The sequence below is a fragment of the Centroberyx affinis genome, unplaced genomic scaffold (assembly GCF_046629955.1).
Source record: "Centroberyx affinis isolate AG114_WGS23_722 - 3 ecotype Tasmania unplaced genomic scaffold, CSIRO-AGI_Caff_v1 ptg007515l_1, whole genome shotgun sequence".
Classification (NCBI taxonomy): domain Eukaryota; kingdom Metazoa; phylum Chordata; class Actinopteri; order Beryciformes; family Berycidae; genus Centroberyx; species Centroberyx affinis.
Window position 1 is genome coordinate 142388 of NW_027283791.1, and position 72089 is coordinate 214476.

Below are 72089 nucleotides of genomic sequence, written 5' to 3' on the forward strand. Positions count from 1 at the left end.
ATTTATAAAAAAAAACCCCCACAGAACTAGAACAGAAATACACACTCATACAACAGCAGAAGAAACTGTTGAGTCACAAAGTGTATGCTGTAGAGCTTTGGTGCTTCGATTCATGGATCATATGGAAAAATAAATTTAGGGTCAAAGAAAAGATCTGGCCGATGATGTCATGGGATTCTGAATCTCCTCTGAAGCGCATCTGCTTTTGTGCTCTTAAGTGACGAGACATGAGATGGAATTGATAGAAACTATAGAGGATTTTCTCTGTAACAGATGTTAATGTTGCACAATGCACTTTTTCTTTCTATATTTTATTCATAATGTATTTCCAGGGGTTTGGTTTGGTTCCAAGGTCTCCAAGTTTGTGGCACTTACTTTTTGAATATGATGCAACTGTATTACAGAGATTTAGTCTTAGTTATTAGAGTTTAGTTTAGATTCCCTAGCTGATTTATCCACCAGAATGTCAATGTTAAGCAAGGTGAGTCTACTATTAAGATCTATGTCATGGAAAACAAAGTAAAGGAAAAGATTCAGATTGCACCATACACATTTATTGACCACTTGTTTCCTCTAAAACATAGAGGTAAAAACAAGTATATGGTTGTCAGGCCTGGTTGTACAAGGACAAACATAACTCAGGCTCACATTCAACAGCATCAACACATTTTGGTCTTACTAACAAACATGGAAGCTGTAAGCAATTACTGAAAAAGGAATTTTAAAAAATGGTTTGTATTTTTTAATTATCATTTGATAATTTACAGAGAGGTACAGCATTTAATGGGAGCAAAACATCATTACATTCTTTTTCTATTATCTTATTCATTAAGATGCATCCATTGTACAGAATGCCAGCACCATAGAAAGCATACAAAAATCTTCCCAAGCCATCCAACAAGATTTAAAAAAGCAAACTAAAAAAAAAAAAAAAAAATCTCTCCATGGTAGAATATACCTCACACTTTCACCCCATCTACACCACAGTAAAAAGTTCATATTTCCCTTGCATACTTACATTACTTACATGTAGGGTACTTCTAATGTCTTTGCACTGCTAAAAAAACCCCACACACATCATGCCTATCACATATGGCCCAGAAGGAATAGTAAACACTCATTCTTATTGGTGGCTTGGAGAAAGAAATAGCTAATTTGGTTTTGTCTCTCCCTATTGGTCCACAGTTTTTTCGATCCTCCAGTCCTCTACCAGGAGAACTGGTGATGCACTCAGTTTTCTCCGGCTTGGATTCACTCCTTTCGCTTGTTGTGGCGCCTCACCAGCCTTGATCCCCTCCTGATACCAGCTGTGAAAGAGGAGACGGAGGGTAATGAAGGGAATCGGTGGTGAAGATGCATACGAAAACAAAGGAAAAAAGAACGTCAGGGAGGGAGACGCATGAGAAAGGTAAAGGATAGGTAGAATGAGTCAAAGGTGCAGAATGGAAAGAACTTGTGAGAGTGAAGGCTAATCCAGTGATGACAATTTGCGGTTAGATAGTTGACGTTGACTATGCATATTTTCCAGAAGTGATGATGTGGTTTTTGGCAGGCTCTGTTCGTTTCGCTGTCCAACAGCGGCGTTGATGAATGTGTCATCATCCATCTGTGCTCTTACCTGGAGCTCTCTTGACTGTGGCGCTTCTACCTCCATCTGTGAAATGAAGAGAAGACACAGTCAGTCACTCTATCTGAACACACACACACACACACACACACACACACACACACACACACACACCGTTGCACACCTGGAGATTTGTCAGTAGAGGCAAATGTAAAGGGTAATTTAGAAAACTACTTGTCTCAGTTTAAAGCAATATTCCACTTAGTTGAAGTGATCGCCATGAAAACCAGAATATAAACTAATCACCAAGATATGATGCAGCTGGGATGAATTTGCAGCCTGAAAACTGACATTTAACACGTTTGTGAACAGATTCAACAACAGATTCCGCTTTTAAGACAACAAAGCAGTCCTGGGTCTGTTGTCATGTTGCATTTCTATTCTTGGTTTATATTAAAATTAGTATTTAAAAATAAAAGTAGATCCGGTCTCCCAAACAGCCACTTTCTCTCCTAAATGGTATCAACCCACTATGTTCTCTTCTATCAATAAAAATGCTATTTGAAGAAATTATGTTCTAAAGCATTGGACCTGAAACTCACAGCAGTGGGATCTGTTGTTGAATCTGTTCACAAACGTGTTAAATGTCAGTTTTCAGTCTATTTTTGTGGCCTCATTAAAATGAATGGGAAGCAAAAATCTGAATGCTACAAAATTGTCCAGCTGCATCTGATCTTGGTGATTAGTTTATATTCTGGTTTTGATGGCAGTCAAGTGCTGAATAACCCCCCATGTTAAAACTAAGTGGAATATTGCTTTATGTGCAGCATGTCCTCAGCTGATGAGCAATAATTGAAGTAACTTGAAATAAATAGAAACCATGAATATCTATAGTCATGAGTATTCACCTTTAATGAGTTTGGTGATTCTCTCTGATTCAGTTTCAATCAGATTTGGGTTACCATGGATGGTGGTGATCTTAGAGAAGTCTGGACCTGAACATGCAAAACAAAACAATTAGATACAAAATACATACCATGTTGGCCCTAACATACTTTACCATGTATGGGGTTTCAGTTAGATCACTTTGAAAATGCACCACTCTGTCTTTTCCACCTTGAAGTAACCACTTGTCTGGTATACATTAATATGAACTATCCATTCAAATGAAGTATTTGAATGGATGTTTAATGTAATTTTACCTCATCACGGGTCACGTGATCATTTCAAGGAGGAAAGGAAACAAACATTTGACAGAAATACCTGCTGGGTATAAAGAGTTCATGTAAGGAGGCCATACCCTCAATGATCTGAGGCTCGTTCGCCGTGGTGAATCCGGCTCCACCTTTAGAGCGGCAGCGGAGAAGGGCGTTGAAAGTCATTTAACGACTTAGCAACATGTACTGACTGACAGACGGACAGACTGACAGGTACATACACCCCGCCTTCACCTCCTCCGCCACCGCCACCACAAACTCAAGCTCAGATATATTTACACACACTCACACACACTCACACATGCACAGGGTGCGAAATACAGGTGTGGCAGGGGGCGCTCAGCTCAACTAGAGAGAAAAAGAGAGCGAGTTCTTTCACTTAGCCCACAAATCAAGCCCCAAGCCACCAGTGAAGCAGTAGGTTAACGCGGTGATGTGTGAAGCTCACCTGCCCCTGCGCCCACACCAGCCATCCACCCACTGGGCTGAGTTGGGCTCCCCCAAATGCCACGTTATAATTTGCACACTGCACACACACACACACACAGCACAATCATCATCATCAGAGCTAAACTAGACAGGCGAGCAAAAAGATGATGGCAGATGGATAAATGGCGAGATGAACAGACATCCAAATCATCATGGTGCACCATGGGAGGCAGAACAACATCTGCATATAGAAACTTAAGCTATACTGCCAACTTGGCTTCATCTGATATGGGGCAATAGTTATGTGTGTCTAACCATAGGTTGGACTGTAAAAATCAACCTCCTTCCTGCATAGCATAGTTATTGCGCTTATACAAACATCGTAAACCAGAATGAGCTTGTGATGTTTTTAATGGAGGTTGGCCAAGACATGTGCTAATATATTTGCATGATCCCAAGGAACAGTGTGTTCTCTGTGTAAAACATATCCAGCTCTCCAGTTATTACAGCATGTTATTACTGATGATTTGTGATTCTCCCCCAACACTGCAGAGGTCAGGAAGCGGCATAACTACCGCAGCTATAAAATGTTCATTGGCTCTATAATAGTTTTTCTGCCATTAGCCTACTTCATAAACCTGACTGGCAGGCGTGTATGCAGTGTGACGAAAATATGGTACACATAAAATTTGACTATTTTGAGAAAAAACACAAGGGACAGTCAAGGTTGTAAACATAATAGATTGTGTGATTATATGCATTATTGGCAGATACACCCTTGCGGCATGGTTTGTGGTATTCTGAATTTGTTTCCAGTTCACTCAGATGTTTTAAATTTCTTTTCATATTTAGATGAGTCCAAACAGGCACCAGTTGAGGTTAATGAAGATCTGCTTGGGTGAATCTGCCTTTGCTTATTCAATCCAAGGTTTCCAACACATGCAAGTCATCAACAGCCAGTGGTGAGGTGAATATCATCCATAATTTGTTTTATTGTATCTCTTTTTGTTTTGTTTTTATCTTGGGCTAATATGGAAACACGCATGGAACCGATGAATAAAATTGTTAAAATATTTAAACTGAATTTATGAATGATATTGGCTGCACCTTTGAGTAATTTGAGGTCTTTTAAAAAAAACCCCAAAAGAAACAAACAAACATTCTATTGTAACCAACAATCTGTTTTCGCAAACCAAAAAAAATCACAAGGCTACATATTTAGTCCTCACAAAATCAGGAACACTTGGGATGCGAAGTTGGGATGCGGGACACAACAACGTAAAACACAGCCATTTTGGCTGCTCAAGGCAACTTATGGTGTATTCATGCTCATGCCATTCAATTTTCAAACTTGTTGAATTTTGTTTTCTCCAACTAACCTCCCTCTACGATTTGCTTGATCTGCTCCTCCTGGAGAATACGAACCTCGCTCTCCAGAAGCTTCTTAACCTTGGTTACCTCTAGTATGACCCACGCATGGTTGGAATCAAACAGAGATCATGTATGATGAGTTGCAGGGAATCGCAAAAACATGTGGAGTTATACAATCGGTCCTACACACATACTGTAGCGGACCTGGTGCGACAGCGATCCTTATGGTAAACACATTGCATGTATCAGTGATAAATGAAATCTCTAGAACAGTTTTGTGCTGGAATTGTTCTGTGCTTTGTGCAATAAAGCTACATAACATTCATTTCAATTGTATGAATAAGTGATTGATTTATTAAAGAAGCCCCAATAAGGGATAAGAGAAGTCATAGCTGTGGTCCACCAAATTAATCTATGCTTTGAACATGAATTAGGGCTAAACCTCAACTCAAATGGTTCACACCATGAAAACAATATGTCTGATGACTGATTGATGATCACCAAGGAAATTAGGTGAAATGGAATTTACATTAGGTGAAGATGCTCAATTAGCCATGGTGAACATGGTCATTGATGGATTTGTTAAAAGAGGCGTTAGAAGACGCATGAAAGTGCTTGGATCTAGACTACCATGCCCTTCATGTGAATAAATGTGTTGATAGAGACTGACCTTGATCCACAATCTTCTTAAATCCATCTGCGTCCACCTCTCCATGTGCTGTATTAGATAAACAGACATGTCATGTCATGAAAACTCTTTCCAAATGTGCGTAAAGTCTGAAATGTCTCATCCAACTTTCCAAATACTGGATACCTTTTCTACGCAAAATAGGAATAACTCAGACTTTGTCCAAATGTTCACAAACTTACTCTCAATAACTCTTGTAACCTTGGTGATGGAAGGATCCCCCTCGATGACTCTGGTCACCTTGGTGATGGAAGGATCCCCTTCGATGACTCTGGTCAACTTGGTGATGGAAGGTTCCCCCTCGATGACTCTGGTCACCTTGGTGATGGAAGGATCCCCCTCGATGACTCTGGTCACCTTGGTGATGGAAGGATCCCCCTCGATGACTCTGGTCACCTTGGTGATGGAAGGATCCCCCTCGATGACTCTGGTCACCTTGGTGATGGAAGGATCCCCCTCGATGACTCTGGTCACCTTGGTGATGGTGGGCTCCCCTTCAAGGACCACCCTAGTGACTACTGGTTCTGTTTCAATGACCCCAGTTATCCTGGTGATGGTTGGGTCTCCTTCAATGACTCTGGTCACCTTTGTGATTTCAGGAACTGTAGAGCGGGAGAGGAAGTGTAACATGAGAAAACCACTGAAACGTCCAGTAAGAAAGGTATGAAGAAAGATTAGCTTTAATACACTCCCACATATCCGAACAGGAGGTGGCAGGTGTCCAGATTTAATAAATTAAAGCATACTGAGCAAGTAAAGATGATGTGTGTAGGATGTTCAGTGATTGCATCACTGAAAATGAAAGGTTTTAATAACTGCTGGTGTTACGCTGCACAGCCCCATGATTTAATTTTCTCCATTTGTTTCTGAAGCATCAAAGTCTGTCGGACAGGAATTTATTTGATTTTATACAATGATGTACCCAGAAAAATCCTAATTACAGGTTTGTTTTTAGTAGCAAGATAATCTTCACTACTGATTTGACAGTGATATATAATGAGAAAATGCTTCATGTTACCTTTACATATCCTTTTCTATTCTACAGGATTCACACCCAGTCAATAAATTCCCGTTTTTATTGCTGAAAACTCATAGATAATCCCTGAAAACCTTAAAAATCTTCTTCTGAATCAAATGTGACCTGCTAGAAACTGCTAGACATTCTTTTACTATTTTTTTTAATATTCTCTGCTTCTCAGCTATGATCTACTTGTGTGACAGTATTTATGTGAGCCATAAAGGGCTGGAATCTGACAGATGTGTGTTTGTATCAGAGAGCGTCTAATCTTCAGCCTGAGGTCTCGAGATGCGTGGCCTAGTCCGCTAATCACTGCCAGACTCCTGTTCGTCTCTCAGGGCATTTGGAGTAAGTGAGAGATTTTGGTGCGATGATTTAGGCTTGATAGCTGGTTTGCTTGCCTAGCTGAATATAGTTATGAATATCATGTGTATCCTGGGTGTCCTGGTGGTTCAGCCTGCAAAACTGCATAAATATTTGTTCGAATTTGGCCCCATTTCTCCCCTATCTTTCCTATCTTAACTTGATGAACTATTTCCTCAAGGACTTTAATGATCTGGATGATTAAGTATTCCAACTTTTTTATTATCTTAACTGTAATAAAGTTGTGATATTTATGTGTGTGTCTATGCATCTGTAAAAAGTGAGGGTGTGTGTGCTGCCATGCTTTTATGGTCACGTGTAATCATTTATCAGTCATTTTCAGGTTTTATTGCTCCATTTGAAGTCTTGATATATGTAGATCAAAACCACAACTACAATTAATTTTAGCCTCTTCCATCAAAAATTGATTAATTTGGATTAATTTGGATTCATGGATTAGTAGTTGGCTTTACCAAGAAGAGCTGCAGCTCCTATTCAAAAAGGTTAACTTGTTAGGCACCTCCCAGTAAGCCTAATGTAATCTGAATTGAGAAAAGGTCCTGCTAATGTCAGCTGCAGAACACAGTTTAACTACTTTCATAACTTGGCCAAATATCATTAAACAGTACATAATAAATAGCGTGTCAACTGTTTTTGGCTTGTGACCCCTTACAATGAAGCAATGAACAGCTCAACCAAAACATGATTTTCCCTTCCAGGTTGTTGCATTTGATTGTCAGAGGAGCCGCAGAGGCTGAAAACTATTCAGTATTTCACAAAAAAAAGCAAATACTAGAGAAAAAAAAATGATTATAGATGTGCATAGTAGAAATATATGTTTTCCCTATCCCATAAATCATCTTGCGACCCCCCAAAATGATCCTCCAGACCCTAAGGTTGACAACCACTGCCTTATAGTCTGTGTTATACGCCTAATCACCTCAGAACAATGGGACTTCATCTCCCCCATGTTACCCAATACATCAAGACATACTGCCATCTGTCTGGTGCACTGGATCAGACCCAACTGAACGAACAGCGTCCAACAGTCCTCTGTGGTCTCTAACCATGCTCTGCTATGACAGGGTAATTACCTCATCACTAAAGGATCTGATTAAAAATGTCAAGGGATCCAAGTGGACCCAAGCAATAGTGAGAGTGCATAATCATAGGAACAAAGGAGAAGGACTCTGGGAGATGCTGCAGAGCGATAAAAATGCATGTAATATGCATGTGGCTTCAGGTTGGATTTCACTGAAGGGGCACTGCCTCATTATTGAACAAAGAACAATTACTTTCAAAAGTAATCAAATCTTCTAAATCATGACCATTAATGGCAAAGATGAAGAAGATAATGAAGATAACTTGACTTTTATCATATGGTAAATAATAGCGGCCTCACCTGTTTCAACAATATGGGTAGTTGTGGTGATGGTCCTCTCTGTAAAATAAAGCAATTCGCTTCATTCAACTTTTTGCAGATGTTATATTTAAAACTCAAATGAGGATAGTGGCACTGAGGACACTTACTGATGAAGGTGAGTGGGATCTCAGCATAAGAAAATCCGGACACAAACTAGAGAGGAAAAAGCAGGCGGGACAGAGATGGGAGGCTTGGTTAACACAAAAAACATACAATGAACAAAAGAAAAATGAAAGATGCTTTTAGTTCTACATCCACACATATCGTATGGTTTGCTTTTCCTCTACCTTTATCTGGATGTACTTAATCAGCTTCTTCAGGAGCACCAGGAGGTCCTCGCGGCCCACAGGAAGGTCTGCAAGTAATAATCAGTGTATTGCATCCAAATATGGTGTTTTCACTACACAAATGGATGGTAATGTATGCTGTTCTCACCCCCAGGATAGAGGATGTTCTTCACCACATGGACCACACCATTTGTCGCCATCCGGTCATTGTCTGGCACATCCACAGAGTTCACATGGATAGAGTTGTTTACCTGGGAATTGCCACAAAAGTAAATACAGATTTTTGTCAAGAAACATACTTGACAAACTGTTACTGTGAGGTCTACTGTCCCAGAAGATTTTATCACTGATAAGAGCGCTTAATGAAAACAACTGCGTACCGAGACAGCGATCATAATCATTATACTCAATGACAAGGACTGAATTTACGCTTTTTAAAATGGTTTGACATGATGAGTTTTGAGGTGAGGGCGTAAATAGAGTTTCCAGATGGTTTACTCTATTGTTGGAGGTGAAGTCTGGGAATTCCATCCATGGTATTTAATTTCCTGTAATTGTAATGTCTGCATGCAGCTCACTGGAGGTGGACATGCTCATTAAATAAGGGATAGGGTTTCCTCCTCCTCTGCCTCCTCTCTCTCTTCCTTATCCTTTTGTCCCTTTCTCGCCCACCAGATTCAGCCACATGACTTTCTTTTTCTTTTACTGCTAATACTTCTGTACTCTGTACTACATTTTTGAATGCAGAACATTTAGTATTTTTCCATTATGGTATTGCTACTTTTACTTAAGTAAAGGATTTGAGTACTTTTTCCACCACTGAATCTAACCATGTCTTTTCCATGAAGCTTTGTCCCTCTATTCATCTCCCTCTTCCAATTGAAACCTAGATGGCCTGTTTCCGGTCCATATCAGTGTGTACAATCTCCAGCCAGCCTTCCTGTGTCCATTAAGGGAGTCCCGATATGAGACACTGTCTGATAACCTGGTGGCAGAGGAGTAGAGAGAGGGAGGGTATGATTGAGGTAAAGGGTGAAAAGACGATAAAGAAGACCTGAGGAATGACAAGTGAGTGCAGGGCGAGCAAGATAGGAAAAAATGGACCGTGGAGTTACTGACAGAGGGGGATCAGAGTGGGAGGTGGAGGTGGGGGCAAATACTTAGAGACTGGGCGTTGATGGAAATTACATGGAAGCCTGGAAGCCAGATTTCATTAGTTTTGGCTTTACTCCAGAGATATCCAGCTTTGAAGTAATAGATTCGCAGTGGCTCTTTGATGCTATTGTTTAAATGAGAAGGTGGGGAATGATCGGGCTGCAGACTTACAATACTGGTCTATGGTGGCTCTAAGAAAAAGGCTGTTTTGCACGCATTTGAGACGTGCATGTTTATGTGTGGTCATTTAAAAATACATAAATATAATACAGTATATGCCCTTAAAAGTAAAATCCATACTCGTACACTGTTAGATATCAGCAATTTGTGATGTTCAAAGCATTCCAGGAGTTATTTTGTGATGAAGTGTTATAATTTACTTTTTGGTGTCCTTTTATGGTCACTTGCCCCGTCTCGTCTGCTTCCTCAGTTAGTAATTTCCTGAATTTCCTGAAATGCCCTTCGAAAACCCCCAGAGAAGGGGCGTGAACTTGTTGCTTTCAATAAAAAGTGTCCTTATGGGCATATAAATATTACTAGCTAGCAAACTAGGTTCTGAACATTGGGTCTATAATTGCGACCCCGCCCCTTATTCAAGATGCAACATGTCTTGTGGTTGCATTGCATTCTGGTCTATAAATTGGATAAATTGGTATCTCCGCCTCTTCTATGATGGATTTCTCCCTGTATGATTGTTGTGCAAAACCACATACACACACACACAAACAAGTCTAAAAAGGCGGCATTTCTCTGTCCACTCAAACACTGATGGCTGATTGTACATACAGACATAACTTGCAGGTTGTTGCCCTGGATGGTTTTGAGCAAATTGGTGACTCCTCCCTCCAGTCCACCGTTGATGAAGATGCCATTGCTAAAGTGGTACAGCAAAATCGTCCTCAGAGCGTTCACATCACCTACGAAGGACAACACAAGGCGAACCTCATTTACACAAATAAGAGCCTGACTTCTTGATTTATTCTATTCTCTTCCCCACTTTATATCACTTAATATTAGAGCAAATTGCTTGTAAAAGTAGATGGTTGAAAGGAAATGCGTCCATATGCTGAAGGTTTTGGTGGAATACTGACTGGTGAGCAGAGATAAATCCTCTTCACTGAGGCCGTCAAAGGCATCGTCTGTTGGGGCGAAGACAGTGTAGGAGCCTTCCTGCTTCAGCAGCTCAGTCAGTCCTGCACTCTCCATCAGGGACAGGAAGATCCTACAGTTACCAAAAAAAGGATAAGAAAAATCAACAACCCACACAGTCATAATAGGAGTGAGATGAAGCCAACATGAAGTACTTCAAGAATCACAGAATGGGAGACTATATAAAATTCTATGATTATATTATATTGTATTATTATATTATATTATATTGTGAATTGTTACATTAGGTATTGTTTTAACATGTAATATGCAGTATCACACAATAAGCATTTGTCAAATTTAATATAATAAAAAAAAATATCACTTTAAAAAAAGGAATGTTACAAATTGCTTCACAGTCAGGAAAGCAAAATTTATATATTGAAAACTACAAATAAAACAGAGAATAAAATAAGAATGAATGAATGGCAATATAAAAAAACAACAATGGCAGAAAAATAATGATAAAATAAAAAAAGAAAAAGAAATTAAAACAAGACGTCAGTGGTTCTTACTTGAACCGTCCGTCGGCAATCAGAATCTCGTGGATTGTTTTCTGTGCTGGTTTGATGAGGGATTTCATGAGATGCAGAGCTCCGTTGCTTCCCTCCTTACTGCCACGCACCATACATGCATTTTCTATGCACACAGCCTGGGGAAGGGAGAGCGTTCATATTGTATTGAAAGATCTAATAGTCACAAATCTGGTAACTATTTAGCTGAAGGGTGGGGGACAGTCACACACTTTGATTGCGATCAATCGAGTGGAACAATAAAAAGTTTCCGTGGGCAAATGAAACCCAGCTGATTGTAACATATAAACCGCCAAAGCAGGAACACGCTGCATTGGCCAAGACCTGGACTAATTAGCTGTTTTATTGCGTTTGTTTACAGTTGAAAGACAGTGAAATCATGTTAACACTCGGTAAGGGGCTCGCTAATGGCTTTCAGATTTCTAATATGGAAACCGACCCGCTCCATTGTCTTTCCCTCACTCCTTATTTTTCTATTTATCTGTACCCTCTTGACTATAACTCTCTCTGACTCTGTGATGTATGAACAGACATTCACACATGAACACACACATAAATCTCACAGTGCGATAAATGAAGACTCTGAGAAGATTGCCAGCCAACGTTTCCAGCAGCTGTCCATTGTAGAGTTCGCTCAGTGTGACTTTGAGCTTCAAGATGTGGTTCTCCAGGATGAACTTCAGCAGACTCTGGTCTGTCGACATCACCTCGTCTGACACACACACACACACACACACACACACACACACACACACACACACACACAGAAAAGTTATGGATTTAAAATGACATGGGTGAAATCAAATGACAGTTCTAAGTATTCAGAGGTGTGACCAAGTCAACTTTGTTCGAGTCCCAAGTCAGTCTCAAGTCTTGAGGCACAAGTCTCGAATCAAGTCCCATGTCAAAATGTAGACAAAGTCAAGTCCAGGTCGAGTCCATGTCATTAATTTCAAGTCTCAAGTCTAAATGTAGATTACCAAGTCAAGACCAAGTCATTAATGTCAAGTCCCAAGTCTAAATGTAGAGCAGGAAGTCAAGTCAGAACAAATCAAGAGTCCAGTTTCAATTTCAAGATCTTCTTCTAGGACTTTTTCAATGCAATATGGTTTGAGTAGTATAAAAACTTGGTAAGAGCATCATGAGTTTGATTTCTATAATCAGTTTCATCTTCAATATATTCAATCATTCCATACAAATTCTCAAAACAGAATTTAAATTCAGTCGAATCTCATAACTTTAAATCTAAGTCATTTAAACAAACATAAGATCTTTTGTCAAGACTTTAGAAACCTGTTCAAGTCATCAAAGTACAAGTCAAAGTCAAGTCCCAAGCTACAGAACCCAAGTCTCAAGTATTCCCTTCATGCATCAAATCAAGTCTCAAGCAATTAAAATTGTGACTAGAGTCTGACTCAAGTCCAAGTCATGTAACTCGACTCCACACCTCTGAAATTATTACATTTCCCCCATGCTTAAAAACACTATAGAAAGTAGAAATAGCTACAGTCAAGGCTATAATCTACCCAATTTGCAAAAAGAAATGTAGGAGTATGTTTTTTGTTACTCTATTGATCCCCAAAGATATTTTTGCTTGCAGCCTCCACAGGGAGGTCAGAGGGCAAGCTGAGATACATAACAGTGCAATTCAACGTCTTGCTCAAGGCCACTTCGCTGAATCACGATGCCGCTCTGAGCTTGTTTGTAGATCAACTCACTGGTAAAAGCACCGTTGAGAGGAGCCAGCAGTGTGTACTCTGCCTTTGGACCCATGACAGCTGCCAAGCCCAGCTCCGACACCATGTCACTGAACTTGCTCTGGGACTCTCCCACCAGCTCCATCACGTCCTTGGCTTATCAGGAGAAACACATGCAAACAGAAAGAGATGTAACCAAATAGTCTCACAAAGACCAGCAAAAGTAAGAATTTAGGGAATGAGAATTTGAATGAATGGAAAGTTGAGCTTAAAGTGATGTTGAACTTTCTCCTATTTACAATTGTCCAATCTCCTCTAATGGAGCACAAGAGCAATAAATAGCAGAATCACCTACACCAAAGACACCACTTTAATGGCCGTCCATCCAGGGTGTCTTACCTGAGTCGGGGATGAGCACCTGGTCGATGAGGTGGATGACGCCATTGGTGGTGACAATGTCCTTCTTCAGCACCATCTTGATGCCATTGACCGTCAGACTGTCCCCATCGCAGCCAATCTCTATGGTGCTGCCCTCTTCTGTCTCATACATAGACCCTGCCATGATGGCCTCCGAGCACTGGATACTGTTCAGCAAGTGGTAGTTCACCAGGGCTGATGGGAGAGAGAGAGAGAGAGAGAGAGAGAGAGAGACAGACAGGCAGACAGAGAGAGACAGGGAAAAGAGCTTATCAGATTCCTCAGATTCTTTTGAAAACTAATATGGGTTGTCTGCAGTTATTTTTGTAATCTGATTACATAATAATCCAACGTTTACAGTTGCAATCATTATTCAGCGCACAGACACACAGACACAGACACACACACACACACACACACACAAAAATGCACACACAAAAATGCACACATGATCTACCAGCTCTCCTATGTCTTCCAAGAAATATTTAGGCAGTTCTGTCAACATTTAGATATGGGATTACACCTCCAACTGAGTCCAACTGTCAAACTAAGTGAGGAAAACTGGCTTGCAGAAGCAATGCCATACAGATCTCATTACAACATGAACAAGCGTTCCAAACCCACAAAAAAAGGCAATCAAAGGCGCACTGCTGGTCGAATTACTCCCAAACCTTTCCTTTAAGAAACAGGGCAAAAGGCTCTAGACCATCTTGACTTTGGATGCAGTTCTAACATGGTTGGTCAGTGAAGCTGTTTGCCTACTGTCTGAGAATCTATTTGAGGTTAAACTGTGATCTTGGATCACAGATCTTGGAACTTGGATGAAGCCGCCCGCTCAGGACACCGCAGACCAGCTTCATGTTATCAGACGAGTCCCGGCTAGTCAGTGACTCAGCAAATAAGCAGATAAGGTGGCACTGTGGAGACATATGTTTCCCACTTTCTTTGTGTGTGTGTGTGTGTGTGTACTCCTTTATGTGTATTTCTGAGAATTTCTACTGAAATCCACATTCCTTCGAGATGATGGAGTATCTCGGTTTTTGCCCCTGGAGGCAGACTGTCACAGCTGAATTTGGAGAACGGGGTGATTCAGGACAGACTATACATGAAATAAATATGGAAGATGTTTCTTTTACATTTTTTCAGTAGTCTAGGTTGAATTTGACATGAAACATTCAACCTAGGTCTACTAAACATCAACCCTTTGATGATGGTGTGCTACAGTTTAACAGGTCAAACATATCTGAGGATAGTGTGTTATTCTTTTACACAAACTAGGTCAACCATATGATGGTGTAACTGTAATTTATTTTCAGTCATCAGCATGTCATGTTACCTGCAATAACATCTCTGTCCTCCATGATACGCTCCAGATAGCCTGAACCCAGTTTGTTAAATGCTTCATTAGTGGGAGCGAACAGAGTGTAGTGTCCAGGCGCGCTCAGCTTCTCCATCATGCCAGAGGCCAATGCTACAGTCTGGGAGACAAGACAGGAAAGTAAATTCTCATGTAACTGTCACAGATACTTATTAAACTGGAGCAAAGTTGTCGCTAGAAGCATTAAGGTTGCGACTGCAGTACATGACATACTGTACAAAGACGCACATGAAACATTTTTCCAGTTCAAATGACTTACACCAAATTGTTTTACACATTTTAATAGCTACATACTTTAGTCCAACTTGATGTTTGTTTGGTAACTAGTTTCAGGGTTCTGCTTTGTTCACAGTAGTGCTGTATACTTAACATACGTTGAAGGAGGAGAGCTCGTCCTCGACATCCAGGACACCACTGATGGTGTTTCCCACGGTGCTAATGACTCGGTCAATGACATGCACAACCCCATTAGTGGCCACCTGGTTACCATGGATGATCCTGGCACAGTTCACTGTCACAATCTGCACACAGAGGAAAGTTTTACGTTATGCACAATAATGAACTCGTAACACATAAGCATTACCAGCTTGAACCAGCTATGTATGAGTTAAAGCCCTGGTCAGTTTTGACAAAATAAACAACGGGGTCAAGAGGTCATTTATAGGCATAAATCAGTGATGCAACCATGCCATCTTCACACTTCATATAGACTGACCCCATTTGAGTAGTGGTTGATGTGGAGCCCGAGGTCATTGTACATGGAAGTGACAGTCATGCCGTTCTTCATGTCCTTGGTCAGAATGCGGCGGTTCACCATGTGGTAGTGAAGAGCGTTGTACAGCTCGATGTTCACGTTGCTCACCAATGCAGACCGTACCGCCTAAAGAAATCACAACATTAGTTAAAGGACTGAATATTGTCACTGAATATGGTATTTGTGTTTTATTCTACTCCTATCAGCGATCCTCTGTAACAGTTTTTAACCTCCTGACTACTCACAGGGTCCAGTTGCTCCCAGGCGTCGTTGCTAGGTGCAAACATGGTGAAGGAGCCTTTGCCTTCAATTTCCTCTCTCAGCTTGGATATGTCGGAGTATTGCTGGGTGGTCGTAGCCTTCACCAGTCCCAGTGTGCCGTACACATGGTCAATGGGAGCCACTGGAGGGACAAAGTAGAGGAGATGCTCACATTCAAAAATAAGGCTAGTCTGGTACAGGATTGGATTTGATTAACTTTTAATTCAATCAATTTAAGAAATGGATTTTCTATCATAAATGACTGACTTTGAATAAAAGGTGAATTGAATTTGAATTGTCCCCAACCTACAGTCTGTTACTGATAAGGATGAATATAGTTGGTATAGATAGTTGGTATAGAGGATATTGTTGTTAGACCACCTACCTGCAGGACATCCTTTCATGCCCTCCAGCTTCATGTACCCAGGACAGCACTCATACAGGACCATTCTGCCAAAAACAAGCAGACACATATAAGACCAGTGAGCGATACTGCTGATCGTGAAAAATAGAAATTTATAAAGCTCAACAGCAGATTGTAAGCAAAGAGGATATATGAAACTCAGTGCAAAAACAAAAAAAGCAAATCAAAAATCAAAGCTGGATCATACCACATTGACAGATAATTTTATGTGTTGCTGATGTAATGCCTGTGCCACTTCTAACATTAAACAGAGAACCTTTCAGCAGTGTTCAACAGTGTTCAAAAGTGTGGACCTTTCAAAATAAAAGTCATTTTGATAATTAACATTCATTAAAAAAAAACAAAAAAAAAACATGCCTTTGGAGTCATCATGATTTTGAGACATTGTATGACATTATCCATTTGTAAATCTTTCCATAATCCCAGACCATCGTGCATTGTATAGGGTGGGATGCGGTATGTGGTTACTTATAGTAAGGTTGTTCACTAAGAAATAGAAAATCATCATAATCCAGTGTTACGCCCCTACAAGTGAAGCAAATTGAAAAACTGAGGAAGACCTATAGTATATCAATCCACTAAAAAAACTGTCAGAAGGAAATCATGCCACTGACAGGTGACTTCAGTGTGACAAAAGATAAAACATGACCTCAGGTAACATCTTTGCATAAAAAGAGACACAAAACCACAAGGGGATTCCTGGAAAACACTACAGAAAATCAGAAGAATCACACTAGTATCAGCAATAAATCCATGTGAGCTAGATAAGGTAGACCGTTTCCTTGACATAGTTTTAATTTAATTGAATGAGTCTAATATCTGCTAATAGGCCTGTTCTTGCTGACATTCAAACAATTCAAAGCCATAAAGAACAACAAAGCAAGATTTAATGTGAATGTAATGCAAGACTACAAAATAAAAGAGGCATGCCAGATCAACGCAGCAGATTCCAAGAAATTTACAGTTGAGAGGAAGAAAAACGACCTCTGGAGCAGTGATGGGAGAGAATGACGAGAGCCTGGATTGAGACTTGTGAAGAAATTTATGGCAAGAGACCAAGGCTGCAGAAAGAGTGGATCTCCAGAGAAAAACCTGCCAAATGACAAATCTGTAGGTGGGGAAAACAAATTAAAAGCCATTAAAAGCCAAATAAAAGCCAGAGAAGCAGAAGTGAAAGCATAACAAAAATGCCAAGAAACAAACAAGTCAGATGAATCAAAAAAGACAAGAAAAGCCTTATTAACAGTTGCTGGACTCAAGCTGAGGAAGAGGCTATGTCATGTAACATGACAGAGCTTCACAATGGGACACGGGTACCATGAGAAAATTGGCAGAGAGCACACAACTCCCAGCAGGCCGATCACAGAGAAAAGTGGGACTATACTCAGAAAGCGAGACTGGCAGAAGACACGGATGGAGCACTGTAATAAAGATATTAATAAGCTTGTACCAACTGAGCGAGCCAACATCAGTCCCTCAGAATATTTTACGCAACATCAATAAACACCGCAAACAAGAAGGAAGACCAAGAAATAAGAAAGCTTATAAAAAACTGAAACATGTACTGCAAAAACTGACAGAGTCAGAGTAACAATGTTATTTTATCTTGTATCTAGACTTATCAAGCTTATTTTAGGATTTTTTTTAGTGAAACCATCTGACTGCACTGGCAGATAATTTTACTGGTTTCAACAAATTTGACTTTTTTTCCAGGGTATTTACTTGGTAAAAGTGAAATTGTCTTGGAGAAAGTTTCTTGTTTCAAGAATGTCTTCATTGTTTTATGATGATTTCTTGAAAGAAGTCATTTTGGCATGTATCAAGTGAAATTTATTGAAACCAGCAAGATTATCTGCCAGTGTCTTAGTCAATAATTTGACAAAAAATGAAATTGGCTTGATAGGTCTGGAAACACGTGAAAAGTACTTGACAACTTGTCATTTTTTGCAGTGTAGAGGAGCAGCAGGACAGAGTATCACCCGAAACTCAACAAAGCAGAACCTGAGAAAGCAACTGGACAGCTACAACAACTCCTCCAATAAATATAGGAAGATGGAAATTGCTGATTTTTCTAGACATTAAAACCCAATCCCAAGAGGTGAAACCTCAGACTCCTACATCTAAAGGGGAATTATGCAGCTATCCTTGTCAGGAAAAGCCTTACAGCAGGTAAAATCATCCTGAAAGCTGCTCACATGAACAAAGAACTAAAATCAGCAAGGCTCATGCTCAAGAGATCATGAACTAATCATGTTGTGACTCAGACCTGGAATGGAGCACTCCCCTAAGCCCTCGCATTAGTTGAATCCAGCAGCCTGGACCAAGAAAGTTTGTGGAAAATCATGGCATGTTACCACATACCTAAGGCAATCATAGCTTGAGTTTTACCTACACATGTTACAGCAGAGCGAAACACCGCCGTCACCTCAGCCAACAGTCGTAAACATGGGGAAGCAGACAAGGCTGTCTGCTGTTCCCCCTACACTTTCACATGGCCATCACCTGGATTTATAAAGGAAATCTCCAAGAAAAACAAAATCTTGACATACAGTGGAGGATTTTGTTTCCATTTAGCAGACCTAGATTTTGGTGTGGAAGGAACAGCTTATGAAAATTTATGAAAACAGAACTCAAAGAAGGAAAAACATCCTGGAAGGAAGTGGAGGCCTGCCTAACACCAAGCATGCCAGAGGAAATTTGCAGTTGACTTATGCCCCTCATTCAGCCAAATGTTTTACAGAAAGTCATGTTTCATTGCACAAATGACATATAGGTATTATTTGAATACTGTGAAGGCTGATAAGGTACGAATCAGTATTCCTGAGTATTCCATGTCATTCTGAGATAAATATTAAGGTTTTATGATTGCATATATTCCACTAAGTCTTTTGAGTAGATTCTCACTGAAAATGGACCATCACATAATCAATGAAGACATTGCATTGGGGCCTATCCCACATTAACACAAGTCTTCCAAGACGCAGAGAGCTAGTGGTGAGTCAACACTGGAAACTCAACACTGATCCACCAGAGAAACACCCATGCAGTTCCTGAATGCTGGAACGAGTTTAATTGAGGTTTAAACCAAAGCATTTTAGAGGTTCCAGTTGGAGCTTTCGTCTGTTCGCTAAATCTTGGAATTTATTTACACATTCGCTGCATTGCAGCAGAGTTTTAAGGCTTCCTGCTTTCTGTTTTCCCATGGAAATACTGTGGTTCTCTATGAGCTGTGTACTTTCTCTCTGTGGTTCAGGTTTACATCCAAAACCAATAAGTGTTTGTTTGGCTTTCAGAAATAGACAGTATTACAGATGATGTATATATAATTGGGAGAAAAGGAGGAGAGGATTTTCAAAATCATCAGCAAGGGACTTGGATGCAATGATGAATGTCATGTTTAAGCAAATTTCAATGCACGCAAAATGACAAGGAAAAAAAGAAAAGAAAAAGAATATAAAAAATATCAGCATCACTCCCACTCTCCCTTCAACTCCCTAAAGTGAGTTAAATCTTTTCAGCAAATTGTTCTACTTCATATTATATGCATGCTTTTGCGATTGTGCGAGTGGGCCTGTTGTGAATTTGCATATTATGTGTGCACATAGCTATGTTGTCCATAGAGAAATCATTCCATGCTTCAATGCTAATGTGTATAACGGACATAAACAGCCGTGCATGGCTGGCTGTCAGGCAGGTATGAGGTCACTGCTCCCAGGCGGCGCTCTGACAGGATAATGGATGGAGTATATAGACTGGAGGTGGAACCAGAAACACTGAAACCAAGGCAGTGTCACCGCCGGCCCAATGTGGCTTCCAGATGAGCAGATGTGTAAACACGTGGGCACACACACACACACACACACACACACACACGCATATTAGGTGGGGTTGCCTGGCTTTGTTTAACAACATGAGATAGTTTTTCCACATATGTTCAACAATCAGTGTCTTTCTAGTGGTCCTACCATGTTTTTTTTTCCTTTAAGTGCCAGTGGCTCTGTGAACACTGTGCAGAAGGTTTTTCTGTTTTTACACACAACAAGGCTGGAATAAAATCAAGGCTGTGTAGCTTCATCACTTTTCTGACATTATTCAGGTCCAACCATGAATCATTCACCACAACTTTCACCTCAACTGTGGCTTGCATGGTGGTTGATTTTAACCAGTTTCACTTGTCCTTTCCTCCCTGCTTGCTGTGCCCGTCACTTGCAGTACTTCGCTATGAGGCTAATTGCTTCCACCTGAACTCCAGCAGGCCCAATTCAATAGTGCTTTGCGGAAATTAAGGCATGAAGAACTCCCCACGGTACCATTTAACCACAGAGTAGATAATTACTGCAACACAACGCTGTTTAACTCATGAACAGAGAATGCCGACATGGGCATCGTTTATTCTCTGCTATCTTTATTGCTCAGAGATTCACACTAGGTATCTCCAATTGTGCAAAGTCCCAGTTGAAGGGGCTCTACTCTCTCTGCGCTGATGTCCAGTTGAGTGATCGCACACCAGCCTGCAGAGTCCAGTGGGACGTCCAAACAACCATAGCTCCTTAAACACCCTTTCCTAATCTCTCATCAACACCAAATCCAACTCATCGACATCATCGCAGCTGGGTGGATTTCCTCCACTGCTGCTGAACAATGTCCTCACTGTCAGAGAGAGAAGGATAGAGAGAAAGAGAGAGAGAGGGGTGAAAGAGAGAGAGAAGCAAGTTTGTTATAGTTCTGTCATTTTCTTTTTTATTCAATTTACACATTTTTATCTCCATTTGACTTTAGTTAGCTACAGTTAAATGACATTTGTACGTTTTAGTTTGCTTCTATTTTTCCAAAATGTTCAGTTTTAGTCATTTTTATTTAGTTTTAGTTAAAATAGTTAAAATAGTCCCTGCTTGCTCACAGAAAATTGTTATTGGATAAACAAACACTAGTAGATAGCATTATATTGATAATCAATTGATACAGTATTGATGGTTGATGTGGTCCCATTCATTTATTACGAGAACAGACATGAGTCTTCAGTTTATTTTGAGTTTTATCCGTTTTTGTCCATTTTTATCAATATCTTGTCTTTATTTCTATTTTTTAGTTCAGTTGACTAAAATGTTTTTATGTCTAATTTCAGTCAGTTTTATTTTAACTTAATAAAGATTCTATAAGCCACTCTAATTACCCTTGCACAAAGGAAAGAAATAATGGCACAAAGTAAAAAAAAACATTTTACTTTTGCTTTGCCTTTGGAGACTTGGTGATATTCTCTATGGTCACAATCCACCTAATAAACATGTCAGATTGTATCAAATGGACAAGTTAATGGGATTTGGCAACAGTGATTTACAGAATATCATACTCTAACAGCCCAAGAGACAGAAACGAGCAAAAACATGTTATTGTAGCAAAAGTGTTATCTGCACTTTCCTGGTAAGGTATGTGCTGGTACACAGTGTACGCAATATAATATCAGTGTAGTATATCACGATAGATCACTATAGCATAAAATATGGAGGGAGGGAATGAGTCATCCCTCTCTCTCTCTCTCTCTCTCTCTCTCTCCCTCTCTCTCTCTCTCATCCTCTCACTTCTATTAACTTTCCCACACTTGAACCAGGCATATCCAGACACAGGACTCCACAGCAGCAGGTGTTACAGCTGATAGCAAATGACTAACAGAAAGTGTGTGTCTGTGCATGTGTGTGTGTATGAGAGAGACAGACAGACAGAGAGAGAGAGAGAGAGAGAGGAAAAGAAAATAGAGAGAGAGAGTGTTTGTCGATCCCTCATTACACTTACATACTAGTCATGAGGCAGAATGTCTCCAGTCGAGCCTTACACTCCATCAATAAGCTATAATCCTGATAATTTACCGGAGGCTCTATACTCTCCGCACATCACTCTCCACATCACTCTACACATCATTCTGACACCTAAACATGTCGACTAGACAATATAAAATTGTCCTGTAGACACCCATGAATTGAAAACCATACACGCAATATCACACTTGACCAGGATTCAACTGATATGGGTTTTTTAAGGTCGATACGGACACTAATATTTCATGCTAAAGCTGATAATTTGTGCCGATATTCAATATCTTTAAATTTTACCATTATTGTGCTCCCAAAATTACAAATATGAAGCGTTTCCTCCAGAATTTTTCTCTTGGCAGGGTGGAAAAACCTTTTAAACAGCATTTAGACCCAAATGACACAAAAACTCTCCATTGAAACCAATACTAATCAAATTCTTTCAAGGTTAGCAACTCTTTATGGCAGCCACCCTGCCTATTCAATGGTAGGGAAGACTATACAATACATTACTGCCTTGAAATGAAGAATTAATTTATTAAAAACACTACTGAACAATTAAATTAATAACATAAAATGTACAAAAAAAATTGGAAGTGGACAGAGGAAACTGACTGGCCGATATCTGATATTTATATCGGTCTAACTCTAGTCCCGACACACACACGCACACACACACACACACACACACACACACACACACACACCCACCCACACACATACACATACAAATCAATGCCCTGTTATCCATGCCAAGAGCCTGTCACTGTGATTGGAACTGCAATATAACCTCAGCTTCTCCAATCTGCATCACACACACAGACTCAAAGGCAAACACACATAAACTCACACACTCGTACGAGGAGTGAGTTCAGCCTGAGCACTTTCAACATGTCAGAAGGCAGTCGGACATCAGTCACTGTTGAGCAGAGTTTACAACATCAACACGGCCCGCAGGCTAACAGCATGTCCAGACTGGAGACGAGGGGGTATAAACAGATTCCATGTGTAGGAAAATGAGAGTGTGAAATCTGATTGAAAAAGGGAGATGCATTTGGAAAATATTGCCAAAGCTCTATGAAAAAGAAAGGAAGAAACAGTTTGGATCTCCTCTATGAACGCTGTGTCTTTGTGTGTGAAGGTTTAGAGAAGAAGGTGAGGCAGGTACTATAAATGTTCAGGTGGATCACTGAGACAGAAACAGCCTGAGGGGCCAGACATCAGCAGACACAGGACGACCTCTGCTCTTTGAACCATAATAAAGAGCTGACTAGAGGCTATTGCATGGTGTAAAATCTATCTACAGAAATACTATACTGAGAGACAAAATGCATTGCATTTCAAGTACTTAATATTTACTTTACATGTTAGAGAATTATGAAATAAGACATAATTTTGCGGAAATACCCAGATAGGTTTTTCAAAAGGAGAGGACCCCCCTGCAGGAGTTAGTTACTGTCAGACCTTTGTCAGTTTCTACTTATTTCTAGTGACAATCCTTTTTTATTATTATTTTGAGTCTTTTCTGTAGATCTATGTGCATGATGAGTGTAAGCTGGGTGTGGTTTGCACTTGAGGGAGACCAGTTGTGTTGTCTGAGCAACACAACATCAATCAATCCCCCCCTGAAAATAAAATAAAATAAATCTGTTTCAGTTAGTAATTCAAGCCTGATCTGGTTATTACATCATAACTTGTGGTAAGACTTACGCCTTCTTGCCACAGATGGAGCCTTTGTACCAGTTCCTACACGTGCTGAAGTACTTCTTCTTGGTCCCCATGACCTGCTGCAGAGCGCACACATTGGGCCTGAGAGGGGGGAGGGGGACAAAGGAGTGATGGAGAAAGTGAGGAGGAGGAGGATGTGTGAGAGTGTCAGGTTGACAGAAGGGAGGGGAGGGGAGGAAGGAGGATGAGGAGGGATGAGGGTCATTGGGTGTAGGTATGCGATAGGGAGGGGTTTGTGCAGGTAAAGAAAAAAACAAAATAAGCACAGGATTATTGTTGGGTCATTTTTACATGCCACTGCTCATGTTTCTTGAATGAATACCTTATATGTTTAAAGAAACAATGTTTTGAAGCTTACTTTAAGTCCTTATTTCGTCAACATGATATTTTCAGTCAAGTTATTTTCAGTGAAACAGCAAACAATGAGAGCTAATTTAATAAAGACAGTTGAAGTAGATTCAATTAAGCATTGCACACCTTTCAGAAAGTGTGATTTAAATGAATTACTCTGCTTCTTAAATCAATGGAAAATTGCTGACAGCAACTTAAGCTGCAAATTGCACTGATAATTTATATTAGAACAAGAGTGAATGAAACTGAGAGAGCAATATTGAATTTTCCATTATGGCTTGAATCAATATTTTCATCAATGCCTCTGACCTGTTTCTCAAATAATGGACTAGATTGTGAATTGAAGCAACCTTAGACTATAAAACAAACATAAAATTGGACTTAAATGACAATACATACACATAGATATACATCACATAGATACAAGAGACAATACTTCACATAGATATATGTCAGTTTGTCACCAGTTATGCACATTGTGTTCTTTAAATGCAAGCATTCACAAGTGAAAAAGCCCAACTGTAAGTCTGTCTCTTCTCCTCTGTTCTACCAATTTGGCATGCATGCACCTCTCTCTCTCCTCTCCTCTCTCTACTCCTCTCTCTGTCCCCCCTCGCCCCTCGTCCCATGCTCCTTACCCTTGATTCCTGGCCCGTATGCGGCTGTGGGTGACTATCTTGTCATAAGCTGAAGAATCCACACTATCTAGACAGCAGAGTGCCAGCAGCACCGAAGTAACCACAAGTAGCTGATTCATCCTGGGGAATACCAGTCCTCTGTAGGTCATGAACACACACAGACACACATACACACACACATGCACTGGCCCCCCAAAAAATACACAGGAGAAATGGGAGCGCGCGTGAGAGAGGGAGCTTTTATACCAACAAGTCTCTCTCTCCCTCACACACCCATACCCACCCACTCTCTTTTACTCACTGTCTTTACCATACTGTTACGTCCTGCTCCCACACACACATACACACACACACACACACACACACACACACACACACACACAAACACACCCTGCTCTTTAGTTAAAATCCTCCCCCCTGCTCTTTACTCGAGCATGAGCTTATTGTCTACCCCTCCCTCTCACTATTTCACATGAATTTGGTTTCTTTACTACCATCCCATCCCAGAACACCCAGGACACCCATAACCCCAACTTTTCATTGCTTTCTATGATGACAGCAGTCGTTCCAACTGTACACACTCTTTAAAAAGCATACGAATCTATATTAGATACATATAATTCAGATTTTTTTTTTTACATTTCATGGCATCAATTAAAGACACAGCTGAAGGTGTAAAAGTGGCAAGTAGTATGGTTGTGATTTGTGAAACACCTGGAATTCCCATCACATTCGAAAGATGCAGAGAACGAATAGCGGAATACATTAAAGTAAGTGAATAGAGAGGTAATCTACTGTAGACACCAAGCACCAACCATCAGCTGTCCTATTTCACACACACTGCAAAAAATGACAAGGTGACAATCAAGTGATTTTAGCTTGTTTCCAGATCTATCAAGCTTATTTCATGATATTTTTAGTCAAATGATCTCACTGCACTTGCAGATGATCTTGCTGGTTTCAATAAATTTCACTTGATACATGCCAATATGCATTCTTTCAAGAAATCATCACAAAATCTTGAAAGAAGTAACTTTCTTCAAGACGATTTCACTTTTAACAAATGTCCTGAACATTATCCTGGAAAAAAAAGTCAGATTAAAATTATATATAGATAAAATTATCTGCCAGTGCAGTAAAATGATTTCACTAAACAAATCCTCAAATAAGCTTGATAAGTCTGGATACAAGATAAAATAACAAGTCTGTCACACACACACAAACACACACACATACACACACACACACACGCACACACACACACGCACACACACACACACAGAGGTTTTCTGTATTCACACCTGCATTATGTGTCCTTGGGACAATTGGCACTCAGTTGTGTGAGTGAACTGACTGAGAAGCTTTTAAAAGACAAATCTGACTATAAATCAAACTCAAAGACACGTGGTAATGAATCCATGTGGATGAAAGGATTACACTTGGCTCGACAGAAGCTTGACTGTGTCTTTATCATCCATCCCCTGGGCTTCCATTCTCCTCCTCATTACTTTTACAATGTGGATTTATCACATCCATCTACCTTTCCCCCAGTCCTGAACTCCCGTTTCCACTGTGTAACCTGCTCCAACTCCCCACCTCCCTTCATACTCCCTGCCGTCTTCATCATTCATCAGCTCAACTCTTCCCCAGTCCCAACTCTTCCCTCCAGCTATCTCTCTTTCTCTCTCTCTCTCTCTCTTCTGGCTCGGGGCCAGATCTGATCCATCTTCAAAGGGATAAATCCACCATCAAAAGTAATTCACATGCGCTATATCTGTGATCCTGGACAGTTTGTGGACATGAACAAGTCTCCTGTTAAGGCTGAAGACAAGGGGGTCGAGACTGTCTCCCTGGATGTTCATTAATTAAATTAAGCAGCAAATCTTCTGCATGGGAGGCCGACAGCAAGCAGAGTGCCTGTGCAGGGATATAGGTACATTTTCTGGTTCTAATACAATAAATTCATGATGCATATATAATATAATACAGTAAAATAAAGCTCACTTTAATGTCTTGTATGTCCTGAAACAAGCATTTTATGGGTTTCTTTTTGCTTTGTTTTTATGTTTTGTCAAGTTTTGTCTTCTGAAGGCATTACAGATTAGTTAATATTTAATTTTAGTTAGTTATAGTTAGTATAGTTAATTTTTCATATTCACAAATATTAATTGAGCTGTCTAAGATCACAGGAATAAACTGGGTGGACTTTGTTTTTCCTTTTTCTTTTTAAATTAATTAGATTTACATTCAATTCCCCATACCACATGACAAATATACTCACTCCTTAAGAGCCCACTAAAACCCTCCACTCCAAGGGTGCAGGACACCTTGTCATTCCTGCATTCAACAGAAATCAGCAGCAGCAGAGCCTTCTCCTTCAGGGCGTCCTCACTTTGGAAAACCAACTTCCTGTCCATGATGCTATCTCACCGTTTAAATCCAAACTCAAGATCCACTTATTCCGGCTATAGCCTACAGTTTATCTTTACCAGCTATTCCTTTTCCTTTCCTTCCCTCTTCTGCTTGAGGGCTCTCTGAGATCCTCACACAGACAAGCATGGGTACACACACACGCACACACACACACACACATACACACACGTACACACACACGTACACACACTATTTTATCTTGTAATTGTGATTTGTTTCATCTTTTTGTTTTTACCTTGTTTGGGTCCTTTTGTTTGCTCTGGAAAGCGCTCAATGACAAATCTGTTATGTAAATTAGATTTAATTCAATTTAATTTGTTTATAGAGGACAGATTTTTGCTTCAAGTGAAGTTGATAGTGAAGGAAATGCCGTCTCTCTTTCTTCTCCCCTGTGTGATTTGTCAGCTTCCCGTCCTCCAGGACAGACCATAATCTAAACAGACAGCGGTCTCCACTTGACCCCCCTGACCTCGGTCTGCTCTGTTTCTATCTGATGAACTCCACCATGTTCTCTTCAAGGATACAGGTGGAGATACAGGACCTCCATCCTGTAAAGAGACCTCCCCCTAGTGGACCTGGCATGTCAGTACAGCACCTGTGTGGAGCTCGTTAACATGGTGAACAGTATGCAATTCATATCCTCTAGGCTATTCTTGGTATATAGGACTTTATTGAATATTTAATTCTACACTTAGCCGATATTTAATTACCTGTGTGTGCTTTGTCATTTGTTTTTGGCAGATGTGGAAAAAGAATATGGAATTTTTAATGAGTTTTTAATTAGAAAAGTTGTAATGACTTTGTTTTTGTATTTTAGAGAGTTGAGGGAATTTCTCTTTTGGGGATTCATAAGATATCATATTATTATAAGTGTCACCAGGCAATCAGGAGAATCAGTATTGCTGAGATAACATTAAAATGCTTCTTTCACATAAAAAGAAACATTATTTGTGCAATGATGCACTTGAGAATTTGTAAATTGTGTTTGTAATGTCATTAATGCCATTACACATTTGTTTTCAAACAAATGGATTATTTTGTCAAAGAGCAAATAGTGCATACTGCCAAAATGATGTGCTCATATCATATCATATCAGCCACCTCACTGATGGATTAGTAGCCATCCTTAATTTTATTAAAATGCATTCAGAAGCTTTAGAAGTGGAATTTTCACAGTGATTAAAATTAAATAACATTAAATCCTGATCCAGGATTGATTGAGCATTTCAAATGTGTGTGCATTCTCAGGTTCTTGAAGAGTAAGAATAACAAATGGGAAATGTTAAAAACAATTTTCAAATTTCTTAATCCATCTTTTGTTTTTCAGAACCCTTGCTGGTCGTATGAGAGCAGGACATTCTCACTGAAATCTAATGATATTACTGACCAAAACTTGTGAGAAATAATATGTACATTATGAAAGGTTAAGTAAAGTCTAATTGACACTTTAATTGCTTCGGTAACATTTTCTATATACTCATGCAAATCAGCAGAATATATTTTCACGTCACACCTGATTTGTAGGAAGGTGAGTTTGGGAGTTTGAGGTTTTCATAAACAAGGCAAGGCTTGTTTTGCTTCAACACTTACCTTACATAACAACTAAACACTTTTAAAACCAATATGTATTGTCAAATACTATCACTTCTTCTATCAAGAGTGATGCCAATGCCATATTTCATTTTGTGGTGGTGGGGCATCCTAACTTTATTTTGTTTGTTTAATAGACTAACTTGACTTTAAATTGTTTTAATGTTACTGTATGCAGGATCCACACTGAAGAAGGCACTAGCTGAAGCGTTTGTGTGCATGATGTTTTAAAACAAAAAAAAATTTGCATAATGAGAACATAAAAGGTTTGGAAAACCCACTTGTTTTTGAATGCAAACCATCTGTTTTCTACTGCATAGTAAATAAACCATGAACTGGGTAAAATAAGCATTCAGGTGGCACACAGGCCTGCGATCAGAGAGAGTCGACAAATTATATACAAATTAATGCAATACACTGTATTTTGTAGCAGTCATCACAAGGCCTAGTTATTTTTAACACTTTAACACTTTAAGCAGTTTAGAGAAAGATGCCTCAGAGAGATAATAGAGGCTCATCTATCCCCCTTGATGAGACTCCGAGCTTCATCAAATGCCCCTTGTGTCCAGTCCTGGAGATACAGAGCAGCACGGATCAAGTGAGCTTTGACAAGCGAAGCCTAAGGATTGTTATTTGTGACCAAGACCCAGGGCTCAAAGACGTTCCAGTTAATATCATGAAGCCTTCCATAAACCCAGAAACCAGAAACCCAGGAACAAGATCTCTGATGTCATCGTGATGTTCTGTCACAAGTTCTCCAAAAGACAAAGTTTTCATATCCTGAAAACAAAAATATTCTGGTTACTTTTACAATCATGTTTCTATCTTCTCACTATCAGTAGAGTCGTACACAGATAAGGTGGTGGGACAAAATTGTTGTTTCTGGCGATAACAAACTGTGAAAGTTCAGTGGCAGAAACTAAACTGCCCTAAAACACAGAGATAAGGCATATGAAAGATGTAATACAGCTGTTTCACCATGTGTTTCCATTCTGTGTGTGTGTGTGTGTGTATGTGTGTGTGCATGCGTGTGCTTTTTGAATCCTTGAATATCCTTAAACTACGTTATACTTGGGTCATATTTGAATCTTATGAGTTAATGCATTTAACGAAGGCAATAAAAATGTGTTTGTGTGTGTGTGAATGTTTGTGTGTGTGTGTGTGTGTGTGTGTGCATGTGTGTTTCTACATCTGTGATAGCCCAGTTCTGTGCAGTTGGAGGATCCCTCGCATCCCCAGCAGTGTCCCAGCGCAGTGTTTTGATCGCACATAAAGCGCAGTTCCATCCTTTGTTGAATATTTCATTCCCTTTTCTCTTGGTTGGTCACATGTTCGCTGGGAGAAATTACAGGCTACAGAGAAACAGAGGGAGAGAAAAGAAAGAGAAAGAACGCAGCCAAAAATCAGTCTGGAGAAAACAAAAGCGTCCCCTCCAGAGGTGGCAGAACACATGAACCAGTCGGCCCAATTTCTCTCTCTTACAAGCAAATGTGAATGACAGTCCTTTAAAATTCATGAATTTCACTTCAACGGTTCAGCTCCCCTTCACTGGCTTTTGTCTGACTCAGTGGGCCACTTATTAAAGTCAATCCTGCTGGCCATTTCTTCTTCTTCTGCGTGCTGCTAAGAGAGCAAAAGAGAGCAAACAGCTAGACCTTTTGTTGCTCCAATTCAATTACTGAAAGCATGAAAGAATCAAAAACAGCTTCAGCCTATTTGCTTGGCTACCTGGAATGAGTAGCACACACGCCCACGTACACACATACTGTACACACACACACACACACACACACACACACACACACACACACACACACACACACATCACACACACACGCCTAGGAGAACACAAAAGGCAGAGTAAATGAGTCGTTTTCAAAGAAAGACATAACACTTTGGGAAGAGGCAATTAAGCCCTCGATACGGCGCTAGTTCCCGCACCAAAAATAACTTTAATCACACTTTTGGGGCCTTCATTAGCAAAAAATTGGGGTGATGCAAAGCTGAGGTTTTTAGCTTTCATGTAGTGCATATTGCATCTCCATAACTTGTGGGAACTCTAAAGATTCTGTTTCCCCAATGTGGCCGTTGATGTTCTTTTCTCACCTAAACCACCATATTTCTGGGTTCACAGCAGTCTATAGGAGTGTGAAAAGTGAACAAAAAAAAAAACAGGTGTAAGATACTCTCAAGATCCTGGCTATTTCTAGAAGAAGAGGCTGGAATTGGGATTTGGTGCGGTTTCTGTAATATTTCGTACTAGTTGCAGATGGGAGAAGGCTTTTTTTACTAAAGAGAGCAGCAGTAATCTGAACGAGAAGATGTTTGCAGCTGGTAGAAAGATGACTGAAAGTCTCTTTTTATCTGTGCATCAGAACAGATCAGAATAAAAACTATTATCCATTGCTGGAGCAACAAAAGTCAGTCAAAGTCATCATGAATCTAGTAATGGATGCATTTCATAAATGATTGTATGGCCAAGCATAAAGGACTGGGAAAAGTGGAGCCCAGTCGCTGAAGGGGAGGAGGAGAACTGGCAGATGAATTGCTTACTCGCTCGCAATGCTCTCTAATTTTGTGCTTTTACTGTAGTTCCATCATGCTTGACTGTTAGAGCTAATGGATGGGCGTTTTGACTGCTTCTGGTTAATGGACAGGCAGCTTGTTGGAGCCAGAAGGAAAATGCATTCTGAAAGGCCTCTCAGTGACACTGTACTTCTCAGTCCATTAACGCACTCATTATGTGACATGCTGCTGGGGTTCACACTTTTTATCTTCACTCAAAATAGTTTAGTACTAAAACTCATGTGTAAATATATTATTAAAGCTCAAAAATAGACTTAGCTTGAGCTTCACATATGCCACTTCTGCCTTTTAAAGATTTAGATAAAAGTGAATAAAAGTGATCACATGAAGGTCTGTCTTGTCTTGTCATATATACTCGCCTGTACCTCATCTCAGGTGTTTTCCCACCTCCAGCCACCACACAAACTCCTTCTGCCCCATTGGGAGTTCTCTTGCCATGTTGTTCATTATAAATAATTGGAGTGGACTGGAGTGAAGCCTGTGGATATTAGAGTCCAGTAATTGACTGGTGCATAAGCCAACATAATACCAGGTTTTGCCCTAGGATTGATATTTTGGGGGTTTTCGTAGAGTGTCAGCTTGCAAGAACAAATTGTTAGAATTCTGGGAGCTACACTTCTGTTCGCCATTTGTGCCATCATCCTAAATGGTAGGTTTACACTGTATGCAGCAACATGACCGGATGATGAGGTCTGGGTTTTATGATTTTATAGCATTGAAATGAATAAAAAAAACCCCAAAGGAACGCCTATCCTACAAGTGAAATAGACATATCCTGTACAATAGGTTGAATCTGGCAAATAATAAGCCATTGATGCACATAAAAAAGCAGCCAGTTCCCGAGGGAAGTGTGTGTTTTAAAATTAAGCCCCCGCCATTCGTTATGGTTATTTCTATGACATTTCTCACTAATTTTCCTGGGAATAGATAACTCCTTACCAGTGAACTACAAAAGTAAAGACTTATAACTCATAAAATATAACTTGTAACATTTTACAAGTGCTGTACATATAATACTGTTATACTGAAACTGTAAGAATAACTTCTATCACCTTTTTTACATTAAAAGAAAGTGAGGGCATGAAGTCCTCACACGTTTCATACTATAAAATACAATAAGTCTCATTTTAGCCCATCATGATGGGTTTGTGTGTTTATGTGTATGTGTGCGTGTGTGTGTGTGTGTCTGTGTGTAATCTGCATTGAAAAAAGATAAATCCAGTCATTAAAGACTCTTTTGATCTATGTTTTAATCTCTATAACATCAGTCATTCGTACTAACATTACATCTAGAGGTACCAATTCAAAACAGCAGATTTGTTCAAAGTAAGTTCATCTTTTGTAGGATTGATAAAACATGAATAATATGTTGCTTAAAATGCTTGATAGGTGTGTTCATATACTTGACCTCCCATAGTAATCAATAGATTCATTGATTGCCAGTTAGTCACCCTGTACATTACAGTCACCGTTAAATGTACGATCATTCTAATACTGTCAGAAGTATGAGAATCACATTCCCAAGTTTTGCATAGAAAAACGCTGACAGATTAGTTGTTGCATGATCAAAGCTCGACACATCTTTGACATACTGTATGCCAGTGTAAAGTGTGTAAAGTGCAGAAACAGACAGAGTAAGGCAGAGAGTTAAGACGTCTAAAACAAAATACGATACATCTATTGCTCTTCATTACTGAGCCTAGCGAGAGAGAGGGAAGGGGAGAGTTGAGCAGAGTAGGGAGAAACACAGGACAGGGAGATAGAGAGGTAGAGAGAGATAGATGAAGGAGAGAGAGAGAGAGAGAGTGGTGAATGATGGGATAGCTGGAGAGGAGAGGAAGGAAAAATGGGGAAATCATCTAGTTTCAGGAAATAATTCTTTTCCAATCGTCGGTTGGGAAGAGACATGATCCAATGAGATTATCCCAAAATCTAAATCCATACAATGCTCGCACAGAGCTCCATGTGCCTTTGACAGAGCTGCATTTCCTTTGCTAATATAACGGCATTTAAAACACATAAGTCTGACTGTGTCAAACCAAAAGTCTGACTGTGTCAAACCAAAAGTCTGACTGTGTCAAACCAAAAGTCTGACTGTGTCAAACCAAAAGCCTCCCTGAGTCTCCAAAGATCAAAGCTGATCGTTAGGTTAGTAATAACTGGAAAAGTTTGACTCTTTGCAAAACAAACAAACGACAATAGGCCTACATTGATTTCTGAAGCAGCTCTCCTTACATGAACCTCACACTGATTGTCAGTCCTCTTGTCTTAAGTCCACCGTTATTCGTCCCGTAGCTGTATTCCCTTATCGCCCCGCCCTATGTCTCCTCTCTGGATGACCCTGATGAACATCCATCAGCTACTGACTCACTGCAGAGGAATCCTTCCTTTTCCTCCGTTTCCTTTTCTCCGCCCTCCTCCACATTCTCCACTGTGGCCTCTGTCACTGTCTCTCTTCCAGCGTCCTCGTCCTCCTCCTCTCCGTCCAACAGTCTCTTCTCCTCCTTACCTCTTGCCTCTCGCTCCGTGTCCCGCTCCTCTGCGTCAGAGCCCCCAGACTCCCCTGTTTCCTCAGACAAAGCATACATGCTTCTGGAAATCCCCCCCGCGGCAGGCGCGGCTCCGGCGCCGCTCCGGTGGCGTTTCTGGAACAGGCCAAAGTCAGTGATCTCCTTGGGGAAGTTTCTCCTCTGGCTTGACTTGTCGCTTGGGCTCTCGTCAGACGCCAGGGGCACGAGTCCGTTGGGCAGCCCGTTGGAGGCCTCTGGCGGCCTGGGCGAAGCTGTGGCGCCGCCGTGCTTGAGGATGGACGCTGTGATCTTGAACAGGTTCAGTTTGCTTTTCACTTGGCCGCTAGGAGGAGAGGGGGAGACCTTGAGGGAGGAGTTGGGATAGGCAAGACTGGATTCCACTGAGCTCCCACCGGCCATCGCCCCCTGCAGAGGGGGTTTACCTGTCTTCACCATACCCATCACCTCATAACGGAAACTGGAGATATCTTGCTTCAGCTCCTGAGAGAGCAAAGGAAATAGTGGTAAATTGATTGGTTTTTCATTTAACAATTAGTCTCAGCTATTGGTATCCTCAGAGCTGATTCATATAATAATGACATACACACCACTTCATTCCCAATACTTTCTTATTGGAAATACATTTCTGTGGTTTGTTAATTTTGAAAAAACACCACTCCCTGAATCAACTGATTCACAATTAAATCTACTCAAACCCTGCTGCAGTACAACGCAGTTTTAGGAGGAAGTTTGACATATGTAGTTTGACGTCAGTATGAGCTTTGAGTTTGAGCTTGAGGGATCGTCCCAATCTGCCAAATGGTATCAAATTGCTTAATTTTCACTGTAAATGATGCAAATTGAGTCCTACAGGAACCCAACCCACCAACGCAATTCGGTGAAGCAGAAAACTATTGGCACAAAACATCACTGTCACTGCCATTTATCAGCACAAGTCTTTGAACATTTAGTCATTCATTTAATATAAGCCCTTCTATTTTTCTTATCTATTTTTTCCTATCTATTTTTTTACATGCTGCATATAAATAAACTAGTGCAGTGCCCGTTCAAAACATGCCTGTTCGGAACGGGCCCATTGCTTGGCCTCCGGTATTGCTGCTTGCAGCTTTCTCAAGAACCGCTCGTCCAAACAACTTTCAAACTCGACACTGTGCTTCCAGTCGCTTGCTTTGAGCCCCGCTGCTACACACAGCGCTGTTCGCTTGTTTATTCAAAGTTTATTAATATTGAATGTGTCGCGTGTCCAATCCGACACTGCACATCCTTGGGTCCCCAGCAATACACCCGCCAAGTGTGAAGTAGAACGGTTCTCAAGATATGCGAAGGACACACATACAGACAGAAATTCCTTGCTTTATAGTATGATAATCATGATCATGATTTGATAGCTGTTTATTTGAAACAATTTTTTTTGGCAGATTTTCAAGGTTTGGCATTGGCTCAAAAACGTCCCTGTCCAGGCATTTTTACACCATATGGCATATTGTTGATCTCTGAAAACAGAATCTACCTTGAAGTTCTCTTCAGTCAGGCCTTCCTCTGTCTTGGCATCTCTGATCATGGCGGCTACATAGCGTTTCACCAAGTTCCTCAGTACCTCCTACAACAACAAACAGAAATACACAAGGAGATCAGCCTCAGAACACAATATCCTCGTCCAATGATGGATGAAAGCACATTTTCAATGCAAAATTCACAGTCGATGAGCTAGGCAGAAGATGAAGCATCAATTGAAAACACACACACACACAAAAGAAAATACATTTGAAGCAGCATCTTTTAGATAAAACACTACAATAACCCCCCGCAGGTGTAGACAAATATGAAATCCTCTACAACAGAGAACGTTGACGAACATCCCGCTGAGTGTAATTGTCAGATCTATTCTATGAGAAACAGAAAATGCTTTCTATTGACAGACTGAAATTCAAGCTGTAGAGAAGAAATCGAAGAGCAGAATGTGTGATCTATCACAGACACACACACACACATTTGCAGAGGGGAGTAATTGCTTTCAGCTTGCTTTGAAAGCGACTGCGTTTACCTGATATTGGTGATTTATCCTCAGGTTCTCTGCTGCACGTCTCTATAGAGACACCAGAGATGCCAGAGAAGGAGAGTCACATAAAGAGAGGGAAGGAGATGAGGGGGCAGAGAAGAGACAAGAATGAGAGAAAAAAAAAAATAATTTTATTTTTGTATTACTTCACAGTACGACATACTGTATTTGAATTAAAGTTTTCAAGCTGTGGATCTCACTGCATGGGGCCCCTTACAGTGGAAGCACTCGAAAAAGATATGAAAGTGTTGCATCATGAAGAAGTGAAGTGTTTTGATTTTCCATCATCTGAAAAAAGTGGATTCTACGCTTACAAAATGATTGGCAGCACAAAATTAAAGCAAATCATGGTGCTTTTTAAAGAACAGAAAGTAACTTGTGGTTGACACTTTACAGACATGGACCTTTCATATTATAGAGATATTGAATGATGAACATTATAATTTCTCCCAAAAATGATATGTAACATTTTGGAATCTAACTCTTCCCATATACTGTTTTTGATGCTGACTTCTTATAAAACAGACCATCTTTTGTGAACTGTACAACTCAAACTTAAAAGTGTTTGATGCCTGACTTACTCCAAGTGTTCCAAAGGTTTCGGGGCGCTTGGAATCTGTCCTCTTGCACACCTGCCTCTTAATCCAGCACATGAGGTACCAGGCTGATTTGGGGCTGGGGACGATGTTGAACGGGGACGGCAGAGTGCCCCCCTCTTCAAAGTAACTCATCCACAGCTTCGTCCTGGCAAACTTCCACTCGATGTCTGCATGGTCCTGAAATCATGATTTGAGCGCATTTGAAAAGCACCACCACACCAAACAATCATATAAATATTTGGACATATCACCCTTATGCCACCCAAACGCACACACACTACTGTATGTCACCACACTAACTCCAGGGTTGGAGTCAATTCATGAATGAACTCATCAATTCCAATTCAACTGAGGAAAAACCTACAGGAAACAGAATTTTAATTGAATTGGAATTTCAAGAAGTTGAATTTGATCCAATGAAATTCTGTGAAATTCCATGTTGTTGTTTTTTTTCTTACTACATATCTGAGATTACACAGTGTTATATATCATCAATATTGAATATTATAAAGTGCTAAAGGTACCTTTCAGGTGGTATTTGATGTAATCGTAATACATACATTATGACTGAATCTATTTGATTTAACTGTCTTTTAATTCATTCATAACGTTTGATTTATAATGGTTAGCAAGTCAAGACAACCTCTCATAGAAGTGGAATTTCATGGAGGTTCTTGTCATTCCAATTCAATTCCAATTCTGTGTCCTTAGAGCTGGGTGACATTCCAATTCCAATTCCAACTTCAGGAACGGAATTGGAATTCACCATACATTCTCAGTTCAATTCATGAATGGCCCCAAACCCTGGCTAACACATTATCTATTGCATACACACATTCTTCATGTTATGTTAGGTCTGTGCTTACAGCAATGTGCTGGTAGGAGTTGTTCATCATGGCTATGAGCATGTTGAGCAGCACCACCAGTGAGATGATGTTATAGGTGCCGAACATGGTGGCACCGACAAACTCAGTGAATTGGTGGTCCGCATCCACGTTGGTCACATACAGGCTGATGAGACCGAAGATAGACCAGAAGAGAGACTGCAGGGTTTCAAACAACCTGCAAGGAGAGAGATTCATGTTGGATGACAACTTGATGACATAGCTACAGAAAACATACAGACATTGATATAGTATATCCTCACTGTCAGGTGGAAACTTCTCAACCCCAATTTTGGTGATTTTCAGGTTTTATTTTCAGTTGAAGGATTGCATGCTGCTCTTTGGGTTGAGAAAATTCTACAACTCTTCAGTTTATGAAACCTTTTCAAAACCAATTGAACTCAACAATGCATGGTTGTCAAGCTAAAACAAGGCTGTTTCTCTTAGTTCCTGGAAAGTTGACATTTTGGAGACATTTCCACAAATCTTTCACCCGACAACAGACACACACCTCTCTCTTTCTCTGCCTCTCATACACGCATGATTTCTCACAATCACACACACACACGCACACACGCTCTCGTTCAAATAAACTCACGTGGAGAAAGCATTATTCTGCTCCACACAGCGGATGCCCTTGCATTTGCCCTTCTCATCTGCGGCCTTGGTCTCATAGTAGAAGTACAGCTGGTTCAGCCCATTAGCAAAGGCCAGCAGGACCTGGAGGAAGAGAGCAGAGTGTGTATGTATATGTGCATGTGTGTGTATGTGCATGTGTGTGTTGGCTACATCAGATTTAACTGTACTTGTGGGGTCTGGTATAATACAAAATACAATTATAGTACAACATAAAAAAAGACTTGAGAGGACATTTTTATTAGCTTAATCCTCAAAAATAGGGATAGGTAAGGGTGTAGAGAATTAATGGATGCAAGTATAGATGCCAATGCACATGTGTGTCCTCACATTCATGTGTGCTTATTCTGTGTATGTGTGAGTTTATGTTCACTGGTGTGTTTACCAGACAGTAGATGAAGAGGAACTTCAGGATGTCCAGCAGCATTCTCCCCAGAGAGATCTGCAGCGGCCCCAGGTGAGAGTTGGCTGTGAACAAGGAGATGAGGCGCAGAGAGCTGAAGATGTTCGCTATGGCAAACACCGCCTCCGCCACCAGTGTAGGGTGCCACATCTCCCACTGGTTCCTGGGTTTACAGCCGCTGTACTGGACGCGACAAAGAGGAAGGGGGAGAAACAGATGGAGATGGATGGAAAGAGAGAACATAGGAAAGACACACAGTAAGTGAGGCTAACCTAGCTTTCTTGATAAAGTATTGGTTTGTGCCTTTGAATTTGTGGCCTCAACAACATTTTACTTTTCTTCTTTGTCTGCAATAAAGTTTTATACTTGACCTTTTGTCTTTAGTAGAACATAACCACTGGCACCTGTGTGATTACACTGGGGTAATATCTGGTGGCCATTGAGAGTTACTGCTTACCTTGGTGTAGGCTACAATCTTGAGGGAAATGGTGGCCAGGTAGAGAGAGTTCATGACAAAGTCCATCAGGTTCCACCAGTCGTGGATGTAGTCTTGGAAACCACCATCCCACATTTGCTTGATCTCTGTCCAGATGAATCCTAGATATAAAAAGACTCTCTGAGTCATAAACATCCTCAGCCATTTGATCTAGTCTTTGTACTGCCGATTACCTCTGTATGCTTTGTCTGAGCTGCAAATAGCAGATTAAACGCCCATGCTTTGGCTGTACAGTATCATTCCTCATTCACAATCCTTCATTTATTCATTTAGTCATTGATCTGCACATCTTCATACACACATCCTGTTTCAAGGGCATTTACACACCTTTCACCTGTTCCCATCACTTTACATCACAAACACTCTCCGTCCCAACACCCCTTTCACTCACCCAGCACCCAGGGGAGAATCATCCACTCCACAGTGGTCGGCGCTGGGCCCTGCCTGTCCGGCTCTGTGGTGACGATGTGCTGGGAGGCGAGGAGCAGCAGGAACAGAAAGGTCAAGTAGGAGGCCGTGTGGCAGATGAACTTGATGAAGGGCTTGCGGATGAAGAGGCCGTAGCGGCTCTTGGGGGCGATGAGGTAGCAGAGGGCAAAGACAGGGAAGAGGAGGCCGATGAAGATGCAGGTGAGGAACTTGCCCGCCCAGTGGCGGCGCCTCCAGCCGGGGAACTCATCGTACCACCGGGACGCCAAGAGCTGCTGGCAGTTCGGCTGAGCTACAAACTTAATGAAATAAGACAGAGGGAGGTGATCAGAGGGGTCAAGCTGTGTTTTGATGCTGTTTGATCTCCAGAGATGAAAACTAAAGACACACTGTGCCCATAAGCAGCTCAAAAGAACATCATGCCTTCTCATAAACTATTCAAGGTATGATTCCAGCATGCCAGTCTGCTGGGCAACAGCATCTCCCATCCTGAGGCTAAGCTGCTTCACTGCTGTCAAAGTCAACTGCCAGAAGACCTTCATTCCAAACGAGCAGATCTGAATCAGATAACATTTTATGTCTGTTTTTGTATCTGTTCGCCATAACGACATTGATTGAAATGTTTTGGATTATAGAATAACATATGGTAAGTGTTACGCGTTCTTTGCTATTCTTAAAGCCCTGTTTGATGTTTTGACTTGCTATGGGATCAACAGCTTATGTGACTGCAGGGGGAAAAAAAAAATAAAAAAAACATTTCCCTTACTGTAATGCCCTGTTCATTGTGGTGACTGAATACAGCCTCAAAATGGCTAGTGAGGCCAAAATATGCATCAAAACTGTATAATCTTTAACTGGAGCTGCCTGAGCCAAATGGGCTGAAGCTACAGCTCCAACATCTGGTGGTAATCTGGAGGTATCTGTGAAGCATTCATATTGCTGTAGAGCCTGGCTTACCAGTAAAAAACACCATCTGTGTCAATGTGTCTGATCCACAGCATGGGAATGCGCATACACAAACACACACACACACATACACACACACACACTTACACAGGCGCACAAAATGTTGTGAAATATCACGGTGAGCCCCTACATCAGAGTCAAAGTGTCGACTGGCACTGCTGGGTGCCAATTCACCAACTCTGCAGCCTCGTTACCATGGGAACGAGGACCAGAGATCCCTATCTGCGTCGGGGTCTGGGGCAGAATGGCTCATATTTCCATACATCAACTACTACCACAAAAATAGAGAGAGGGGGAGGTTCAACAGGAACAAGCGGTGAAGAGGAATCCTAGATGAGAGAGAGAGAGAGAAAGAGAGAGAGAGAGAGAGAGAGAGAGAGGGAGGGAGACAGAGAGAGACAGAGAGATAGAGGGAGGGAGACAGAGAGACACAAAAAGAGAGAGAGAGAGAGAGAGAGAGAGAGAGATTGGATAAAGGAAAAAAATAAAGGAAAAAGCCCCTCAGATTTCCTCTTTCCATACACCATCTGACTCCTTTGAGCATCAAACTTATTATAGAGAAAATGGCTAACCTCATTAAGTTGCACCCAAACACTAAGGCAGACCCAAGGGTGTCTTGTAAAGAGATACTTTTATTCTGAAAATAATGAGATGAAAACACAATGAGCCCTTGCTGTGAGTTCTTCAGCTACTCTTTGGGAAATTCACAAGCAACTGAAAAATGCACATAGAAAACAGATCTATCTATCTGTCTGTCTGTCTGTCTGTCTGTCTATCTATCTATCCATCTATCTATCTATCCTGCTCATTTACAGCCTCCCTCTGTACATTTGTAATCCTTTTCAAAGCCTTGACATCTATCTCCCAAGTGCCTGGAAGCCCTTGATGAGGAAACAGCTTTTAGGGGGAGCAGACAATTTGCCACAGCTTTCTGCCGAATAAAATAAAACAACAAAATAAAAAAGTGGATACCAATTTTGTCGATGTCATGTATATTTGGTCAGCTTCCGTGTCCCATTCATTGATATTGTGCTAATCTTGTTACAGTAACAGCAACTGGGATTGACTTTTAAAAAGCTTGCATCTTTCAGTGCTCGGCAGAAAATTATTCCAAAATTAATGACTGTAAACAAGAGGCACTTGAGCTGCCTAATGTCCCGATAATCACCATGATATATCAAACATAATCAGTTATGCAAATGAGGCCCTTAATTAGGCTAATTATGAAATAATTAGCAAATATTTCTGTGTCACCATACTGTACTTGTCTTCACATTACACAAAGGCAGTAATAATATCAATATATGAAATGCGCTATATAAATAGAGTTTAATTTGATTTGATTTGAAAACCAGTTTTCCTCATTAATATGTAAAACTATGCAGCAACTATATGCTCCAAAGTCTAATCAGATCATCTGATTTCTCTACTTTCAGTTTCTATCATGTGTTGTTCTTGAGTTATTGTGTTCACAAGAATGTTTCTACACACAGAGACACAGACAGACAGACAGATGTCACCATGACGATATAATGTCCTGCATACCATGTACCATGGTGGTGGGACATAAAAGATCGGTTGAAAATGTAAATGTACACTACAGAGTATTGAAGGTTTACAGTTCCTGCATAGATGTTAGGGGCAATCATCCATTTGTACAATCAATTCAGGGGGCAAACTCTAGCAAGTATTCCTATCTTGTAAGTAAAAGTTTTCTACCTACTGTACCAACTGGTTAAATGCACTGTGATCCTTTAGATAAGTCAGGGTGGATGAGCAAGCAGTTATATAGGCATTTTCCATGAACAGCACTGCAATTGTTGATGTTATAGTTTCACATACAGTAGCCTTGTAATGGCAGAAGAAAATGAGAAGGAACAAATCGCTTGTTTAATCTCCTTTATTCAACAGAATAACAACATACATGCATGCTATTGCCATGTAAAAACCTGTAACTCCAATTGTGGTGATTTTCATGTTCTAACTCCACTTGAAGGATTACGTTCTCTGTGGGTTCAGAAAATTCTGACCCTTGGGCTTATGAAGCCCTTTCAAAACTCCACTGGATGTTTACCTCAATTTGGCAAGAGATCTTTGGTATTTCTCTCTGAGAGGCAAAGGGCAAGATGAGTTTAGTCTCCTTTTGTCGTCACCCACCAGTCTTCCTTCCTCATTCAGGGCGGCCCTTACACTTAATTCATACTAGTTGTTTGACATTTGTCTGAGTCTAATAAAGAGAGCAACCAAATACGGAAAAGGGTCACTGACCTGATGGCAAGCAGGCATAGTCACATGTGGATTGTGTCTTTCAAGAGTTGGCCTGGCATTTGTGTGGATATGTGTCTACTCATTCATTAGAGACACCATACCATCTCCCACAACAAAAATCTGGTGAATGGCTTTTCTTCCACTGTCAGAAACACAGCAAAACATGGCAAAGTTAAAAAAAAATAAGTTTGGTGGCTCAGTCAGCTAAGGTGCATACTGTGCAACCTGCAATCAGGCGTGGGAAGTCTCTCTCTCCAATCTTTTCTGTCTCTCTCCACTGTAAACTGACCGGGAAAAAAAAAAGCAAAGAAAGTGGTTATCAGTGTGTGACTGGATAAGTGCGTATGCTTTCTTGCTCAGTGGACACTAATCCTCCTACAGCTTCTCCCACAGCAGCGGTCTGGTCAATGTCTCCTCTTCCTCTGTCACTGACACACTCCAGCAAACACAAGGCTTCCAGCTGGCTATCATTTACCCGTCTTTGGTAAGAGGTAAAATAAATCCTAGGGAGATATGAAGACCATAGTTATTGACTTAAAAGACGTGTACAAGACATAATGTTAAAATGAATCTCACATCATAGAGTTAACACATCTTTGAGCCTTAAAAACGCTATGATCACCTCCAAACTCTGACTGTCTTTGCTTGCATGGACTCTCACTGGAATTTGCAAAGTATAAACTTATCATTTTGCTTTTACTCTATGGTGTTAGACTATAACATCTAAAAGGCAAAGGGATGGAGATAGAAAATATGAGTTTTTCTATGTAGACAGGCACCGTTCACCCACCCATCATACGTTAAAGTAACCATGGTGATATGATGACAGATCAAAATCAACCTATCAAGGAAAAGTCTACAAATATTACTTAAACTTCCTCATAATGTGCAGGAACATAGCCTATCACAAGCAATGGAATAAACTTAGATATGCGTCGTAGTAGGTAGCTGATAAGCGTGACTGAATTCACACTAATGCTTAAAGTTAAGACACTCACCTTTTATTGGGACGATCTCCTTTAAATGAAGACACGTTTTCACCCTCCTCTTTGGCAAGGTCACTCAATACAATAGTACGCCAACTCTGGATTTATGCTGAAGTCCTCTTTTGTTGGCCACCTGAACTATTTCACACTTTCTTTCTCTCCCAAAAAGTAAACGAAAAGAAACGTCCCTGGTGACAGATAATGCCCTCTAAATCAACAAGTATTATCATATTTAATCACGCACACAAACGATCGCGTAGTCTGACACCTTGATGCGGATGGACTGGACACATACGGAGGTTCTATACACTGAATGTACAAAATATTTGGGACATCTTCATGATTTTTTGCTGTAGCCACTTTTGCACAATCCACATCCCAGTTGTCTCAAAGCTTAAAAAATCCATCTCTAACTCATCTGCTTCTCTTTATCTACATCTCCTTTGTGATTGGTATAGATTTAATAAGGGAAATCAATAAGGAATAATCATGGCTTTTACCTGGATTCACCTCATCAGTGTACTTCATTCAGTGTCTATTAAAAACTGTATTAATCAGTAACAAGCAAAATACAAAAAGCATCATATCCTTCTTCACAGTTAAACCATTGAGTGCTAAAGGTGCGTCACTGCATAAATCTTATTCCTGTTAGCGTAATCATTTCTAGGTACTGCAGTATTGAAGCCATTTAATGGAGACATTACAGTAAAAACATCTTGAAATGTTGAATTGCAATTTTTACCTTATATCACAAGGGGGCAACGTCAACCTACAGCATGTAAAACTGATGGGCTTCCCTTGGCGCTTCTGAGAACTTCAAATATTACTGTAAAGAGGCGGTCTGGTTAAGCTCACAATGTGACTCTTCCATGCATGCACTCACTTACATTTCTGCATATATATAAATACAAATGAGGGTAATCCGCTGTCAGAACCCTCAGGGAGTAAGAAGGGATAAGCACTTTAATGTGTATGTGTTACTGATCGTATTTATCTGATCTGGCCTCCTGCTGCATTAAAGCACAGGCCCTCTGTTAGTTTGGCTCCTTAAATAGGGGGCCTGTGGAGATTCCTCTTTAGACCATTATGAACTGCCATCTCCCAACCCTGGGAGCACAGTAGCAGCAAAGCTGGAGAACACGCACAGATACAAGTACAAATCCAAAAATAAACACACATACACACACACACATACAAGGGTTGGCAGGGCCATTGTGTTTCGTTGGCTGGCTGCTGAATTATCCTTTAAATCACAGGTTTGCTGAGCTGAGGGTCAGAAACATGAGCCTCGTGACTCACAGCAACACTCATCACCAGGCAGTACTATTTAAAAAAACAAAAAAAAAACCACTTCATTTTCAGACAGAGCGTCATGCCAATTACAAGAGCTTGAGTGTTTATGTGGCATCACAACTCTCCCTCCCAAAAAATCATTGAAATAATGAGTGGTGATCACAACACAGACAAAATGTCCAGGGCAAAATAATTGCTCCTTGTGAAATACAGTGAAAAGAGCCTTTCGAACGAACTTTCGAAGTGTCCACTTGACCCTTGATGCATTATACAAGGAAGCTGTCAGAAGCACAAACAATTCACTGTAAACAATTCTGTATTTGTTTTTGTTTTTTTACAATCATACTACACAGATGTCACACTGTCACCGCATGTCATTCCCTTCTTGCAACTGCAGCAGTCTTTATGGTTTTGCTCACTGAATTCTTTATGGACCAAAACATTTTCCAGTGCAAACTCATTTGAATAAGAATTCTAGGGTGAAAATACTGAATGAAACGGCAAAAACAAAGATTTTCCATAAATGCCTTGTTAATCTCACACATTTTCATATTTCCGTCTTTCACTGACTGAACCAGCTTACGTAATGAAGCATCCTCTGCAAAAATGCCACAAAAATATCACACACACACACACACCGTACAATACAGCACTTCCTCTTACTTCATTACTGTTAATGAAATGTTTGCTTGTGTGATTAGTAGAATATAATTTCTATAATAGAAATCTATTCACAGAAGTTCACCGTTATCGCACCGCAGCGCTGTAAAACCCTTCACCCCTTCACCACCAACACCACTGTTTGGAAGGAGCAGGTTGAGCAGAATAGCTCCACTTTGAAATGACAGCTAATGAGTAGAAGTACCTGGGAGATTTATCATTTGAAAAGGGCAGCTGGGTGGATTTTTACCCCCAACCATGAGACACTGTCCTCCATCAAAGTCCCAGTGCGATCAAAGGGTGTTATAGATGGGAGGGAGGAGGAAGGAATACAAGGACATCTACTTGATAATTAAATACAGAAAAGGGAGGGGATGAGTGGCAGCGGTGAGGAGGGGAGGGGGGCTGTTTGTTTATGTACAATGAAAAATTTACTGCCGCCAACAGAGAGGCGGGTGAGATGGCAAGATGTGCCGGGGGTTGTCCATCATCCTGTCCACCTGTGTACTGCCTCTGCTCCTAAGTGTCCTTTCATGACTGGACACGCCCATCTGCCAACCTGCAGCTCGGCGTCAGCGGCACTGTGTGTAGATGAAGGAGGAAACAGCCGTGTCATCAGCCCAGACTCCTCCAGAGGTGCAGCTGCTCCGGCAGCCAGGCTGAGCTCTCAGCTGAAGACGGCTGAATGAATTATAGTCGGCTCCAGGGAGCGCTGTGTGCACTTCCTCGTCTCTTCTACTGTAGGTGACATCTGTCTCACCTTTATATTTAGCAGAACAATTCCACGGCATAATATCTATTTAACCCCTTGCTACTTGCCTGAGGAAACTTTTAACTATTCCAAAGCCGGGCAAGTCTATCAAAAAAGAGCTTCACTAAACCTCCACTCAACCCTGGAAAAACACTGCATGCATCTCTTTTACATTCGCCCTTAGTACTAGGCGTTTACCGGGTAAATATGTGGTGAGCTTAGAAAATTACAAAGTGATTACAGCTGTAATTAAGTAATTACAAACAAGTGAGTATACTTAGAAATCACAGCTAAATTACTTAAAAACACCTCTGGTGTCAGTTCACATTGCAATTATCACAGCCTTAGAATGGTAACATGATAATGAGTTTAATGGCATAATTTCTAGGGAATAAGACTACACAGAAACTCATCTGTATTACTCATCAATTCATGGAACATCTTGCAGGCCCTGAAGGTTTATATTAGCAATAGCACAAGTTTAATTGTATGCTTTCCAGGAATTAAGAAAATACGTCCCAATAAATTAATTAAATTAATAATTTTCTTGCATAGTAATTGTGCATGGCTCTACCCACTTACAAAGGGTTTTTTCAATTTACCATATGAAATAATTTAACTATGAAATAATTGGACTGTAAAAGGAACTGTACTGTAAAAGGAAGCATTGTTTGTCTCTATGATATTACCAAGTTCTTATCATATCCCTTATAATTGGTTATTTCCTTTCATATGCAATTAAGGCAACTTGTGCTTCTACATGTTCTACAAAGGGACAATGGAAAACATTCCAATATTCAGTAAGAAAGAAACTGAAACTGGACTGTAAAAGGAAGCAACACTTATTATATGGTCTGACCAGGTTATCACAACATCCTTTCCCATTGCATAATGACGAATGTACCATACATGTTGTGCAATAAACATTACAGTGCATAGAGTACATATGTTGAAACTGTACAGTCAAAGGAAGCAAGATTTGATCCTATGATATTACCATGTTCTTGGCCCCCAGGCAACCAGTTATTGCTTTTTCCATTCAATAAAAATAAACTTTTACCATTTATTTTGTACCTCAATTCCTAAACAGTGCACAATTTAACTTACTGCTAACATGCAGTAAACCTTCAGTATGGATTATTCATGAATTGTAATGTGTAATAGAGAAGGTGTTACTAAGAAAGTGTAGCGTGATTCCCTAGGAGTTATTCTGTTAAACCTATGCTGTTAACATCATAAACCTAAAATTGACTACTGCAATCTTTTTATTTGAACTGATGAGTAATACCAGAGAGGTTTTTAAGTAACTCAGCTGTGAGCTATAAGTATTTACCTACTTGGTTACAGCTGTATTGATTTGGAAATCTCTTATTCTCGAGCCGCCCAAGTGAAAACTGCTAAAATCCTACCCAAATCCAGCATCATTAAAAAACAACTTGAAGTTAATCATCTTTATTTCCTCTTTCTTCCAGTCTAGGCATACTTTTGCCATGAATGTCATTGTACCAGCTCACATTAGTGTGAAGTGACACCTAACAACAAGCTCTACACATGGAGGATACGTGGGATTTGACAGTGGAGACTGCACAAAAGAGTTAGGGAGCAGGAACAAGGAGAGAGGTGACAGCTAGAAATTGTAGGAAGTGATTTCTTATATGCTCCAAGATTTTTATGGCCAATATTGGTGACATTAATTATGTCATAGCTAAGTGGTTGCCTACAGCTACATCTGACAAACTGTAAGAATGTTACAGCTGGGGAGGAACAACGAAAACAATTGACACATTTCTGTGCTGAATGAATGAATATTCAACACACAGCATTATTAATCTATAAACCTAGTGCAATAAGGATAACTGTGGAGCCCCACAGGGGTCACCTGGTACAAAAAAAATGATGCGGAAATCAGTTGGCACGGTTTTCTTACAATTTACTCCTAAACCATGCCCACGGATTAGTAAACCATGTGCACTGATTTGTAATATCTACGTTGATAACATCAAAGAGGGACTTTTGGGACTTTTAGGCCTATATACAGTGAGCCAGAGCCATTACACACAGTTTGGCATACATATAATGAGCTGTAATAGGCACCTAGACCATATGTGAACCATAACCATTGATTAATATGAAACCCATTTACATCCTATAAATCATGCTTGTAGAAAAAGCATGTTAATTAAATTTTCTATGCAACTCTGTGGGCCGCTGTGGTGTCCCTGTTTGACGTTATCAATATACATATTACAAATCCGTGTGCACGGTCTACTAATCCGCGGGCATGGTTTAGGACTCCGCGCGCACTGATTACTAATTCGAGGGCACGGTTTACTAATCCATGTGCACGGTTTACTATTCCGTGCGCATGGCGCATCAATTATTTTTTTCTTACCAGGTGACCCCTGGGGAGCTCTGTAGAGAACAGCCAAAGCAATGCCACATTTTTATGCTGAATGACAATTGTGACAGACAGATCACGTTCAGCTCTGTCATTGCCGCTGGAACGGCAGCTGTAGGCCTAACTATCGCTCCCGGTGTGGTCAGATATCGGAGTGCGCGCATAGCGGCATTGTGTCTGGGATTTACCTCATGTGGAAAGAGCACTTTTTTCTGCTGGTTGAGCACACAGTGCAGAACAAACACCTGGTTCCCTTAATTTTTTGACTTGAATGTTTTTTACTCCTCCTCTCTCAGTGACGCGTGTATCTTCACCAGCTTTCATAAACTTCGTTTCCATATTTCAGCTGTGCTACACTACGGAATAGGTGCTACACTGTGATAGAAAGTAGCTTGCTGTTCATTGGATAAAAAAAAAAAAGTAATAAAAAAATGTTGGTAAATGTAAAATATTGCTTTGCTTTGCTGAATATGATTGGATAAAACGCATCAAAAACAAAAACCCACGTGGAGTGAGGTTTTTTTTTGTTTTTTTGTCGAAAATAGTTTGTGAATCTAAAACGTCCATATGCCGGAAATCCAGCCGGAGGTCTTTAAGCCCTGCAGACAGAGGAGAGGAGGAAGAGAGAGGGTCCCATGATGATGATGATGATGATGCTGATGCTGATGATGATAATGATGGTGATAAGCCTTTGATTGAGAGGATGGGAAGTTAAGATAGTAATTATGGTGAAATGCAGCAAACAAGGCTGCGACATCTGCACAGGCATTCCCACTGAATGATAGTAGGGTGTGTGTGTGTGTGTGTGTGTGTGTGTGTGTGTGTGTGTGTGCGTGCGTGCGTGCGTGCGCGAGACACCAGCTTGTTGACAGCCAAGGGGATAATGTTCTCTGCTTCCCTCCTGTCACTGCAGCCTCCAAAATGAAGAACTAATACACACATACTGGAGAATTAGAATAATCTACACCATTTCCATACAAATAAAGGTCTGTTTTGCTACGCTCTATTGCCGATTGATGCCACACAATAGTGATTCAACCTATAATCAGTTCATAAAAGCTTTTGCATTTACTGTTTTGAACACCTGTGAGGGAAAAATGAAGTGTTTACAAAAGCAACAACAGCGATTTTTTTGGAATAAATACAAGTAGGTAGAAGAAATATAGGAAGTTGCAGTCTGAAATGAGTGTCTTTATTATAACAGTATGTTGGCCCAATGCCTGAAATTGCCATCTGCTATTGGCTGATCTTTGGTGCCAGGTGATGTCACCACCTGTTGTACTCGAATAGAAGGTGACAGATTTGGGTTTGGTGTTTAGTTTCTTTTTTAAACTGTGATGTTTTCAAACAGTATGTGTGTGCGTTTTATACCATTCTGTAGCATAACATGGAAAGGCAGATGCTGTGTCAAATTCACTACAAATTTCTGTGATTTCAAGCTGTGGCAATTCAAAGTCACTCTTGGCTCACTGTCGGTGGTCGGACTCTCTCGGAAAGCAGTGGAAACTGTAATTACCTGCAGAACACCTCGTACTTCACACCTCATACAGGGTGACAGTAAAAGGAAGGGTCGGAAATATTCTACATCATGTTTAAATTGCGAGTAGCGGTTACCTCTTTCTGGTGGTACTTGATGGCCAGTTTGAGCCTAGCCAGGTCATTGTTGCCCTCTTCCTCCAACAGGTTGATGTCGTCTCTGAAATTGAGGATCATCTCCAGCTCTCTGGAGCTCCTGGTCTGGTCCAGCAGGTCCTTGGCAAACTGCTTACACTGCTGAGACAGCTCCTCATACTCTGACTTGAACTCGTTCTCCACCTGACAGAGGCACCGTGAGTATAAATAACGTTCAGCATCAAAAAGCAGTTGAACAGTATGCCAATTTATTAGGGAGAATGTCAGAGTACAAGTCTGTCTGTAAAATGCTACTTCTAAATGAAAACACGCCTCTGGGTATTTTGTGTCATGAAGCTGTTTTTCAGACTTGGGAATGCTATTTATTAAATGCACCACCTCTCTCTATTAGCCATGTTTCCAGTTACTTTTCATTCTATGTTCCAGACCTGCACTGGACAAAAGGTTGTTTCATCTAACCAACTGAAGTGGGATGAGAGCACTCAGTATATTTAAATAGTCTATGCCTCGGGTAAAAGCCTACAACAGAGAGATTGTCTGCCTTCTCATGCAAATGAATTTGCCATGAAAAGTTAAGTGAGGGTCAATAGATAATTTTTGACAATTTAACTGTACGAACCCTACGCTGCAGTACAAATGTCAAAAAGGTACTTTGAGGGTTTGTGATATTTCAGTTGGATGTAATGTAGCAGGAGAGTGTCCTGGTGTTGTTTTTTTATATTACTATTTCTATGAATGTCCATAGCTAATGTGTTTTTCATTGTGAAATGACATTTACCAGGAGGATGTTATTTTAATTTTTGACTAATAAATTGACACACCATTCTACATCACAAATATCATGGATGAAAGCTCACATAGGGTAAGAGTAAGAATTCATTAATGCAACATACAGCTGATATTGAAGCTCGTATTCAGTCACTACAAATGTTCTCTTCTTTAAAATCAAATGCTGCCAAATTGACTATCCAGCTGTGCCATCAGCTGGACCTGTTCCCACCTTGCTGAGCTCCTGCAGCTCCCAGCTGAGCCTGAACGCAGTGAGGAAGGGATCCTCGCTGGAGAGGGCAATTAGCGAAGGACTCGACAGCGCTCTGTAGATGTTGAGGCGCGAGCGAGAGTGCCGCAGGCTGTCCACGTCTGAACTGGACACACACTCCACACAGTTACAGCGCACCTGCGACATCAAACAACGCTTAATGAGCGTCCATAGGCATGAATGAAAGTGCATTTTCAATGAGGGTTTCCCACTAAATCATGTCCCAATCCAGCAAAGCATGCCCTGTATGCATTATGTCAAGTAATAGGATGTTGATATATTTCATATGACATTATGTTACGCACTGTACTATACAGTATGTCAGTGATTCTCAACCTTTTTTATATCAGGGACCACAATTATAGTTCACATTAGGGCCACGGACCTCCATTTGATGAGATTTAGTCTCTCTTACCCAAATCTGAGATTATTTTTATTGTTAGATATGATTTGGTTGAAAATAGTCATTCCTCTGCATTCTCTAACTGGGGTAAATTCTTGTAAATGAAATAATGGTGAAGTTTAACAATCCATCAATTTGCTGGGGACCCTATGGGACGCCTGGTGGTCCCCGGACCCCATGTTGAGAACCACTGCAGTATGTAAGTATTTACTGGAGATACAAAACCGCACTGAGCCAGTAGCTTCAACGGTTCACCCACCTCATGTGGCTGGGGCACAGACACACCCTTCTGCACCAGAAGCTTGATAATTTCATAGTTGTTGGTGTGTGCAGCCAGGATGATGGGGGTTATGTCAGGGGTGAAGTCAGAGAACTGCTTGTCCAATAAGATAGGAGGAACCTGTAAGAGGAGATGAGAATAAAGGCTTTAAGAAGATGTACAATGAACCTCTGGAGGCATGACATTTCTAGCAATTATGTGGCCTTGGTGTCACTGTGAAGCACTGCATGGTTTATGTAATATAGCCTATTTATAAACCTCAAAGTCTTTTTTACACCGTCAGGTTTAACTGACATGCTCGGAGCGCGGTAAAAGTAATTGGTTTGGTTAAGGACGGAGCCTTGAAATGTCTTCTATTCACCTCAGAGTGCAGTTCAACAGTGTCTAAAACGAGCCTAAATGGAATAAGCAGGATCAAGCAAATAGTCATTAAAGCCTTTGACAGCTGCCGTGAAAACTGTTCAAATATTAGGGAGACATTACGCCCTCGGTCAATGTCGCACACAAAATGTAGCCCGTATCAATCAATCGAAAAACCATTTAAAAAAGGTTAGAGGCTACAGTGTAGCTTCTTTAGGGGAAAAAAAGCATCAGTATTTCATACATTTCAGAGGGAATCATTATGCTTAGAAAGAAACTCATTCCACATATCCCTCTTATCATCCACTCCAGCTAAGCCCTTTTGCTATTCCCTTGTCAGTCAGTCCGAATACAGGGCCGCGGGCTGCGGGGGGAATGAGCTAGCCCTTTTTCTCCTCTTTTAATTGAAGCCCTTTTATCTGATTCTACAGAGGGGGGAGAAGGGGAGGAGACAGGAAAAAATAGATGGAGAATGGTTGGAAGATAAACATGTGATAGGTAAGGGACTATTAGCATCGCGATAGAGACGGAGGACGGAAGCGGTGGGGATAGGAGAGTGAGTGAGGGGAGAAGGTTTCACTGAGACTAAAGACATGAGGCTTGAAGTGACTGTACAAAAACAAGCTCCTTCTATGCTCATACATCCACTCATGCTTTTGTAAATAGATATTTTAGAATCATAGTAAAGACATCAGAACTATGAAATAACACAAATGGAATTATGCAGTGACCAAAAAAGTGTTCAACAAATCAAAACTATCTTATATTTTAGATTCTTTAAAGTAGCCGCCCTTTGCCTTGATGGAAAGTCAAAGGCTTTTGAAAGAAATTCATACATAGGCATCAACTTCACTGTTTATATTTGTCTAAGAAACAACTTTCAAGCATTTAAGCATAAGCCTTTTGATCAAAGAAAATGAAAAACATAGTACATTCAATCAGGTGTGTTTGGTAGTTTACTAGTTAGCTAAGCTATGACATACACTGCAGGTGTATTTTACAAATATGTTTGACTCTGGAATAGACTATAATAAGTAACAATTGAAATAGGATTAGTGAGACCATTTGTCACCATTAACCTTCAGTGAACAAAATTCATATAATTGTTTTCCAGGGGATTGGTTCATTTTGCTCCACATTTTTCATCATCCGTACTGCACCCAAAAGTCATTTCATCATTTGGGCCCTAATTACCTGTCTAATTCACTCTCAGATCAATCATAGTGCAACAGGAACTCCTGAGAGTGGCACAGAGCCAGGTCTGAGAGCCTTCATATTCTGCAGAGGAGGGTGATCTAATAAGTTATATACTCTGTTCTCCACGTGGGAGGAGGAGGGACATCAAATAATCTACATCAAACAGCCTTGGCCAGTGCCCAGGCACGGAGCAGGAGGACTGCTTGCTGGGAGATGTGGAGTTATTATAATAGTGGAGAAATGAAAAGAAATTATAGCCCACTCATCCGTGTAATGGGTATTTGTTGTGTTACTCATATTAGAAAGAAGCATCCACCATCGGCATATTGATTAAAAATGCAACATTAGCATCTGCTGGGTGCACGGCAGCGCAGTGCGCTGTGCATTTGCTTTTCTTTGTTTTTCAGAACTCTCTTCAAGCCTCCCCTCTGGTTCTCACCTGTCATCCTACACAATTACCAGAGTTGCTGAGAAGAAGCTTGTATAAACCGGGATACTGAGCTCAAGTTTTGTTTCTGAGTTGACACTGTGGGAAATAAAACAAGATCAGTGAGCATTAATGCGAGTGTGATTATGTTTATGTTACCTCATACTGTTTAATGTGTAATTCTGAACTGGCATCCCTGCTCAAAGGAGAGAGCTTCACTTACGTAACTATCTCCATGTGGAGATGGCGAGAAGGTGAAAAGGAAAACACAAGGAATGTAATGTGGTTTACAAAAAGATTGATTAAAAAGAAGTCAAAACACAAAAGGACCTGAAGGACTTATAATCAAGCTACAGCTCTGTGCCTCCGATAATATCCATTCCCCCTCATTTGGCTCATGACAACATGCTATTCTGATTTGATTTATTTTGTGGACAAAAGGAAGTATATCTGTTAAAATACCTACAGTAAATTGATGCATATCTGTACTCAGAGGATAACAAAATGAAAAAGCTGCAGAAAACCCTCATTTCCAACGTGGCTCTCAGAGGAAAACAAATAAGCCGCAACGCTTTCAAGACTATTATCAACACATCATTCAGACAGCCTGCAAGAACAGAAATACAAATGCAAACAATTCCAGCAATGCCCAGAATGAATCTCCGGATTAATAAATCTTGGAGCAGGCACTGGCAACAAATGAGATGCACTTTTCCCAGACAGCCTTTTAATATAACCAACAAGCTTCTCTAGGGGAGATTTGGCCGCGCCATGTGATCTATTTTCACAACCTATTCATGATGGTGGGGAGGAGCGCTCGCTCACTATAGGCCTTTAAGGTGAAGAGGAAATGCGGCAGCTGATGGATGTCGCAGCCTTGGGGTTTTGACTGAGAGATTTCTGGCCACTGTATCTCAGTCCTGTCCACATCCATTCAATAAACAAACCCATTCAATCTCTTTGTCGTATGCCTCACTTTCTCTCTTCCTCTGGCTCTCTCATTTATTCCTCTTTGTACTTGTTTTTTTTTATTCCCCTCTCTGTCCCCGTGTCATTTCACTTTCTTTTATCTGAGCCAAAAACACCATGATGACACACAACAGCAACAAGGGAAGAGACTCTCCTTCAGTTAGTCAATGAAGCGAACATCTGTTCCTTTGTGCTAAACAATGCAACTTATTCTATTAAGAGACGAGAGAGAAAGAGAGAGAAAGTGTGGAGTGTGTGTATGTGTGTGTTTATACCAGTGAAAGTGCTTCTAATGAATGTGTGTGTGGGCCCGCGCGTGCACGTGTGCGCCGGTGTGCCAGTGTGTATGTGGCAGGCAGACGCAAAAAGAACAAACATTCCTCGACTGGAGAGCAATCAAGGCAAAGGGGCACCGATCTGAGAATTAATTAAACTGTATTTGTTTTTGATTACAGTAATTAAAGCTCTGAACAGGCAGTTCTCCTGGGCTGGAAGATGGTGTTTATTTATGAACACTGTACACTTAAACCAATCAGCGTCCAAACAAGATTTAACTAACAAATCTTGATTGCAGCCTGACTTGGGGAAAATGTACAAAGTAATGCATCAAATTTTCTCTAAGTGAATGTACTAATTAGGCCTCTTTCTGTAAAACCTATTCTCTCTCCAAAAACTGGCGCTCAAACACACAAAGGAAGGAAGGGCTGAGTTCCATTAACTTGTCATGATTTTTCAAACGCCTTTGACAATGCTGAAGTTAAAGCAGTGTTTTAAAATGTTGATGGGAGCCTTGCAGCGCCCCTGGTTATCTATGGATTGTGTATAATTCAATATGACTCACAGTATGACCAATATGACCTAACCTCCTCCCAAGCTCTGTAGCTCTGTCTCAGCTTTTGCTCACTGATGTTTTTATGATGTTTTTATTATTCTCTCCATCAGAACTGGCGTCTGTGTTAATGTTTACCTCACACCACCCCGGAAGACTGAAGTAGGGGAGAACGGGGTAAGTTGAGCCGCTGGGTAAGATGAGCCATCCCTTGTTTCTAGGCAACCACACACAACATGAATCATATGATTATAGATTTAGGAAGTGAGAAAGGTCCAACAAATGTGATTTGTTTCTATGTCAAGGGATTGCATCATGGTAAAGATCATGGTAAAGATGTCATGAAGTATATAGATTTAAGGCTTTATAATATATATTAGTTTAAGGCATTATAAGGTACAATATAAGATCATAAACTTATCATAAATGTAAGCCTGATTAGCTGTGTGAAGCAGTTTTGTCAAAATGGTGATTGTGGGGTAAAATATGCCACTAGTCCTGGGGCAAGTTGAGCCAATGGCCAATCTAGTTAGCTTTAGATTATATTAAAATGTAGTTAATTTAAACATATATATGTGCTCAAGTGATATTATTTTAACCTTACAGAACAAAGCTTGTGCCAACATTTTACCCCTATAGGCTCAACTTATCCCATCCTTATACTCAACTTACCCTGCCCTGGGGTAGGATGTGCCAAAAGACCAACTTTTCTTAATTGGTCATACTTCTAAAAGCTACAGAAATATTTGTACTTATGTGGATGCCAAACAACCTTAAGTATACATAGTGCTTGTACTCATTTATTTTGTTGCATCCACACAAAATGCAAAGTTTACTTCAGGGACTAATTTTTAATCAACTGATGACTGACAATCTTACTTGCACAAGCACTAGCTGCACTCAAGGCACCAGAGAGGGATTTGGTGAAGTTTAGGCTACTCTTTGATTTAGAATTTGGGCTGAACTACTTTTGACTACTTTGGATTTTATGTTCATGTCACTGAACTGTATTTTCTGGGTCATGTTTGCAGGGGATTATGGGTATGGCTGTTAAATTAGGCTATGTGCAGCAGAAGTTGTTACAGTAATTCATGTCTCTGTTTACATGGTCTTGCTTGCCCCCGGAGTACTGGCAAATTATGCTACATCAAATTGATCTTCCCACACAATGAACATAGATTGCAAGTGTATGCAAGAATATGTTGTAGTTATCTATCTTCTCTTCCTTGTTTTCACTTTATGAAGTGATGCAGATGTCATTGGCTTACATGCTTGAATGAGATTCAGCTAGATGTGTGTGATTATTTAATAGATGTGTACCAGCTGGATCAGATTAGATACTGAAGACCTTGTAAATCTATTACAGAAGGGAATGAATGCACTGTTTATGCAGACCCAGGCTACTTTTTGAAGCATCAGCTTTATAGCCAAAATACTGCAATTGTTTTGGATGATCTACAAAAGTCCAGGGAACTGCATGAGGCTTACAAGCTACACAATGAGTATTTTTTAGGCTGACATTGTACTCAATTTGTCAAAATAGCACAGTTACATCAGAAATTCCTCTTTTATCAGAAACTGGTCCAGGAGGTGAGGCCACCAGTTGCCCATGGTTGTTATACATCTGATTGTTTGGACTTAATGTCTATAATAAGTTAATACGTTAACTTGTAAGGTTGGGCAACTTCAGCCTCATTCATCAATTTCCTTAAGTTTGAAACTTTGTAAGATGATGAAATGCAATGAAATTAATATTTTTAAAGACTTGGCAGAGTTTCTGGTTGAAATACATTTTATGATATATCCAGGGTGAGTTTACTGCAAATGTTTGTACACTCTCCTTGATAAATTAGGCTCATAATGTCTTTCTCACAAACCAAGCCTGCATGAGGTCCCTTCAAAAGGAAGCTGGAGTCAATTTATATAGCATAATTAACATAGATTACCATTAACTATGATGCTGATGTTTTTGCTAAAAGTATAAAAAACAAACCAGGTGGATTGATTCATTTGCTTGCAGAAAAACATGGGTTAAAACGAAAAAGAAAATGAAAATAAAATGGAGTTTATACTCTCTGAAGCCATCGTACACATGGTCAACCCTCCCAGCATCCCCCCTGCCATGTGTGCACCTTCCTGGGTGTGAACTGACACACTCCTGCTTCATGAATAAAAGAACTCAACCACCTCCTCCTCCCTTAATCCCCTCTGTACCTGCATGCCCCCACTGGGCTTCTTGTGGTTGAGCAGCAGCTCCACAGCTCCCACCACTTCCTTGCGGATTGCGTGTAGCAGGGCATCCCCGACGTAGACGTTGAAGCTCAGCAAGAGCTCAATGATCTCCAGGTTCTCGTTCTCAATGGCGATCAGCAGAGCTGTGCGGCCAAGAGGGTCGATGCAGTTGATGTTGATCTTGAAGTAGATCTCTGCCTCCTGATAAAGTAAGGTTGTGAGAGAAAGTCACTGTTTATTTAAAGTGCCAATCTGGGCCAAAAAAAAAAATGCATTTAAAATGGAGCTGTCATATACTACCAGTCTGTGTATATTGAATAAGTCTTCAGGCTGAAGGTATACATATACTGTAAAACTTCCAATAAAGACCGGGTCTCAAATAGAGGCTGAATCTAGCAATAGCCTGGGAGTGTTGTGTGTATGCGGAGCAAAAGCCAGTAATATTCAATAATTACCAAAACATGACAGAGAGATATTTTTTTGTAGTCACTTTCATGGCTTTGTCAGTTTTTTATTTTATTCCGTTTTGATGGGCTGATGCTTTGTTTGCAAGACTGATGACCAGTATTTTCTGGTAGCCTACCGGTACGCCAATAAGCAATCACATTTTCTGATGAAGTAGTAAATGTTTTGCGTGATTATTTCAGCCATATATTCATTATTATTATTATTATTAGTAGGAGTAGTAGTAGTAGTAACAGTAAAAGTAGTAGTTCTGGTAGTAGCAGTATCTGACATCATACCAGTAATATTTTAGGCTATAGGCCTGAAAAATCAATTGTATAAATTTGAGCACAACTCTTAATAGAATGGTAAATCTTTATCAATTTCAGGAGTACCAGGTACTGTGGACCTGCCAAAAGAAATAATGGCCCGTCTCTAATTATAGCCTGCCTCTCTTTTGTTGAGGCAAGTAAAGGCCCCGTCCATTATTGGAAATTTTATGGTAAAATGTAGAGGGTCATCGTGGCAGCACAGGTGACGGCATAAATCCATTCTGGATTATGCATTTCAGTAAATACTGATCAACACAATTCGGTAAAAGCAATCCAATTAGATTATGGCTTCAGTATCAATCCATTAATCCATCCATCCATCCATCACCTAAAGGCTCATAGGGTTGATCAATTCAACCATCTACTAATCACACTATCCATCCATCTATCCATCCAGCCATACATCCATACCTCCATACATCCATACATACATACCTCCAGGGCTTGTTTGACACTAGCATAGTCTCCTTTCTCCACAGCTCCAAGGTAGGCCTTCTCCAGGGGCGACAGCTCCGACTCGGACCGCACGATCCTGAGCGGGATGCGGTCCTGGTATGAGGAGCTGTCCGTCCGCCGGTAGTACAGCTGAGACATCTCCCTGAGCTTCAGCTTACCAGCACCCTGCGATCACTGCTACAGCTGCTGCCAGGTCGGGGAGTTTCATACTGGAGTGGGTAGGGACAGGGTTGGGAAGGTAAGAGGAAAGGAAAGGAGACAGGGAAGGAGGTGAGAGGATGATGGGGAAAGGAGATGGGGACGGGGCAGAGAGTTAATCCACAAGAGTTCACAACGCAACCTGCCTATCTAAACATCACCTCACCTATCCAGACGTCTTTACCTGCAGTATCCAGTGTCTGTAATAATGAAGGGAAGTGAGTGAACACAAGTCTGGAATATAGTAAAACCAAGTTTCAAACTTTCCAAATTCAATATTTGAGTGCATGAGGCTACTAAAATGTATATTTAGGACCCTAAAATCCCCAAATCTGTGCAATCTCAACAGTCACAATCTACCAGGTCTCTAAAATCTGGAAGTTGTAAGATTTTCCCATGTGATCCCTATGGTATTAGAGTTACATAATATTAGAATATAATAATATACTATACAAACAGAAGTGGAAAGAATACTGAAATATTTTACTCAAGCAAAAGTACTGTTACTTCAGTTCATGTTTACTCAAATATGATTACTCTAGTAAGAGTACTTGCCTATGTAAAAGTGATAAGTTATGTCTAACGTCTATAAACCTTTAAAACAAGCACCTTAACAATCACCATCTTCTCAACGTGGTTTTTCAATTGCTGTTGAAATGATCATGAAAAATGTGACATGAGAGAGTATGGGAATGAGAGGTATGAGAGGATTAGAGAATTGGAGAGCATGAAAATAGAAAAGGATGGAGATGGAAAAGGTAAAGAATGAGAAAGGGGAGTGAAAACATGGAAAAAAAATGAGAAAGAGGGATGGAGAATGTGATGCTAAAGATAACAACAAAACTACTGGGTACTAAAAGATAGTAGAAACAGGTGGTTAGTGCATAATGCTTCTCTCTCTCTCTCTCTCTCTCTCTGTCTCTTTCTTTCTCTCTCCCTCTCTCTCTCTACCTCTCTCTCTGTATCTTTCTTTCTCTCTCCCTCTCTCTCTTTCTCTCCCTCTCTCTATCTCTTGCCACAGACACTGTCTCTCCTGGCGCCGTCTCAAGACAATTCATTACTGCTGTGTGTGTTTCTATCCAATGAATAATATGAGTGGATTATAACAGACTCACCGTTGTCCAGCATTTTGGAACAGAATATAGCAAATGTAATTTTCAGTCAACATAAAAACAAACAACTTTCATGATTATATAGTAATTTCTTGACAACAACAAGGGCATGTAAAATGTCTTATCTTCAAGTGTGAGCTCTATTTTGCTTTGGCAAGTGCTAGGCAGTAATGTGATCCTTCAGGTTTTGAACCAGCAACCCTGATGGGCACACAGCCTGGTGTGCTGTGCCAGGAGGAATTTATCATGGCTTAAATGCAGGCTAATAACACCAAAGTGGCTGAGATTAAAGGAACACCATGCAATTTAACGCTAGCTGCTGTTCCTAAGCAACATTTATTTCAAATTATGTCACTTGTCATCTCCTCTCACAGTCAAAGATGCCAGTTTACAGCTGCAGAAAGGTTCCCTCTGCCCCCTAATTTTCACCACATGCCAGACAAAGCCTCCAAGAATGATCATAAATAGGAAGTTTTGTTCCACTGAGGACCTTTTTTTTCTTCTGGAGAGCCCTTTTGCAAGATCACTTTCACACCTCATTTGAGCTCCTGGGCATTAGTGTGATATTGCCCCTTGGTAGAAAGACCTCACTTTGAATCACAAATATCTCTGAATGTTCAACCACCAGCACTGCTTACCCTGGAGGGCTTTAGTCACCACCAAACAGCTTTAATTTGGAGAATCTAGTGTAAAAATGCTTCTTACAGAGAAACTATCACAGTAAAGCAGACCCAGGTAACATTTCATCCTGTGCCCAGAGTTAACGTTTTTAAGAAGTAATGCCCCTTTGCATAAAAGCCAGTGATGGCAGTGGTCCCTTGGACAGCTGATGTATTACACCACTATTTTGTTCCTTGGCAATGACCCTATATGGCATGCAGATACTTCTGTATGTAGGATCTCATTTAATAGCTATCGGAATTTTAAAGAGAGACTTCAAAGATGGTCAGATAATTTTGGGGGCTCTGCCTTTAAGAAGGAACAGTAAAAACATTGTAATCCTATGAGGCATACAGATTTGGCCATTGTTGATTTGGAAAAAGGTCTGGGTTGTAGAATGATGAACTGAGAATCCCGGTAAAACTCACATATGTTGACTGGCATGATAGAGAAATTGCTAAAAATAACATGAACATGGCTGCTTAAAAAAGAAGGCTGTACACCAATAACAGTAACTGCATGTGGATGGTCTGGTGATATAATTTATCTGAGTTTTAACGCTCTGAGAGTACACATATACGGGATATCAGCTTTTCAACAAACCACACTGCACATTTGGCGAACCCTGTCCAAAGCTTAAATTCAGAGCAAAACATCCATAAAATTGTAGACATTAAATAATTTAATAACAACATACCCCTGTAAATTGGCTGTTACCATTTGCAGTGAGTGGGGCCAGCATATACGCACAAGTGAGATGCTTTTATTGTCATTCCTGTTTTCTTATGCAAACAAATGTTCCAGGGGGAAGCAAGGTCACTGAATAAAAGGGTTGTCAATAGGAAAGCGCTCTACCTTGTATCTGCAAGAGTCCTTCCTCACAAGCTGCATGTGGAACCTTAAAAGGTGTTAGGTTGCATCTTTTATCTTTAGAGTGTAGCCTACCTCTATTTCGCGTGCAAAAGCTCTGATACACATAACTTCATTCGTACATGTGGATTAAAGATGTGAATCTCCAAGTAAGACATTACAGCAAAATAACCAACCTTTAAGATGCTGGGCATTGGAACTTCGCTCAGGTCGATGTTGGAAAATATCCGGAGAGAGGTTTAACACAACAGAAAGAAAAATGCTATAAAAAAAAAAATCCGACCATACGCTTCAACTTCTTGAATTTAGTATCTCTCCAAATTTGAAAACTGCAGTGTGGATCTGCAGGGATTCCTTGCTTGTTGTCTTGGCGCCTTGTGATGCCAATGATCTGTCCTCTCCTTTGGTTTTCAATCTAGTCTGCATTCCCCCTTCCTTATTTTTTAGACTTGACAGTATTCCTACATCCACTCAGTCAATTTTGGTCACGACTTCCATTCGGTCTTATTTGGGAATAACGCAGAGAGACTGGCGCATTCAGCTCACCGCGCAAGAACAGCTAGAGAGGGGTAAAATGGGAAAACGAAGTTCCTCTGTGAATTACACCTGATTTCCCAACGTGTCCGGTTTCCTCCCTGTGTATGTTGACCGCGGTTTACGAGATTCTCATCCACTCGACTTTTATCCACCTGTTGGGGCTGACTGAGCGAAAGGCAGCGCCTGCAGAAATAGCGCAGAGCGTGCAGCCAGATGCCTGGCAGGCGATGTGCGGAGCGCTGCTGCAGACTGGTCGTGCGCACTTGGAGACGCATTGAACACAGCCGCACTGCAAACAATACCCGTCCAAACGAGTCATTCAGCCTTCATACTCAGCCTCAAAGTGGCATTTATCTGAAAACAAGGGAAAGGTTCGTCTAACAGGTTGCCATATTTCCGCTGATTTCCAATGTAGTTTTGCTTGTTGGGGGAATTTTCTACATCCAAGCGTTAATATCTTGAAACAATTTAGGCAGCTGTAATGCCTATCACTCCACCAACATCAAGAAAGTGACACTTGATCCTTGAAAAATCTTGTTAAGATGTGCACAGACACTGTAAACGTGTGTAAAAGCATAGCATTTCACTTGGATTTGATGGTCATCCAGTTCAAAGGAGGACTGAACAACAAAGTGACATACTGTATGCTTTTTTCATTCACACAGTAAAGAAACACGTGTTGGGCTATTGTATCCCGTCCCTCTCTGTTTCACATGCAGACCCCCTTGTTCTGTTTGGAAATTGACCCAAACGTAATGGCAGCTTAACCACTTGTAAAAAGCTTTTCTTCAATAGATTTTATTAACGCTATATAGGCCAGTGCATGACTGTGACATTGAAAAAGATTATTTTCGTATTTCAAATTAATTATATCTTATACCTCCAATTACACTGCCTCATTTACCTGTTCTCATGTTCTTTCAGGATTTGTTGTGTTTCTGGGAATGTCTGGCTATAAAAACTGTGAAATGTAAGGCTACCAAGTCAATCATCTGAAGAGTTTAAGCATGAATCTGGAAAAGTTTTACCTACCTGAAAACACAGATATCAATTTTCACCTGCAGTGCTTCAATATGCCCAAAATCTGGCATGGTACATGACACATACTGGTATTTGGATTGAGTGCAAGTAGCCTACTGAGAACATTGCATTTTTCTAAAAAAGATTATTTAATAAGTGGGTCTTGAATCCGGTCAACTCTGTTATGAATGGCAGTTTATGTGAGAGGCACATTGAAAATGGATGAGGAAAACAAAGGACAAGGACAGCTCCCATCCACTCTGTCCTAATTTATGCCTGAGCTGGACATACTGTGTAGATACTTGGTGTTGGAGTTAACTTATATTGCATTTTTGACATAACATGATTAGTTCCATCTACAGTAATTCCAGTATTGTGATGTGGTTCACTATTGTCAGTTTTCTGCCCATTTGCCCTCCTTTCCTTCCAGCTTTTTAATCATGCTTCAAACACACACCAACGTAATCTCTCTCTCTCTCTCTCTCTCTCTCTCTCTCTCTCTCTCTCTCTCTCTCTCTCTCTCTCTCTCTCTCTTCCTCTCTGTTTGGCTGATTTGTAGGCCTGTTGACGTTGTAAATTCTTCCTAATGGTGAGTAATGCTGGTGAATGTCGTCTGACATGTTTAGAGTGTCTAGGCCAAACTTATTCCATTGTGTGTGTGTGTGTGTGCGTGTGCGTGCGTGCGTGCGTGTGTGTGTGTTCTGGGATATGGAGGGCATTGATTTATATAGTGTGCATGCTTGTGTCAGGACAGGCTAGTGATGTGTGATATTGCATGTGTGGTTAGATTAACAGGCTTATACAGTAGGAATTATTTCCATTCTTGTGTTCTTTTTCCTTTTTTGCAAAAGCACTTGCAAGTGATATTTCACTTTGGTATAACCCAGTGTGACCGTTAGCCATCAAGTACTGTATTATGATCATCATTTTCTGTATAACTAAGTACATATACGACTTCAAACACTTGTATTAATCATTTTAGCAGAAAATGAACTATGTCTCTCTGTCACTCTCTCTCTCTGCACTTTTAGCTGCCTCTTGAGGCTTTTTTTAATTAAAAATCATTTATAGCTTTATAGCTTTCTTTGGTGTTGTTGATGTCTTTGATGTACTGTATAGAGGCAATTTAAGTGTCTACCCATGGGATGAGAAGGTTCTCTGAAACTCAGCCTGAACCCCAGATGGACACCCACAGACGAGAGGGATAGGCCTATACTTTTCCTCTCGGGTACAGAAACTCTCCATGACTCCAGTGCCAGGTTTTTTTTTTGGTTTGCTTTGCAGATTCATTATTACAAAGGACGTGCCCTTCCCTAGGCTTTAAATCAAGGTCATCTCTCATTTCATAGGTCTGTGCACACATCCCCGATTAAGACTACACATCAGTTCATTCAATCAAAATCATTTAGTGGGAAAACACGCACACGCACACACACACACACACACACACACTCCAAACCATCAGTGCACTGATCATGACAGGAAGGCATACAACTCACTCTTGCAGTATTCCTTATTTAAACAAGTCCGTAATGTTGGCAATGTCACCAACCATTCTGTACCGGTGAGTGACATAATAATCAGTCACCTAAGGTAAAGCTAATAATTTTGTCCTGTGTATGCTTACATTATGGGCAGGTTCCCAAACATAGATTAAAATAGCTGTAAGTGTTATATAAAACCCCATTAAACGTGCTTCCTTATACTGCAGACTCATGGCTGTGAAATCTGTATGGCTGACAGAGGGGAAGGGGAAATCAAAACTAAGTATTGATACTAAAAATAGTCCACAAGTTGATTCTTCTCCCATAAAAGGGCCTTTTAGCTTGATTGGAGCGGACATTTTAAACAACACCCCTGATGCGACGTGGAGACGGAAAGCAAAACAGTTGAGGAATTCCACTGGGCTTTTTTCAATAACAGCGGGCCAGATGATGCCCCTGGTGCTGTGAACGCAGCAGCTTGACGACAGGCTCTCTTCTGGTACTGGACTGCCAAATTCAGATGCAAGACTTTTCCTCTGCCTCATGACAGTGCGAACCCCCCCTCTGCTGTAATAAAGGTAGCTTTTGTTGCACGGGCTGATAAAACTTTATTGTGCCTCGAGGGGAGGCAACAGAGCTACTTCTGGATCTGTGGGATTCAGAAGCAGATGGGGGGGTTCTCAGTTCTATTTTTACTTATTATGACACTGAGTTTTTCCTCAGCAGAAACGCAGTGTTGTTACACTTATTTATAAAACGTCGCTGCATGTTGGAGGAGAGGCAGTGTTAGTCGTTGATGAGTGGAGCCGGAGGCTGCAGGGCGAAGGGGTTTTCCACAGGTCTTATGTTGACAGTGGATCCCTCTGTTATCACGAGGACAGTGTTATTGCTGTGCTTGTTGATAAGACTGTATTGCACACAGTATTTTGCTGCGGCAGCACATTTTAAGCTGTCCGGGGGTTATCACACTCAAGCCCCCGCGTTCCCCCGTACTTAACTGTATTAGAGCACAGTCAATTTTTACACATGAGAAAATGTTTTGCACCTGTTTTCGTACAAACAACTGGCAAGCAGCCTTATGGTTAAGAGTTGCAGTAATTTTAACAGATGGTTTCATTCTCATCAAGGTATAAGAGGAGAGTCGAGAGGCGGCTGGCGAGTCTGCGGCAGCCTGTTTCTAGAGCTACGAAGCAAACCTGCGCTCTCCCCGTCTGCGAAATGTAACATGGCCACTATCCCCATGCCAGCATCCAGCTGGTGCTGACATCTCCCTCTGCACCGTCCTCTCTGTCCCTTCATCTCTCTCTCTGTCCTCCCCCTTCTCCTCTTCCCTATCTCTGTCTCACACACACTGCCCTCTCCACCCCCCAGCTCCCCTCTCTCTCGTACTGCCTCAGGTTAAATCCACTTTTGTTCAGTACTTGACAGGAAGTTGGAACATCCTCTTTTACAGAGGTGTGTGTGTGTGTACGTGTGTCTGCTCTGCTCCCTGAAATTCAAACTTCTGCAGTTCTGCTCTAACCCAGACTTTTGCTTTTATCTCCATGGAAACTCGGTGCCGTTCTCATCCCCGTCCCAAGCCTTTGAGAATAATCAGTCGCCCCTTTCATGAAGTTTCAAGACAATATTCTCCCACAATCCGTTTCCCTCCTTTCACCGCCAGTATTACACCGCGCCATGTATTGAATCAATTGTTGGGAAGGCAGAATGCCCCTGTCAGCAGCGTGATTACGTAACAGACAGGTTTTCATAACCCCTCTCTCTCTCTGGGTGTATCTGTGGGAGTCATGCTATATTTTGTATCGCCGGCTCCTGAGGCTCCCTGAGGTTAGTGCGGCCATCTCAGCTGTTTAAATCGCCATTACTCTCATGCTCTGTGAGAGGCTACTGGGTAATTAAAATTGATCTGTCTCCGTCCTCCCTGGAAATGTGCAGAGGCTGAGACTGCCACACCGGCTGCCAGGCCCAGCGTTCATATTAGTTATAGTAAGCACAAAATGGGCAAAAAGAGAAAGAAAATTAGCTCATCAATTCACAGTGAAAGGCAATGTATCACCCACAAATTTCTTCACATTTTAGAGATGCCCTGTCGTTACTGGGCACCTACATGGCACCTACATAGCCATTAAGTTGGTAAAATCTTATTTCCTACCTCTTCCTGTTTGCGATCACACCGCAGAGCAAACTAACAGATTCAAAGTTACTAATGGATTATTAAAAATGTCTTCAGCAGTGATTCCAGATTTTGCTTATTTTCTTCCAAAGTGATGTGTTGACTTTGCTTCCATATTTCAATACTGCCTGAGGTTTTATTATTGTATCGTTCCCTGTGGTTTTTCAAAGATGTTATTTCTCATATAACTCTTCAAGTGGCACTGCGCAGCTCACCTCTATGGGACATGTGAAATGCTGTTTGTATTTATTTTACATAGGTTGTACTGTATGAACGAACCCACGGGCAAGTAAACACGTCTTCCTAAGAAACCACAGGTTGCAACAGCACTACTGTACGGTTTACACATTGCGAGACCCTTCAGCAATCTGTTTATTCTCTCTAAGAATACACACATGTCCTCTTCACTACATCCCATCCACCACACAGGATGTTCATCAATGCTGACCCTTATTCAAGGACTGCTTTTCCTCCTCTGCAGTGGTCTGTCAAGGACGTGGCAGTTGGTGCACTGTCGGCTTATGTAACAAAAAATGCAATGCCACATTTTCTTCCTTACTTGTATAAAAGCACAACGCGACCGGTTCAGTGCACACAACACACTTCCAGAGGGCTATATGGTTTCTGTTAGAATTACTTGTCCAATAATGCTTGTCAAAGACCACCATCAAGGAGGTTTATTTGGGTGATTACTCATGATATACATGGGACATTAAGAGACCCAGTATCGTTAATGTCCCCTATCCAAAGAAATACCCAATGTTTTATTTCCAAATGCTCTAAAGGCAATGAGGGATGACCGCTACGACACACTTGACTGTGCTTTGCTTCGTTCTTTAGTTAAAGCAGCAACCATGCTACTCTCATCAGGACTCAAAGGCAGATAGTTGCCCTCTTACTGTTTTCTTTATTTAGAACATTTTATACATTATACGAGTACTTTTTCCCTTTATCTTTCAACCTCAGGACCTAACATTACCTTTGACATAGTGGAATTATCTGCTGCTAAATTGAATTTGCTTTGAAAGCTACTCTGGGAGAAAATAAATAAATAAATAAAATAAAATAAAAAAGGTTAGTCAAAAAGGTTATTCCATTGGGTAAACCTGCATTTGTAAAAGTGAATCAGTTTCCAAGCATTTCCCAGCTGACAATAAAATACCTCATGGACAGTGAATTATAAAAGAGCAGCACTCTGCTTGTACTCTGAAGAAATGTTTTGGCAAGCATTCATCCACCGAATAAATAGAATCACGAGTGCAACAGAGTGCATCATTCCACGTCTGCAAGACAGCGCTGCCAAGACACGGGTGTTTTGTGAACCGACCATGATGGTGTCCTCTTCTCTGCGGATGTTTTCTCAATGTGACAGTCTCAGTGTTTATCCACTCACTCTATACCGTTTTCTCCCATAGTGCTCTGCCCCTGTACGCCCAGCACCAATTACAGTACAGAGATCCACTCTACTATAGTGCTGCGCTCCCATAGGTTAGCTTTCTTTCAGTATCATAACATCGTCTGTTTGCCAAAATGTTTCATGAGCAGTGGCCAAACTTAATAAATTCCACAACTGTTACGCAAAACTGCTTTGCCAGCTCAATAGAGTTGTATATTCACCAGCAAAAAACATTTTTTTTTTGTCAGATTAGCCGCTGCTGTTGCAAGGCTTATACACATCAGCAAGACTATAACACCAAGGTGGGCGTACATTACTCAATTTAAGGTGAGAGAGCTGTTTGGTGTTAGGAGTTCAGTGTCTGATGACTGACTTGACTGTCAGACTGACTGACTGAATTTGGCTCCTGATGCCTACATCTTGCGCTGTGGGAAAAAGTGAGAGAAAGTGAATACAGAAGCAAATGAAAGCGGATGCCAGTAGAATGATGGTGGAAGAAAATTGCTGTACAAAGTACAAAAAGCTAAATTCTGGTGGGTGCAAGGTCACTGTCAATAGCTGGTGAACTAAAAGCAACACATGCCACACCAGTGACAAAAGGTGCACTGAAAGAAGTAATCCCAGCTCCTGTTCAAAATATTGTGACAGTAAATTGTGGGAGGTTTTCAAGTGCAGCAGAACCATATTCATCTAAACCACATAAATTCGAACTGACAAGATAACTGGAAATGTTGCATAAAATGTGCAGGGTAACAGAAATGAAAAGTTTCAGTTATTACAGTAAGTAGGGGACTTATTTTTTAGTGGCCATTATGTATTCTTTGTAAGATTTGATAACAAACAAATCACTGGTTACTCAGCAGCTGAATACTAGAATAAGAAAAAGAAAAATAATCTATCTGTATAGCACTTCTCAAAACACAAGCATACAAAAAGCATAAAATCGACAGCGAAAGCAATAAAGCAAGGCAGGAAATATATAAAATCAAGGCAAGAGCCATAAAAGAAAACCATAAAATGTAGGTGAAAAGCAGTTATAAAAAGGTCATTACATAAAAGCCTATAAAGTGTAAAGTCTATAAAAATGAGTTTTAAGACCCAATTTAAAAGATGATTCAGATTTAGTCAGTCTGGTCTCCGGGAGTCTCGGAGGCCTGATGCCAAAGACCTGATTGCCTCTTGTTTTCAATCTACATTTTGGAGCAGCCAATAGGGACCTGCCTCAGGACCTGCAGCTGCAATCTGCCTCATTTGGGACAAAAAGCTTGGTTGCGTTCATTTGAAATCATGAGAGATGAAAAAGAAAACAACAGAAAAGCAAAAATCCCAAACTGAACACTTGTTGCCTTCATAATAGTAAGTGTAGATGTAGATAAAACATTACATGTGACAACAAAGTCTCATATGAATGTTGGATTCAGCTCAGCTCTTGTGTGGGTTGCTCCCATTTCAGCAGACTTCGCTGCATCAGCTTTGTGGGCTGTTGACCACAGCGGTAAACAATATGATACGAATCAGTCTAACTTTTCCCTCCTCTAATATTTTTGCAGCCACAACCAGTTTTTGGGGGATTTTGAGCTACAATCCAGAGTTGTTACACAGACTAAGTACAGGATGGAGTTTATATTTGAAGCTTTGATTGTTACATTACCATGGGAAAGTTTCAGATAGGTAGAAGGCACTTTGGATGCAATAAAGCCTGCATAACTATGAGCCTTACTGATAATCTAAAAAATATATGAATGGTGTTGGAGTATGAAATTGTTAACAGATGTTTAAGAAAAGCTTTTTGCTATATTAACCATTTATGTTGTTTGTAGTGTTGAAAAGACCCTGCCAGCCTGCCAAGGAGTGTTCAACCTTTACAAACTTTGGTGCTACTCACTGCCTCTCTGTCAGATTTAGATGTTTTGGCATTTAGCTGAAGCTGTTATCCATAGCAACTTATAAATGAGTAGTCAGGAGTTCAGGTTGTTGCTCAAGGATGCTTTGACTAGACACATGGTTATTGATGGCCACACTGGCTGTTGCAGGGATCAAACCTCCGACCTTCTGGTTACTGGACAGTCTCTCTCTCCGTCAGGCCATCCTTGGACCTCATTTACTTCCACACTCTTTCTCTCTGTCATCAGTTGTGAGTGGTGGATCTATCTTGTATCTACACAAGAGAAAAAACCCTTATATGAGGAACGAATACATGACAAACTACAAAGGAACCACTGAAGATTATTGCAGCTATGTACATAAGGAATCAATACAGTGTATCTGCCGGCGACATGGAAAATATCAAACTGTCTTGAATCGAAATACATTAACTCACCTGTCACTTGTTTCAAGGTAATATCATTTGATTTAAGAAAAGTCTTGAAAAGTGTTAAGGTTCATTGCAAGCAAGTGAAATTTCTTAACTAATTGGCTGATTTTATTCAAATTTGCGTGGGTTTCTTCTTTCCTCCCACATCCAAAAGACATGCAAGTCAGGTGGAGCAGAGACTCATAGCTTTGAATGTGAGTGTAATTGTCTGTCTGTCTATATGTGTTTGCCCTGTGATGGACCAGTGACCTGTCCAGGGTGTTTGCCTTCCTCCAGCCCAGTGTATTCTGGGAAAGGCTCCAGCCCTATGTGACTGGAAAAAGGAATAAGCATGTGAAGAAAATGAATGAGGATGTGAAGACTTAATATAAGATGAATTGTCTTGTCAAAGTGGACAGGGAAGAGCCATTAAGAGATCTGAGTGGTTCTTCAAACAGTGATGACCCTTTAAAGCTCCAAAGGATTTCAGAAGAACTATCAATCCCTCTCAGAATATGGAAGATGCATGTTGCCAAATCAAGCAGTTCCCTGTAAACCCCTTAATTTCCAAGCCATCCTAATTAGACCACAGTCAATAGTCAAATTAAAAATCAGTCCACATCAACAAGTGTATAATTGCAAGTTTGCTTTTGATCATTTATTAATAAATAAATAAATATGCATAGTAAACAGTGCAAATTGCACTGGCAAAAAGTTGCATAATCACAGAACAGTTTTGGTTGTACGCTGCAAAATCCCAGAGGGGTTCATTTTTAGTGTAAATCCAAGCAATCACTGAATCTGTGCAATGGGACCGTTGTAGTATACTGTAGTGTACTATAATCTACTAAATGTATCTTGTTGAATTCACATTAAAAATGAATGGAAATTGTTGCCTCTGGTTTTTGAGTATGGTTTGTGAGCAGCTCTTCACAACATGAGAGAGGAAGGGAGAGAGAGAGAGAGAGAGAGAGACAGAGAGAGAAAGAGAGAGAGAGAGAGAGAGAGAGAGAGAGAGAGAAAGGGAGAGAGAGAAAGGGAGAGAGAGAAAGAGAGAAAGAGAGAGAGAGAGTAAGAAGAAAGAAAGAGGGGAAAAAATAACTGGCAAACCTCCTGTTGCTAA

The 72089-nt window shown here is 40.6% G+C and overlaps 2 protein-coding genes across 5 annotated transcripts; both read right to left on the bottom strand.

Annotated features, from left to right (window-relative positions):
• Positions 1-538: 538 nt before the first annotated feature.
• On the bottom strand, positions 539-24876 carry postna (periostin, osteoblast specific factor a). 4 transcript variants are annotated; one of them, XM_071513779.1, is made up of 24 exons: positions 24656-24876; positions 23649-23747; positions 16093-16157; positions 15692-15849; positions 15408-15572; positions 15067-15213; positions 14651-14792; positions 13297-13509; positions 12919-13053; positions 11764-11912; positions 11183-11319; positions 10610-10740; positions 10305-10435; positions 8512-8614; positions 8364-8431; positions 8184-8229; positions 8056-8094; positions 5455-5874; positions 5255-5302; positions 4593-4673; positions 2868-2912; positions 2476-2562; positions 1619-1654; positions 539-1307 (listed from the first exon to the last, which is right to left on the bottom strand). In XM_071513779.1, exons 1-24 carry the CDS (start codon positions 24802-24804, stop codon positions 1252-1254), a joined length of 2850 nt encoding a protein of 949 aa, XP_071369880.1. In that variant the 5' UTR covers positions 24805-24876; the 3' UTR covers positions 539-1251. The 4 variants fall into 4 exon arrangements, with proteins under 4 accessions (XP_071369880.1, XP_071369882.1, XP_071369881.1 ...); XM_071513781.1 differs by lacking the exon at positions 4593-4673; XM_071513780.1 differs by lacking the exon at positions 2868-2912 and having other exon boundaries at positions 24656-24875.
• A 7991-nt stretch (positions 24877-32867) lies between these two features.
• Positions 32868-59361, bottom strand: LOC139639636 (short transient receptor potential channel 4-like). The gene is made up of 14 exons (XM_071513774.1): positions 59203-59361; positions 57974-58192; positions 51957-52097; positions 51256-51432; positions 50238-50438; positions 39264-39600; positions 38834-38973; positions 38359-38559; positions 37936-38057; positions 37320-37515; positions 36436-36630; positions 35840-35881; positions 35306-35395; positions 32868-34275 (listed from the first exon to the last, which is right to left on the bottom strand). Exons 1-14 carry the CDS (start codon positions 59359-59361, stop codon positions 33583-33585), a joined length of 2913 nt encoding a protein of 970 aa, XP_071369875.1. The 3' UTR covers positions 32868-33582.
• Between the last annotated feature and the right edge of the window lie 12728 nt (positions 59362-72089).

Excerpts from the sequence above, each read along its gene's own strand:
- postna (XM_071513779.1), bottom strand. The coding sequence starts at position 24,804 with ATGACCTACAGAGGACTGGTATTCCCCAGGATGAATCAGCTACTTGTG. Across the intron at positions 16,158-23,648 it reads TCCATCTGTGGCAAGAAGGC|AATGGTCCTGTATGAGTGCT; the intron begins GTAAGTCTTACC and ends TGTTTTTGGCAG. Across the intron at positions 8,615-10,304 it reads ACAACCTGCAAGTTATGTCT|GTAAACAACTCTATCCATGT; the intron begins GTATGTACAATC and ends GGCAATTCCCAG.
- LOC139639636 (XM_071513774.1), bottom strand. The coding sequence starts at position 59,361 with ATGTCTCAGCTGTACTACCGGCGGACGGACAGCTCCTCATACCAGGAC. Across the intron at positions 38,974-39,263 it reads GATTCTCCCCTGGGTGCTGG|GATTCATCTGGACAGAGATC; the intron begins GTGAGTGAAAGG and ends TTTTATATCTAG. Across the intron at positions 34,276-35,305 it reads TGACTGAAGAGAACTTCAAG|GAGCTGAAGCAAGATATCTC; the intron begins GTAGATTCTGTT and ends TTGCTCTCTCAG.